Source organism: Magnolia sinica, chromosome 1 (assembly GCF_029962835.1).
Source record: "Magnolia sinica isolate HGM2019 chromosome 1, MsV1, whole genome shotgun sequence".
NCBI classification, from domain to species: Eukaryota; Viridiplantae; Streptophyta; class Magnoliopsida; order Magnoliales; family Magnoliaceae; genus Magnolia; species Magnolia sinica.
Window position 1 is genome coordinate 49,116,862 of NC_080573.1, and position 72,089 is coordinate 49,188,950.

Consider the following 72,089-nt stretch of genomic DNA (forward strand, 5'->3'; position numbering starts at 1 on the left):
CGGGGTGAAAATTGGTCCATGTAAGTTTCATGGGATGCCACATCACATGGACCATTCGGATTAGACACCCATGACACGTTTTCCATGAAATCTTGGCTCAGACGGTGAAATTTCAAGAGAAGTTTTGCGGTAGATGCAGAGATCCTATGTTTTCTTTTCCCGCTGTCTGTCCGCTGTTTAAACAATCCAAACTGATCTCAAACTGTTTTTTGCAATTTTTCCACCTAGGTGATGGTTACAAGCCTCTTTGGAATCCACTAGACGGTTTAGATTGAACCGATCACCTCAGTGAGTGGCCCACAAGAATCCACCACAGGCTCTGTTGCGAAACAGAGCCTGCGCGTTTGAGCGCTGTGATGGTCGGTGGACCCCACAGTGATGTATTTTGAGAAATCCATTCCGTCCACTAGGTTCAGGATGAAAAACCCTCCGGAAATAAGTATTTTTTGGAGAGAATCGGTGTTGTCCACAAGTTTGCTTACTCCGCCGTCCATCTGACGTTTAACAGGTACTCTGCCTTTGTGTGTGTGCATGGGCCAAAAAGGAAAGCTAGGCGACGGTGTTGGTCACCTTTCAGAGCATATGGACGGTTCTGATCATCGAAAACTGCGATTGATGGGGCCCACTACGTGAAAACGGACGAACAGCGTCCGCCCGCTGTCTCTGTTGAGGAGATGGATTGGGTCAGCGCCTGCTGACGGTCCAGTTCTTCCGGTGCACAGCGAGTGTGCGTGCGCTGGATGTGCACGCCACTCAAGGTGGGGTCTACTTGGATGTATATGCGAGATCTGTTCCGTTCATCTCTTTTCTCATACCCTTTTAATCATGGAGAGCGAAGTTGAGGCACATCCGGATAGCAAGTGGGCCCCAAATCACGGTTTTAGTGGCTAAAGTGTCTATTGAGCCACTTCCACAAGGATCCGGGAGCTGAGATTCGACATGTACGGTTCGTTTATGGTCCTCAGGCTATGTATGAAGTTTTGAGTTAAAAGAATGGAGGGAAGCCTGTGATCTTGCTTTCTGGACGTCTTCCAAGCCGCTTGAGTTTCAGTTTCTTGATTTTTGCAGATCCCTGGCGTGTAATTCCGTTGATCTTGGTCCCTTGGAGTCCTTCCCTTGCCTTGATGCATTCTGAATGTTAAATCCATGCTCTCAGTACCTTTTCCCAGTCCAAGCTCGTAAATACGCCCTGCAACACAAACACGATTAGATCAGCCATTAAACGGTATTATGTTTGTAGATCCAAGTAATAACTGGGGTCTAATATGCAATATTTGACCCTCAACATAAACCTAAACCTATAACCTATAACTTATAACCTAAACCTATAACCTTAACCTAAACCTAAACCTATAACCTATAACATTAACCTAAACCTAAACCCATAACCTAAACCTATAACCTTAACCTAAACCTATAACCTAAGCCTATAACCTATAACCTATAACCTAAACCTATAACCTATAACCTATAACCTAACCTAACCTAAACCTAAACCTAAACCTAAACCTATAACCTAAACGTATTCTCAAATTCCTAAACCTAAACCTACACCTAATCCTAATCTCAACTCCCTAACCTAAACCTAAACCTAAACTTGAAAAGCTAAACCCAATCCCGAACCCGAACCCGAATTTGAATCCCTAAATCCTAAGCCTAAACTTAAACCTATAACCTAAACATATAACCTATAACCTAATTCACTTAACTTAAACCTACACCTAAACCCAAACATATAACCCGAACCCGAACCTGAACCCAAATTCCTAAACCTAAACCTATAACCTATTCTCAAATCCCTAAACCTATAACCTAAACCTAAACCTATAACCTATAACCTATAACCTATAACCTAAACCGATAACCTATAAACTTAACCTAAACCTAAACCTAAACCTATAACCTAAACCTAAACCTAAACCTATAACCTATAACATTAACCTAAACCTAAACCTATAACCTAAACCTATAACCTTAACCTAAACCTATAACCTATAACCTATAACTTAAACCTATAACCTATAACCTAAACCTAAACCTAAACCTATAACCTAAACCTATAACCTAAACCTAAACCTATAACCTAAACGTATTCTCAAATCCCTAAACCTAAACCTACACCTAATCCTAATCTCAACTCCCTAACCTAAACCTAAACCTACACCTAATCCTAATCTCAACTCCCTAACCTAAACCTAAACCTAAACTTGAAAACCCAAAGCTAAACCCGATCCTAAACCCGAACCCGAATATGAATCCCTAAACCCTAAGCCTAAACCTAAAACCATAACGTAAACCTAAACCTATAACCTAATTTACTTAACTTAAACCTTCCACCTATGATGCGACGGAGACAGCATCGCCATCACATGTTGCATCACAGGCGCCTGATCCCTCAGTCGCGCATACACCGCGCACTGCATGTAAGTCTAGACATATATTTCTTTTAATGACTTCTGATTATATTTAGACTTACATATTTCTTTTGTGACAGCATCATCGACCAGCCGACGAGGACATGGACCCACGCATGGGTTAGTTTTAGAGTGACTTACGCATGAGGGTAGGGTGATGGTAGAGTTCCTATAGGATTGCCTTAGACCTGTTGGGGATAATGTTAAGTTGTTTACGTCAGACATCGGTGTCTTATGACTATCTCTGATCCCCGCCACGACCCCTGTTGGGGAGACTTGATAGATGATGTGTGGCATCTCATCCATCAGCACCTTCAGGTAAATTTTAGTAAATTAAATTTTGTTTTGTAAAAGTTCATATATGGTTAAGTTATTTTCTTAATAAGTTTATTGCCTTAATCTATTATTTACTAAATTGTAGGATAAAATTGTCTTAGATTTGAGTGTTCCGTACATTTCCCATGTCGTCGACAACATGGTCAAGGAACGGTTCAAGGAGTACCACGGTGACTAACACTAGTGGTACAAGCGGTGCATGAGCTACACGGAGGGCCGTCGGACTGCACCACCGCATGTGACCCTTAATGTCTGGCAGATACTCTGCGAGAGATTTTTGTCTGAGTCTTTTTAGTTAATATTCACATATTTACGATATCTTATGGTAATAATTAAATTCGCAATTAATAACAATGTATTATGAATAATGTGTTCAGAAGAGGAGCAGAATAAATTCTAATAATAGGAAAAAGTTAGAAGTGAACCACGTATCTGATTCAAAGTCATTTGTACAACTTCGTCACGACATGGAAAGAAATTACTGGTGATTATTAAGTTGATATATTATTTTCATGCATTTTTTTTAACTCTATTGTCCTTTTGATTATGCAGCAAGATTTCGTCACTGGCCAAGAGCCCAGACCAGTAGACCTCTACAGAGGGACTCACTATCAGCAGGTGACGGGATCTTGGGTACATCCTAGAGCGAGCAAGAATTGGGTAAAAATCCTCACATTGTAAATTTTAATTGCATTGAATTATAATAATGTCATTCATTATGAAAATTCATATGTTTTCATTACAGGCAGCGATGAACACCTTACGCAATCAGCCCACTCCTGATTGTACTCAATGGAGTGGGCCAGAGATTCTGAGCGAGGTGCATGGCACCCATTCTGGATATGTGTGTGGGCTTGGCCATGGTGCCAAGCTCATGACACCTGCGCTGGCGAGAGCGCCCTACGCCAAGATGATATCGCAAAGAGAGAGGTTCAGTAGCTATGGGTCATCGTCGATAACATTAGAGAGTAGCTGGAGAGGCAGAGGGAGGAGTAGGAGAGGAGGATCGAGGAGATGAGGGTGGAGCATGAGTAATGGATTGCGGAGATGTTTCAGACTATCACTGCACACTTACCCACCGATGCCCCACCACCTTCGCCTTCATCTGAATCCCCACCACCTCCACCTTCATCTTTGTGATTTTTTGTATTTTATTTATGATTTATTTTATATACGAATGGTAAACTTATACATATTTGTGCGCGAATGAATGAGATGTGGATAAGATTGTTTGTGTATGTATGGATGTGGTTTGTGTTTAGATGGATGTAGTTTGTGTTTAGATGGATGTGAATGTGAATATGATGAAATATATTGTAACAAGTGTATATGTAACGTCTCGAAAAAATTCATACAAGGACACGAGTACCACCTCAGGCAGGACCACCCAAGGACCGCATCCTATCGAATAATTTAAGTGAAAACTAGTTAAGTACTAAACTAAATAATCAGTGGATTAAGCTTGGGCCACCATTTTCATAAATGAGAAGCCCTAAAACCATTAATACCGCAAGATTAATGTCACTTAAAAACGTAGGAGAAATCCCAAGAGCCTGTTGCTCTCGGGAGTACATTAAAACCCCGTATCGGACTTAAACCACACGTCGAGAGTCCGATGACCGCGAAACTACGGGACTATGTCCGTCCTACTGGGCTTGACAACCATCACGAGAATCAAGCCCAGGTAGTGTCCGAAAACATCCAATTTAAGCGCTGAGTGAAATGCGTGAGAAACGTGATTATCTTTACAAAATGAAATGAAACTTAAGTGAATTGGGCCGTTCACTCTGACTCAAAATTGAGGATTTTGGACTGTCAGTTTCTAACCAAACTTCACCCATGGGGAAAGGAAATTTCCCTGCACATATCTATATACTTGTGGCCCCGATTGAGTAAGTATAACCGTTGATATGACGCAGGCTCTCCACGGTCGATCAGTTTATCTAATGGCATTGAAATCAAGTCCTGACATGGATCCATTGTCAGAGAGCATAAACTATGACATAGGTGGGTAGTGGGCCTCCCTATGAGCCTTGTTTGTCAAAAATAGTCACCCAAAGGGTATAAATCATGTATATAGTGGCCCTGGGGCCATTTGCATCACCTTTAGGCTTATAAATAGCCCTCATTTCACCCCACCTCTCTCATATACGAATTTCATCAAACCCTAAGGGAGAGAGGAGAGAAAAGAAGAGAAAAGAGGAAAGAGAGAAGGGAGATCTTGGGAGATCGTTGCAGGAATCCTCTCCCACGATTCCACCCACCAAGTCGCCTCCCCGTTGCACTACTGAATCTCTTTTGGTTACGATTTTGGGTAAGAAAACCTAACCCTAATGTTGTTATAGAGATCCAGGTTGATTGTTCATCAAACTAGCTAACCTATTTCGTCATTTAGGTGCTCGACATTCCGTTTTGGGAAACGTAGAATTTGAACCGAGTCTGAGTCGAGCATCCTGACGAAAGGTGCAGACTATAAATGCTTAGGTTGCGGTTATCAATGCTTTCATGTCAGCTAATGATTGTTGTTGTATTGTCTTAGATACGCCAATTTCTGTATGAAATGTACATATGAACTGTGATGAGTAAAAGATGCATTCCATGTGTTTGTTGAAATGTTTGAATGAGCATTTGAATATGATTTGTGCTTGCCATAATTACTGATCTAGGATTAATCATTGTCATATGCATGTTGATCTCTCTGTATAAGGAATTGCTAAAATATATGTTGTAACTAACCTAGTCTATACATTTGGTGAAGTGTAGTCTAAGTGTTTGATGAATTGTCCGAACGAGAAATTGTTGATGATTTGTATTTATTACGAGTATTAAGATAGGATTCTTAATTGTCTTATGCATAGGTATAGTTTCTTTCATGTAATCATATTTGCCTCTATGCAATTCATTGATAAAATGCAAGTGTTTGGTAACATGATCAATGTGTTTGATGAAATGCTCAAATGAGGAATTCACTTGGATTGTTGGTTAAAGGCTGAAATGATTATCACATGTGTTTATTTGCTGCATCTGAGTAAGATTGGGGATACAACATAGCCCAAGTAATCGGTAACAGTACTTATTTGGGTGGCCGAATTAGTCTCGCCATATTGGGTATACTTGACAGTGGTTAGGCCACAAGGAGCGCTTATGTCCTCCATGTCAATTAAGTCAATGTGTGCCCATACCAATTGAGCTTGCCTAATAACCTAATTGGCCTATTGTGTGTTTACCATATATGGACACCACTACTTGAATCTAAGGTACCCCTCATTAATGTAAAGCCTCACTTTAACCATGGTACCACGATCCGCTAAGACTCATGAGCCAGGCATGGCAGTATGGGACACCGTGTTCGAGATGTCGACGAGCCTCCCCATAATGACCAGTGAGCAACCAAGACTCATGAGCTGGGCATGGTGGTATGGGACACAGTGTTTGTGTTGTTGGCCTATGCTGAGGTGACGAGCCTCCCGTAGTGACTGCGAGTATAAATTCTTGAATTTGCCTATCGACCGCTTTTCATTAGGAGTGATGGCCCTATAACTTACCTATCGTATGTGATTAACTAAGAGTGACAACCCTGAATGGATCCTTCGGTTCACGGGTCAATGATATAAAGGGAGGTACCCTTGCTTCCCAAACCTGCTGTATGAATAAGCTTAATTAATTACTTGGCTAACACGACCATGCATCGCACTGAATCAGTTAGGATGTGCTTTAAAGGCAATAAAGTTGCACCGTTTGAGGAAGTGATGACATATGCGAAATAGGTTGTCGAAGTCACTTGTGAGGGAGGCTAGGGCATACATCATTACTTGCACTCTATTCCTGCATTAAAAAGAGTAGTTAGGAAGTGATTGTTATGATTGCCTTATCATTACTGCTTGATTGACTTGATAACATGTTAACTTTTGCCTTATAGTACCACTGAGTTGGCCACTCACTCCCACTCTGAGACGGTGTTTTAAAACACCAACCAGACTCTAATTTAGATGCAAGTGCTGATGACGTTTATGATATGGAGCAGGACTTTGTGGATGAGGAGGAGGAATTCTCCCACTTTCAGCTCTCGGGTGGGTCGATGTAGACCTCGTGCCGATACGCAGGGACCTTAGGGATATCTAGCTTAGTTGGACATATCTACTTTTCCACATTTTGTTTGTTTGAAATAATACGTGTATATATTGAGCCCGGTTACATACTCATACTCTGGAGGTTTGTGAAACAAGCACATGCTTAAATATATATGTTCAGACTTCCGCTTGCCTAATTTAATTATATCTAAAGTATGATATATTGTTTTAGTATAATCTCACTCATGCTTAACTCATTAATATGGACGAAATCTGAACATCATTATCTATACTGCATAAGTGGTGTTCTGAAACTCGGAAGTAGAGCTTTGCTCGACCCTCAAAAGTCAGAGCGTTACAAGTTAGTATCAGAGCATAATTTGGATTAAACTAGACCTGGGTTATGGGTAACACAATGCACTCTGATGCACACTGACTTAGGAAGGGGGCGATGGAATTTAGAGACCACATTAGGATCCTAATGTTTCACCGACGGGCGAGACCAAACACTTTAGTTTAGTCCAAGCATATCTTAAATCACGTGAATTGATCTAAGTCACCTCAAGGCTGTCAGTCGATGGGTTTGAGTCATTAGTTGACAAATTTTGAACCAGAAACAGATCCCAGTGGCGCGAATACACGCATGTTGGACCATGAAAACAGACCCTACAGGCCTAAGGACCCAAATCATGAAGTTCTGTGGGGCCTAGGGGGTCCCACGGACTAAAACCCATCACCGGGGGGGTGGCCACCGCCCTATGGCGGAGGCACCCCTGGACAGCCCAGGTGGGCGTGGCGACACTGCCCGATCGGCGGCGCACCGCGAACCGGCCAGGTAGGCACGGCAGCATCGTCTGATCAGCGACGCATCGTCGGCCGGTCCTACAAAGTGCAGCGGCGCCGCGGGATCGGCAGCACGCCGCCGTCCGGCAGACCATGGTGAGTCCCTCCCACATGTGGGGGCCCCCTTTTAACCCTCCTAACACCCATTTCTCCCCTTTTTTCTTATTGTCAACCCCTCAAACCCCTCCAAACTCTCCAAGAATTCTCTTTCCCTCTCAAATCTTCATTTCCATACATCCAAATCACCCATTTTCTTTACATCTTACACCCCTCCACCACTATTTCTCTAAAACCATCCTTTACATCTTCTCATCTCCCTTCTTCTCACTCATTTGAGCATAAAACCCTCCTTCTTTGTGTCTCATAACCCCCATACCCTCAAATCTACTCCATCCTCAAGGTGTTTCCATCTTCATGGCTCTTTTCAAGATTGTAACTACCATCTTCTCCATTACGACGCTCCTTTCCCTTATGGGAAAGAAGAGAGCGGCCCCAGATGAGGTCGGGCCTAGTCATCCAAGCCATTCTAAAAAGAAGACAAGTGTCGAACCAAGTGCGAGCGCCAATCAGAGGTCAAAGCGGGACCTCAATCCCCAAATCCCAGTAGAGAGGTCCCTACCGGCGGGCACCGAACTCGGTAAGTTCCATAATCACAAAGTTATTTTCGAAGCACACGTGGATGAGAGGTTATTTGGGATATTTCCTGTGATCGACCACCTCCTGGAGGCCGGGTGGGGTCCCATATTTAAAGCAAAAACACATGCTAGTGAGAGCATCGTACGAGCCTTCTACGCACACATAAGGGACCCAACTCTTAAACCTCTCCAATTTACCATTCTGTTGGGGAGAACAGAAGCCAGGGTCCATGTGGATATCATGGCATGTATATGGGAATAGAGCATGGAGTTGTACATGCTAGTGATACTAATCTTGCTAGTGGACGGGAGAGAGATCGCTGCACTCGCTTCCTTTGTAGCCAACTTGTTAATTGGAGGTGAGGGAATAGCATCGCATCGACACGTATGATGGAAGATTTTCGCCTGCTCCACCATATATGCACGTACAACATATACCCTAGATGGAGCAACCGCACAGAAGATTTATGGTGGACTTCCTGTATGGAGTTGGATAGGGAAAAAAGGTGTGCTTGCCTACTCTTGCCTTGACTCAGATAGTTAATACGAAACAGTCTACTGGGGGGGATGCCTCCCTCCCATTCAGCCGACTCATTTGCAAGATCACCCGCAACTTTGGCTTCAGGCTCCACATAGACAACCTCGCCCCTGTCCATTTCATCAATAAGACTACTCTCAACAACATGAGAATAGGCCCCAGGCAATGCCAAGCCAGAATTGAAGAGTTCGGGGATGAGATAGAAGAAGAGACCAAAGACGAGGAAGACAATGAAGAAGAGGAAGACAATGGAGAAGGGGAGTAGGAGGAAGAAGAGGAGGCCCATGATTTAGACGGGGGGCCTCTTACTGCTTGGGATGACCACCATGACCGGGCCACCCTAGATGCCCGCATGGCCAAGATCGAAGAAAATCAAGCCTACTTGAAGCAGAAGTTCAAGGAAAACCAGGCTTACCTGAAGCAGAAGTTTAAGAGAATGTCCCGTACCCTGAAGGCCCTCCTGTACTGCATGCAGGACAAGGGAGCACCTCCGCCTTCACTAGAATCAGAGGACTAGTAGTATAGTTATAGTCACTTCATGTCTCTTTTTTTGTAATAGCCTTGGATAGGCTTAGTTTGGGTGCTAGGATAGTTAAGTGTTGAAGCCTTTTGTAGTAAGCTTTCATGTATTCTCTGTCATAGTGTATGAATGCCACAACATATGTAACTATGACAAATTTTGTTAAATGTAATGCATGAAGCTCCTTTTGTTTAGAAATGTGTAGAATGTTTGGAAAAAGTGGATGATGTTATCCTAATACTATAAATGTTGTACCCTATGTTGTATATAGGGAATGCCTCCTAAAACTACTCGGAACATCGCACGTTTCCCACTTGGTGGGTCGATTGACAGGGCCCCTTGCCTGAGCGATAGCCAAACGGACCCTAGTTTGGGTCCAGGTAGCGAGACGATGCCGAATTCACAATCGGCCACTGGCCCCACAAATGGGCCAACACCAAGTGCACCACCGGTCTTGGGTTAGAACCATGCGTCTTCGTAGATGCCTCACATGCCTCAGGCAACCTCTCCCCTTGATAGGTTGGAGTAGATGATGCACCTAATGCAACAACAACGGTTCTGACAACTATAGCGGGGGTCATCACACAAAACATGAATGTGGCCCTGCCGATGCCACACGTACAGGCTACTGGGACTATGACAGCAAGTGGCCTATTTAAACGCTTTTAGCACCTCCGTCCTCCCACTTTTACGGGAACTCATAGACCCAAGGAGGCTGAGTACTGGTTGGATCACATATCCAAGATGTTGAAGCCATTACACTGTACTGAAGCAGAGTAAGTCAAGCTTATTACATATATGTTTGAAAAGGCGGCTAGTCTCTGGTGGGATAGCATCCTACGAACCATTCCCATGGGATTTGCGTGGACGTGGGACAAGTTCGAAACACATTTTCATGGAAAGTACTTCTCCTTCATTTACCATAATGAAAAGGAGGACGAATTTCTCTGCCTCAGACAAGGAACAGCCCAGCTTGATTACAGAAGTGAGGAGTTTCCTCGGACTTGCCGGCTATTATCGCCGATTCTGAAAAGGCTGAGCTAAGAGTCCTAGAGGGGGGGAGGGGGGGTGAATAGGACTATGCCAAATTAAAATATAAAAACGGAATTTAAACAAATATAAATAATGATAACAATTAAATAATCCCACAATGCAGAAATAAATAATAACCTCAAGTGTATAAGTATTGAGAGGTTGATACAGATGTTGTTCTAAGGACAACCTTACACCAAAAACCAATCACTTATGGTAGGACAACCTGATTCCTAGAATGGTCTGTGTATCAAAATCTCAAACAGATACAGAGGAACAAAGAATAAAATAGCAAGGAAGGAAACTAAGCTATTACAACATTCCCACACTTGCATAAAAAGAATTACAGCATTCTCTACAAATGCATAAAGGGAAATTACAATATCCACATAATGAAATAATCAATCAATCACCACAAGACCAGAAATTATAGTGGTTCGCTTGTGTGTACACCAACTATTTAGAAAAACAACCACACAACTACTCCACTCCTAATATCCTCACACAGTGGATATTAGCGTTCACTATGAAAATAGGTTTTTCAAGGTTCACCTAAAACCCTCACAATCGTGTCTTTGAAGTGGGCTTACACAGTTCAAAAACCCCACACATTGAGTTTTTTGGATCACCTCAGACAAACCAAAAGAACAATATTTTTCTGGCACAATTTCAAAGAAACCAAAAGAATAATTGATTTACAAAACTGCAAAATACTTATCTGGATATTCTCCTTTGTTACAGCCCGGTAGAACCAATTCGGAGTAGAAATTCAACGTAGATGTTCAATGTTCACACTCACTTATGAAATGTTTCTAAGTTCTAAATTGATTTTAGATTAAATCACCTTGGGCTAGCTCGATTTGATTTTGATTCCAAGAAATGGGAAAACTTCAATCCTTTTTTCAAATAAAATTGGAATGTAGAGTGCAAAATCAAATGTAAAAAGCTAATTAAAAAGAATATAAAATGAGCACTAAATAGTTTAAGAATATCACTAACTTATCTCTCAGTGCAGTGTCTTGATTTTGCTTGAATTGACTATCAAACTCTAAAAATCGTGCTCTATTTATAAGTGAAGAAATCTTTCCTTCGACTAGCCCAGAAGACAGCTCGACTAGTCGAAGGACCAATAAACTTTTAAAAATTTGGGCGCGATAAGATCAGGCCGTTCCATGACTGGTCAAAGGGCCTGCTCGACCGATTGAGTGGCCTCCCCGACCAGTCAAATCTTATCAATGACTAGTCGTGTGGGACTCATTTTAGTTGCTGGACTTTGAGTCGAGCCTGCAGGATTGGTTAAGCACTGTTCACTCGCTGGTCATGCAGTCTCCAGGACTGGTCGAGCCAATAATAAAAAATCTTAAAAATTAGTAACAAACTTAGGACTAGTCGAGCTAGTACTAGGACTAGTCGAACTTAGTCTAAGACTAGTCGAAAAATAGTCTATGCACTTATAAAGTGACCCAATTAAATTATGTATACAAAATGACCTATCTATGGTCAATCTAGGGTCATTCATACCTTGTAAGCAATATATGAACATTGAATCTTCTTTTGCTTCAGTTGATAGCTGTTCTTCGAAGTTCACAAAGCTTGAGATCTTGACATATGATGAAGCTTGAACTTGAGACTTTTTGAAACTTGAAATTGAAGTACTTGACTTGTATTTCATCTTGAGCTTTGAATACCAAAGTAAAGACTATTGTCTTGTCTTTAGATGAAGCTTTGGAACCTTGAACTTTGAAGCTTGAAGGAGTGAAGTATCACATGGTGTTGTACTTGAGCATGTATATCTCTTGATCTTGCATTTGAAGTTCTTGAGGTAAAGACCTTTGTTCTTGTACATGAGATACATAGTCTTGAATATGTGCACTACACAAGATATAGATTCCAAGAGATTTTAGCACTGCAAATTTTGACAATCATAGGAGCTAGAAAACATAGCACTTACAATCTCCCCCTTTGTCAAATTTGTGACAAAATACACTTCATTAAAATAACATAAGCATTACACGTACAATAAAGAATCATGCACCATATATGCAGAAGAAAGAATTATGCTCTAGTTACAACAACTGGAATAAGCCAAAACGCATCAACATCAATACTCCCCCTTACTCCACATCAATACTTCTCATCAATATCAAAAAATGGATATATAACTACTATCCACTATTTCACATGTCACGAGCATGAGCTAAGCATGATAAGATTCTCCCCCTTTTTGTCAGAACATGACAAAGGAAGGAACCAATAAATGAGAATGGAAGTAGATAAATAAGGAAGTAAATAGAAGAGTAATGAAAAATAAGTTCATATAAGATCAAGATGACCAAGTAATTAGAACCATAAGAAAGAGTGTTTAAGCATGTCCAAGCCCATAAAACAAAAGAAATTCAAGTATCTTAAAAGTTATTGCAACCCACATTAAAATTTAATTTGAACCTGATGAAGGAGTAGGTATGGTAGGATCAATTTGATGAAGTCCCCTGTTAATGCGCTTTAGATACTTGCGCATATAATTAAATTACAAGTCAAGAGACACATTCATATTTTCAACCTTCTCCTCAAGTGAGCGTAAACGCACATCAAAGTCAGATGGCTGATAGTCAGGATCATTTGCAGAATTGGATTTGATTTCGTCAAAAATATCATCTATGTTGATGTCATCTAGAGGCAAACCACCCTCCTCTTCATTTACAGCATCAGCTCCACCAGCACCCACATTGACTTGGCCTGGGGCCAACTTCAAATTCATCTTGTTAATATTAGAGTTGTTAAAGGTTAAGTGGTGAAGGGGAGCTTCTCCAATAGGCATATCCACTAAACTATGGGTGGCCAACACAGTGATAAGATAAGCGAAGGGAATGTCACTGTGTCCTAGATGGAGACGGAATTGAATGATGCAATGACAAATTAAGGAAGGAAGACATATAGAAGATCTAGAAATGATGGAATGAAGAATACGAACTATGAACGTAGTGAGTTCGGTTTTGTTACCAGAACGAGGATAAACATTTGAAATAAAAATCCTGTGAAGGACTCTGTATCTGGGTAACAAAAACTTGGAGGCAAGTGCATTTCCAACAGTATTCCATTCCGCATCTATATTGCATAAATCTCTAGTAAGCATTCACTTCTCTATTTCAGATGGTTTTGCCACTCGAGTGCTAATGGGAATACATTCATCATTGACAGGTAAATCCATTAATCCAGAGATAAGATGACGGTCCACATCAATTGGACCTTCTCTAGTCACAGTAGTAAATGTTAGATTTTCAGTAGAAAAATCAGTAATGCAAGCATACATAGTCTGCGCAATGGAGCAGTATGTCGCCCCACCCCAATGTAGTATGTTAACCCATCCTACAGACTGAAGGAGAGGAAGTATATCAAACGGAGCCAAATGATCAACATTAGTGGGTTGTTCTACTATAACAATGCGCAATTGAATATCCCGCACATAAGTGGGATCATCTTCGGGCTACCGAAGGTGGCGCACTGTGATAGGAGTCGACCTAGAAGTAAAGGGACCACGAGATCTTTTCTTTCTGGTTCTACCTTCCATTTGTACCAAGGAAAGCAAGGAATAAAGAGATTGCAAAAAGAGGTAGAGTGGGTTTCCAATAAATCAGATTTTTGAGAAGAAAACCCCAAAAATAACTAGTAATTAAGAAATAAACCACACAAATGATGAAAAGGGTGTGCAAAAGACTTGAATCTACAAGAAAAAAGTGAATAATGCACTAACCTTGGAGAAATAGTAGATGGATTCGATCGGTCAACCTAGAAACTATTGGAGAAGGCAACTAAAATGAGAAAAAAGTGATTTTTCCCCCAAATAAAGCACCAAACCCGCGGTTCACGGCTAGTCGAGTACATGCTCGACCGGTCGTGCCATGACTGGTCGAGTATGTACTTGACTAGTTGTGCACAGCCCAAAATTTACAATTTTACACATAATTTGAAACAAATATATACACTATGATACATAAATACAAGAATTAACCATTCATATTGCACATACCAAGATCAAATTTTAATTTAGCAAACCTGCTTTTGTCGAGAGGTTTTGTAAATATGTCAGCAAGTTGAGTCTCAGTCGGAATATATTCCAAAAAATAGTCTTTTCTTCCACTAGTTCACGAATGTAGCGATATCTAATATCAATATGCTTGGTTCGTGAATGCTGGATTAGATTTTTAGATATCCTAATTGTACTGGAATGATCACAATATAAAACCATAGAATCTTGCACAATTCCGTAATTATTTAGCATTCTTTTCATCCATACAAGCTGAGTACATGCATTACTTGCCGCAATGTATTTAACCTCAGCAGTTGAAAGCGATACGGAACTTTGTTTCTTACTTTGCCAAGAAACTAAACAGTTCCTTACATAAAAACAACCACCATTGGTTGATTTTCGGTCATCAATGTTACCAGCCCAATCAGCATCCGTGTAACCAGCTAATTGCACACTAGTATCATGTGGATACAAGAGACTAAGATTTGCTGAACTAGCGACATATCACATAATCCGCTTAACATCAATTAAGTGTGACTCTTTAGGGTCAGATTGATATCTAGCGCAAATTCCTATGCTAAATGCAATATCAGGTCGGCTCGCAGTTAAATAAAGCAAACTTCCTATCATACTATGATATAGCTGAGGATCCACACTCTTGCCTGTAGAGTCTTTTTAGAGTTTTAAAGTAGTACTCATAGGAGTATAAAAATTTTTCCCACACTCAAATCCAAACTTTTTAACTAAGTTCAGAGCATATTTAGTTTGAGAGATAAAGAAACCATCAGGTAGTTGTTTTACTTGCAACCCTTGGAAATAATTCAATTCTCCAACCATGCTCATTTCAAACTTAGACTTCATAAGATCTGCAAACTCAATAATCTTGTTAGCACAGGTAGATCCATAGATAATATCATCAACATAAATTTGCACTATTAAAATATGATCATTATGTTTCCTTACAAACAATGTCTTATCAACACTTCCCATTATAAAGTTATGTCTTAGTAGAAACTTAGTCAACTTTTCATACCATGCCTCAGGAGCTTGTTTCAAACTGTAGAGTGCCTTTTCTAGGTGATAGACATGATTAGCATTCTTAGGGTCTTTAAAACCCGTTGGTTGTTCAACATACACTTCTTCATGCAAATCGCCATTTAAGAAAGCACTCTTTACATCCATTTGGTATATTTTGAACTTTCTAAAGCATGTAATGGATATAAATAGTCTGATTGATTCAAGACGAACTACTAGGGCAAAGGTCTCATCATAATCGATGCCTTCAGTTGGAGTGTACCCTTGGACAACCAGCCTTGCCTTATTTCTAATAATATTACCAAGTTCATCAGACTTATTTTTGAAAATCTATTTTGTTCCGATAATGTGTTTATCTTTCAATCTTGAAACTAAGTACCAAACATCATTTCTAACAAATTGATTAAGCTTTTCTTGCTTCACAATAATCCAGTTTTCATCAGTAAGATCTTCTTCTATGTTAGCCGGTTCTATCTGAGATGTAAAGCACACATAATTACACATATCATCTAATAGTTTACGAGTACGCACACCAGTGAGAGGGTTTCTAAGAATCTGATTAGTTGGATGGTCTTTAACTGTCCTCAATTCAGTGTTATGTTGACTTGATGAAGAGTCTAGTTTATCAATTAGAAGAACTTCATCATTTTCTGAACTTGAGACAGGTGTATTCAAGTGATCATTTATAACCACATTAATGGACTCTTGAATTACACTAGTTCTCTTGTTAAGAACTCGAAACGCTTAACTATTCAGAGCATACCCTAAAAATATCCCTTCATCACTTTTGGGGTCAAACTTACTCAGATTTTCTCAGTCACGTAAAATGTAGCACTTGCTACCAAAAACTCGAAAGTATTTGACAGTAGGCTTCTTATCAAACCATAATTCATAAGTCATTTTACCATTTAATTTTCTAGTATAAACGCGGTTAATTATATAACAAGCAGCATTTACGACTTTGGCCCAAAGATTTTTAGGGAGTTTCATACTATTTAGCATTACATTTGCTATTTCTTGAAGCACTCTATTTTTTCTTTTACTATACCATTTTATTATGGTGTTTTAGGCACAAAGAATTCATGTGATATTCCCTGATCACTGCAAAACTTCTCAAAACTGTTATTCTCAAATTCTGATCCATGATCACTATGGATCTTATAGACTTGAGATCCTTTTTCCGTTTGGATACGTTTAAGTTCCCTTTTTACTTCATCTAGAGTTTCTGATTTGTCTCTTAAGAAGACTACCCAAGTGAACTTGGTAAAGTCATCAACAATTACCAGTATGTACTTCTTACCACCTCGACCCTCTATTCTGGTTGGTCCAATAAGATCCATGTGAAGAAGTTCGAGTGGTTTAAATGTGGCATTGGAGTTCACCTTTTTGTGAGTACTCCTGCTTTATTTGTCAATCTGGCATTCGTCATATATCTTATCTATTTTCTTTATTTTGGGTAAGCCCTTACCAACTCTGTTTTACTCAATCTATACAAGTTGCAGTAGTGTACATGTCCGAGGTGTTTATGCCATAATTCAATTTCATCAGTATTAAATGAGCTTGAATCACTCACAATGTAGCAGTTTTCAAAAGTTCTATGACCAGTTAATATTATAGAACCATTTTTATTTAGAATTTAACAACATTGGTTAGTAAATTTTACACTATGATTATTATCACATATTTGAGAGATGCTTAATAAATTGTGTTTTAACCCTTCTACATATAAAACATTCTCAAATAGAGGGAGGTTAAAGAGTTGAACTGTACCTTGGCCAACAATTCTTCAGTTGCCACCATCACCGAATGTGACTGAACCATCAATGATATCTTTAAGATTGGTGAACAGACCCTTATCACCAGTAATGTGTCTGGAGCATCCACTGTCTAAGTACCACTTTGAATGGCTTGATGCTTTAAAAGCGGTGTGGGCAACCAAGCAAGTAACCTTAGGGACCCATTTCATTATAGTCTTGGGTTTAGGAGTATAGTTGGTCTTCTTATGTTTGTAGTTGTTATAAGACTGACCCACTGAGTTAGATTTTAAGAGCTCCTTAAGTAAATCAATAATTTTCTCAGCAAAGGGATTACGATTCTGATTTTTATAGTTGATATAATTGCTTTTAAGTTTTAAGGTTTGAAAAGTCTTAGCATTTTTAGAATTGTTTTGATTCAGACTTTTCCCTTTTGAGTTTGAAGACTCCCCTTTCACAAATTTAAGTGGAGTATTCTTATGTTTGGGAGGAATACTTTTGTCATAGCCCCAATCTAGATCGATCGCCACATTTTATGGATCTGGATAAGAGTTTTTCTAACTTAGGATTACCTTGGGCATACCTCCAAGTGTCTTTTAAACTCAAAAGTGAAGAGACTTCAAGTTTTAGCTTTTCATTTTCAAATTTTAAGTTTTCAACTTGAGAGGTTTTGAAATCTAAGTCACACTTAGTTTTTTCAAAACAATCTGAAATGTGAGATTTTTCTAAAACAAGACTATCAAAATTTTCTTTAAGTTTTGAAAACTTTTCTTTCTCAAGTTTTAGTTTCACAACAATTTTGCAACTTTCCTTGTATAGGGCATTATAAGCATCTTGAAGATCTTCTTCATTTTCATGGTCACTATTCAAATTTTCTTCACTGGTTGTATCATCATTATCTGAAAAAGTGAACTTAGCTAAATTCATAAGGGCTTTAACATCATTACTCGACTCGGTTTCAGAATCTTCTAATCAGAAGAGGCATCAGAGCCGGAAGATTCATCCCAAGTAGCTAACATACCTTTCTTTTTAGGTTTGTCCTTTTTAGGACACTTGTTTGCCAAATGCCCATATTCATGGCAGTTGTAACATTGACTGTATTTTAAAGATTTTAAGGTTTTAGATTTAGATTTTTTCTTTTCATTAGATTTTTGCAAATCAACCCTCTTTTTACTTTTGAAAATCTTATAAAACTTTTTAGCTAAAAGGGCCATATCATCTTCAAAATTTTCTAAGTCAGAATTACTATTTTCTTGAGAAATACTTTTAGAAGATTTAAGGGCGATGGATTTACCTTTAGGAGCTTTAAAGTTTAACTCATAGGTCTGTAATGAGCCAACTAATTCTTCTACCCTCATATTATCCGTATCACGAAGTTCCTGGATCGCAGTCACCTTTGAGTTGAGCCATTCAGGCAGTGAGCGTGGTATCTTTGCACAGACTTTACTTTCTGAGATTCTATCACCGAGACCCTACATAGAATTGACAATGTCATTTAATCTTGTATAGAAGTCCATGAAAGTTTCACTTTCTTCCATATGTATTTCCTCAAATTTGGTTGTGAGGATTTGGACTTTAGATTTCTTGACAATTGTTGTTCCCTCGTGTGTCATTTCCAAAACATCCCAGGCTTGCTTTGCAGTATCACAGGATATAATTCTCTTGAATTCATCTGGTGATAGTGCGCAAGTAAGAGCCTTTGCATTAACACTACTTTCACTTTTCTAAAGACTAGTCCAAGTAAAAATAAGGTGTTACTTTTACAGTTACAGATCCAGTGGTACCAGTCACTTCAGTGGTAGGAGGGGTCCAATTGGTCATTGTGGCTTGCCACACACTCATCCATGGATTTTAAGAAAATCCTCATTCTGGCTTTCCAATAAGCATAATTGGAGCCATCAAATGGTGGGGGCCTAGTGACTAAAAGGCTATCAAAATTTGACATCTTAAAAAGCTCAGATCGATTAGCTCAAGAAATTAATCCAAAGAAAAATAATAATTAAAGCAAGCTATTAGGCTTTGATACCACTTGAAAAGGCCAAGCTAAGAGTCCTAGAGGGGGAGGTGAATAGGACTATGCTAAATTAAAATACAAATACGGAATTTAAACAAATATAAATAATGATAGCAATTAAACAATCCCATAATGCAGAAATAAATAACAACCTCAAGTGTACAAGTATTGAGAGGTTGATATAGATGTTATTCTAAGGACAACCTTACACCAAAAACCAATGGCTTATGCTAGGACAACCTAATTCCTAGAAAGGTCTATGTATCAAAATCTCAAACCGATACAGAGGAACAAAAAATAAAATAGCAAAGAAGGAAGCTAAGCTATTACAACATTCCCACACTTGCATAAAAAGAATTACAACATTCTCTACAAATGCATAAAGGAAAATTACAACATCCACCTAATGAAATAATCAATCAATCACCACAAGACCAGAAATTATAGTAGTTTGCTTGTGTGTACACCAACTATTTAGAAAAACAGCCACACAACTACTCCACTCCTAATATTCTCACACAGTGGATATTAGCATTCACTATGAAAATTGGTTTTTCAAGGTTCACCTAAAACCTTCACAATTGTGTCTTTGAAGTGGGCTTACACAATTCAAAAACCCCACACTCTGAGTTTTCTGGATCACCTCAGACAAACCTAAAGAACGAGATTGTTCTGGCATGATCTTAAAGAAACTAAAAGAATAATTTATTTACAAAATTATAAAACACTTATTTGGATATTTTCCTTTGTTGCAGCCCTGTAGAACTAATTCGGAGTAGAAGTTCAACGTAGATGTTCAATTTTCACACTCACTTATGAAATGGTTCTAAGTTCTAAATTGATTTAAGATTAAATCACCTTGGGCTAGCTTAATTTGATTTTGATTATAAGAAATGGGAAAACTTCAATCCCTTTTTCAAATAAAATTGGAATGTAGAATACAAAATCAAACGCAAAAAAGCTAATTAAAGAGAATATAAAATGAGCACTAAATAGCTTAAGATTATCACTAACTTATCTCTCAGAGCGGTGTCTTGATTTTGCTTGAATTGGATATCAAACTCTGAAAATCGTGCTCTATTTATAAGTGCAGAAATCATTCCTTCGACTAGCCCAGAGGACAGCTCGACTGGTCGAAGGACTAACAAACTTTTAAAAATTTGGGCGCGATAAGATCAAGTCGTTTCACGACTAGTCGAAGGGCGTGCTCGACCGGTCAAGTGGCCTCCATGACTGGTCGAGTCCTATCCACGACTGGTCGTGTGGGACTCATTTTAGTTGCTGAACTTTGAGTCAAGCCTGCAGGACTGGTCGAGCATAGTACACTCGACTGGTCGAGTGGTCTCCAGGACTACTCAAGGTAATAACAAACAATCCCAAAAATTAGTAACAAACTTAGGACTGGTTGAGAATTTCTTGGACTGGTCGAGCCAATACTAGGACTAGTCGAACTTAGTCTAAGACTAGTCAAAAAATAGTCTATACACTTATAAAGTGACCCAATTAAATTTTGTATACAAAATGACCTATCCTATGGTCAATCTAGGGTCATTCATACCTTGTAAGCGATATATGAACATTGAATCTTTTTTTGCTTCAGTTGATAGTTGTTCTTCGAAGTTCACACAGCTTGAGATCTTGACATATGATAAAGCTTGAACTTGAGACTTTTTAAAGCTTGAAATTGAAGTACTTGACTTGTATTTCATCTTGAGCTTTGAGTACCAAAGTAAAGACTATTGGCTTGCCTTTAGATGAAGCTTCGGAACCTTGAACTTTGAAGCTTGAAGGAGTGAACTATCACATGGTGTTGTACTTGAGCATGTATATCTCTTGATCTTGTATTTGAAGTTCTTAAGGTAAAGACCTTTGTTCTTGTACATGAGATGCACAGTCTTGAATATGTAGATGCACTACACAAGACAGATTCCAAGAGGTTTTGGCACTATAAAATTTGACAAGCATAGGAGTTAGAAAACATAGCACTTACAGATTCATTAAAGACTTCTCCAAGATAGCTCGACCGTTGTCTCAACTTACTCGAAAAGATCTTAAGTTTGCTTGGAATGAGAAAGCAGAGGCAGCCTTTTAGGAATTAAAGGACAAGCTGACGTCTGCGCCCGTGCTAGTACTGTCAGAGCAAGGGGTTAAATATACTATTTACACCGATGCTTCTCGAGTCGGTTTGGGTTGTGTACTTATGCAGAAGGATAGGGTGATAGCCTATACCTCACGACAGTTGAGAAAACACGAAGAAAATTTCCCCACTCATTATCTGGAGTTAGCGGCAGTCATTTTCGCATTAAAGATTTTGAGACATTACCTCTAGAGAGATGAGTTCGATCTCTTTTGCGACCACAAGAGCCTCAAGTACATCTTTACACAAAGGGACCCGAATATGAGGCAACGATGTTGGATAGAGACTTTGAAAGACTTCAAGTTTGAAGTCTCCTACCATCCTAGCAAGGCTAACCTTGTGGCCGATGCGTCGAGCCATAAGAAAACTATAAAATTTACAGCTCCACTGATGATAAAAGAGTGGAATATGGTAGAGTTCGTGAGAGATTTCGAACATAAGCTGACAGTGGAGGAGCCATTCGAGAGCATCGCACACTTCCACGTGTAGCCACTTATTGATCATTATGGCTTAGAAAGATGATGAGCTACTATTGAAGATGAGAGAGCTTGCAAGCGACAGTGAAGACTCAGAATGGAGGATTGGCTTAGATGGAGGTTTTCGGTATCGCAGCTGCCTATGTGTCCCGAACGTTCACGACTTGATGAGAGAGGTTCTAGAGGCCGCACACAGTTCAAAGTTAGTGATGCATTTGGGTAGTACCAAAATGTATCGAGATGTGAAACATTCGTACTGGTGAGATAACATGAAGCCCCAAATAGTAGATTTTGTGTCCCAATGCCTCACGTGCCAGCAAGTCAAGGCCGAGCACCACCGACCCCCTGGTTTACTTCAACCCATGCCCATAGCCGAGTGGAAGTGGGATTTCATATCTATAAATTTCATTTTTGGGTTATCGAAGACAAGAAAGGGGCATGACTCCATTTGGGTAATTATGGACCGGTTAACAAAATCAGCCCATTTCCTCCCGATTAGAGCTTCTAGTTCTACAGATGAGCTAGCTAAGCTATACATTAAGGAAATATTATGAATGCATGAAGTTCCTATAGAGATTGTGTCGGACTGAGACACACTATTCATGTCTATTTTCTGGACTCGAATCTAAGAGGCGATGGGGGTGAAACTGAAATTTAGTATCGCATTTCACCCACCGACCGATCGGTAGACAGAATGGGTAAATCAGATACTTGAGGACATGTTATGAGCGTGTGCACTTGACTTCAAGGACAGCTGGGATGACTGTCTCCCTTATGCCGAGTTTCCTTATAACAACAGCTTCCAAGAAAGCATTGACAGAGCTCCTTACGAAGTCTTGTATGGACGCCCATGTTAGGCCCCACATTGTTAGGTAGAAGTTGGCGAGAAGAGCTTAATTGGCCCAGACCTGGTTCAGGTGACCTTAGAGAAGATCGATATTATCAATCGTCGACTCCTTACAGCCCTGAGTAGGAAGAAGAGTTACGCTAATAAAGATGGAGACTGTTAGAATTTGAAGTTGGGGACCATATATTCCTTAAAGCTTCCCTAATGAAAGGAGTACTTTGTTTTGGGAGGAAAAGGAAACTCACGCCAAGATTCATTGCCCCGTTCCAGATTTTAGATCAAGTGGGTGTGGTGGCATACCGCCTCGCCTTGCCCACACCACTCGCAGGTGTGCGCAACATATTTTATATATCGATGCTGAAGAAATATGTTCCTAACCCTACCCATATTATCAAGTGGGTGAAAGTACAGCTAAGTGAAGATGCTACTTATGTATTGCGGCCCACGCGTGTTCTAGATAGGAAGGAGCAAGTGCTATGCAGCAAGGTTATCCCACTCGTGAAAGTGTTATGGACACACCATATTGAGGAGGAGGCTACTTGGGAAATGGAAACTGAAGTCCGTAAGAACTACCCATAGATCCTCGAAGAGTATGAAAAGGTACTAATTTCATAGATAAATTTTTTCTTTAAGGCGGGTAGATTGTAAAATCTCGAAAAAATCCGTACAAGGACCCGAGTACCACCTTAGGCAGGACCACTCAAGGACTACATACTGTTGAATAATTTAAGTGAAAATTGTTAAGTACTAAAATAAATAATCACTGGATTAAGCTCAAACCACCATTTCCACAAATGAGAAGGCCTAAAACCATTTATACTGCAGGCTCAACGTCACTTAAGGACCTAGGAGAAATCACAAGAGCCTGTCGCTCTCGGGAGTACATTGAAACCCCGTATCGGACCTAGACTGCATGTCGAGGGTCCAATGACCACGAAACTATGGGAGTATGTCTGTCCTACTGGGCTTGACAACCATCGCAAGAATCAAGCCCAGGTAGTGTCCAGAAATGTCCAGTTTGAGCGCTGAGTGAAGTGCGTGACAAACGCGAATATCCTTAGAAAATGAAATGAAACTTAAGTGAATTGGGCCATTCACTCTCACATGAAATTGAGGATTTCAGGCTGTCAATTTCTAACCAAACTTCACAAATGGGAAAAGAAAATTTCCCTACACATATCCATATACTTATGGCCCCGATTGAGTAAGTATGACTGTTGATATGACGCAGGCTCTCCACGGTCGATTGGTTTATCCGATCGCATCGAAATCGTGTCCTGACATGGATCCATTGTCATGGAGCATACCCTATGATGTTGGTGGGTAGTGGGCCTCCGTATGAGCCCTGTTTGTCAAAAACAGTCGCCCAAAGGGTATAAACCATGTATATAGTGGCCTTAGGGCCATTTGAATCATGTTTGGGCTTATAAATAGCCCTTATTTCACCCCACCTCTCTCATATATGAATTTCATCAAACCCTAAGGGAGAGAAAAGAGAAGAGAAGAGAAAATAGGAAAGAGAGAATGGAGATCTTGGGAGATCGTTACAGGAATCCTCTACCACGATTCCACGCACTAAGTCGCCTCCTCATCGCGTTACCGAATATCTTTCGGTTACGATTTTAGGTAAGAAAACCTAACCCTAATGTCATTGTAGAGGTCTAGGTTGATTGTTCATTAAAGTAACTAACCTATTTGGTCATTTAGGTGGCTGACGTTTCATTTTTGAAAACGTAGAATTTGAACCGAATCCGAGTCAAGCCTCTCGACGAAAAGTGTGGACTATAAACGCTTACGTTATGTTATCAATGCTTTCATGTTAGATAATGATTTATGTCTAACTTGATTGCTTCCGTATTATCTTAGATACACCAATTTTTGTATGAAATGTACATATGAACTATGATGAGTAAAGGATGCATTCCATATGTTTGTTGAAATGTTCAAATGAGCATTTGAATATGATTTGTGCTTGCCATAATTACTGATCTAGGATTAATCATTGTCATATGCATGTTTATCTCTCTATATAAGGAATTACTAAAATATATGTTGTAACTAACCTAGTCTATACATTGGGTGAAGTGCAGTCTAAGTGTTTGATGAATTGTCCGAACAAGAAATTATTGATGATTTGTATTTATTACGAGTATTAAGATAGGATTCTTAATTGCCTTATGCATGGGTATAGTTTCTTTCATGTAATAATATTTGCCTCTATGTAATTCATTGATAAAATGTAAGTGTTTAGTAACATGATCAATGTGTTTGATGAAATGCTCAAATAAGGAATTCACTTGGATTGTTGGTTAAAGGCTGAAATGATTATCACATTTGTTTATTTGCTGCAACTGGGTAAGATTGGGCCTACAACATACCCCAGGCAATCGGTAACAGTCCTTGTTCAGGTGGACGAATTAGTCTCGCCACATTGGGCATACTCGATGAATTCAGGTCGCACGGCGATTGTCGACAATGGTTAGGCCACAAGGAGTGCTTATGCACTCCATGTCGATTCAGTCAACGTGTGCCCGTACCAATCGATCTTGACTAACAACCCGATTGACCTATTATGTGTTTATCATGTATGGACACCACTGCTTGAATCTAAGGTACCCATCACCAATGTAAAGGCCCACTTTAACTATGGTACCATGATCCGCTAAGACTCGTGAGTTGGGCATGGTGGTATGGGACACCGTGTTCAAGCTTTCGACCTACGCTGGGGTGACAAGCCTCCCCGTAGTGACCAGTGAGCAACCAAGACTCATAAGTTGGGCATGGTGGTATGGGACACCGTGTTCGTGCTGTCGGCCTACGCTGAGGTGATGAGCCTCCCATAGTGACCGCGAGTATAAATTCTAAAATTTGCCTATCGACTGCTTTTCATTAGGAATGATGACCCTACAACTTGCCTATCGTATGTGCTTAACTAAGAGTGACAACCCTAGATAGATCCTTCAGTTTGGGTCAATGATATAAAGAGAGGTACACTAGCTTCCCAGAATTGCTGTATGAATAAGCTTAATTAATTACTTGGCTAACACGACCATGCATCGCACTGAATTAATTAGGATGTGCTTTAAAGGCAATGAAGTTGCACCGTTTAAGGAAGTGATGTCATATGCAAAATAGGTTTTCGGAGTCACTTATGAGGGAGCTTCGATGCGAGCGCATACATCATTGCTTGCACTCCATTCCTGCATTAAAAAGAGTAGTTAGGAAGTCATTGTTATTATTGCCTTATCATTACTGCTTGATTGACTTGATAAGATGTTAACTTTTGCCTTATAGTACCACTGAGTTGTCCACTCACTCCCACTCTGGGATGGTGTTTTAAAACACCAACCAGACTCTGATTTAGATGTAGGTGTTGATGACATCTATGCTATGGAGCAGGACTTCATGAATGAGGAGGAATTCTCCTACTTTCAGTTCTCGGGCGGGTCGATGTAGACCTCGTGCCGATACGTAGGGACCATGGGGATATCTGGCTTAGTTGGACACATCTAATTTTTCATATTTTGTTTGTTTAAAATAATACATGTATATATTGAGCCCGGTCACATACTCATACTCTGAAGGTTTGTGAAACAACCACATGCTTAAATATATATATGTTCAGACTTCCGCTTGCCTAATTTAATTATATCTAGAGTATGATATGTTGTTTTAATATATTCTCACTCATGCTTAACTCATTAATATGGACGAAATCTAAACATCATCATCCATACTGCATAAGTTGTGTTCTGAATCTTGGGAGTAGAGATTTGCTCGACCCTCAAAATTCAGGGCGTTATAGTATATCAAGAAATTTTGCCTGAATTTGGAAAAGAGAGAGAGAGAGAGAGAGAGAGAGAGAGAGAGAGACTTTTACCAACAAAAAATTTCATAGGTAAAAGTTTCATCCACATTTTTTACCTACAAAAAATTTCATAGGTAAAAGGCTCATCCACATTTCTACCTACAAAAAATTTCGTAGGTAAAAGTTTCATCCACATTTTTACCTATGAAAAAATTTCATATGTAAAAGTTTCATCCAAATTTTTCAGTTAAAAAAAATTTTGTAGGTAAAAGATTCATCCACATTTTTACCTATGAAAAATTTCATTCACATTTTTTACCTACGAGAAATTTCATAGGTAAAAGTCTTACCATTGCCAACGAGCAATCTCCACAGTTTTTACCTACAAAACATTTCGTAGGTAAAAGTTTTGGCAAGATTTTTTATGTACAAAAAAATTCACCGGTAAAAGTCTTACCGTTACCGACGATTTGATTTTTCATCGATAAAAGCCTTTAACCACGGTCTTTTACCGACGAATTTGCTGCTAACATATTTCGTCGGTATAACTCATTACCAACAAAAAAACATCTTTTACCAATGAAAAATTTCGTGGGTAAAAGACCAATTTTCGGTAGTGTGAGATCTTGACCGTTGATTCAGAAGCAATAGTCAGCACTAAAGGCCTCCCTACTAACAGTCCAACCAAAGTCAATAACCTTCCCTCTAACTCGGAATAGCTAATTCAAATCCCCAGCAGTCCTTCTATGCAAGTCGTCCAGAACACGAGTAGGGCGCCTCCCCATCAACCATCGATCGCAAACCTTTCGCCTCCTCTGATGCTCCTCCCAGTGGGACCGCTCCCATAACGATCGAGGAGATCTCCACCTCAATCGAGCATGAGGTCGCCGCTATTGAAGAAGTAGCAGAAGTAACGGTCGAGGCCGAGGAGATAGCCACAATCGAGGTTGAAGAAATGAGCGTGGATGAGATTGTTGTGACCACTACGGTCAAGGCCACAAATCTAATCTTAGCCGAGGCAACCTAGCCCGGCACCCATCTGTCATCTATCTTAGAACCTGCAACTATAGATGGTGCCCCTCCCTGCATCAGCGAAAACCTCCCCACCCACCCCCCCCCCCCAAATAAAAGATATTATTTCATCATTTCAGAGGGCCTTCGTTGGTAAGACGATCATGGCCGAGTCTCCTTCTCATTTTAGTAATTTACGGGATGTGGGGGCCAATCTTCATTACTTTCTGCATAAGGTTCTAAAGGGATCTCTTAATGCTCAATCAGTCAATAAGCTCGATAGATTGGTTGAAGCATACGACATCTTTTCTTGGTCAGACCCGTCCGTAGTTGACAATGTACCCGTTGTCCAGGCACTTCAAGGGTTACTCAAGGCCCGCTTCCATGTCGGTGTTTTTATCGACCGACTTGAGGAGGAACAGGTTGCGGCCGATTCCAAGAGCGCCTCTATACACATCATCGCTAAGGAGCTCAAAACTGAGTATGCTAAGCTTAAGACTTCTCAAGCCGAGCTGGATAACCTCCAGGTCCAAATAATGGCTCTAGAGGTGGAACTGACAATGCTGAAGAAAGAGTTTGTGGGAAAGCATACAGAACATCTTCAATAGAAGGAGAAGGTCATCCAGATGGCATCTTCTGTGCATTCTCAAATAGCGGATATCAGTTAACTTTCTTAGTCGGCAACCAAGGAGTCTGTACTGCAAACGGCAAAGGGTGTAAGACCCATATCCTAGTTCGTACTATTCTATAGGCTTTCGCGGTCCTCTCGGTCAAATTTTGGTAACCCTCGACCTGTATCTAGCGTTTGCATGTGATCCTAAGTCGAGTCCTGCATACCTAAGACGACTCAACCTGAAACTTGTACCCTAACAACTGCGTCGTCATTGCGGTTCTAACGCTGTGACTAGCGCACTGATCCAATAGCCAGGACAGGAGATGTGGGCCCACGTTCATCTTGAGGAAAATACCACGCGTTGTGAATTCTGAGAGAATCTCTACAACATGTCCCATCAATCAATTAATCAATCAATCAATCAATCAATCAATGTCAAGTATAAGCCATACCCCAAGTACAACAACCCATCCCTTCCCATTCCCAAAGTCAACTCTCTCTCTCTCTCCACCCATCCCTTTCTTACAACCCCATCACTCCACCCATCACCCATCACACCTCACCCCATCCCTTTTCACCCATCACTTCTCTCTCCCTCTCATTTCCTCTCTTCACTCCCAAGCAACAAGCATCCCACGTCCAAACTCTCCCAAAAACAACGAGTGTGGCCCACCCTCTCATCTCTCATCCCCACCATCAAAACCCTATCATCCACCATTAAAAGTTAAGCATAGGAGCTAAGGAGGCTAAGGGACTAAAAAGGAGGCCAATAGGTGGGTGATCTAAACCATCTAAGCCATGTGGACGCTACCTTAATGGAGATAGGAAAAACATAAATATTAGATTGATCTAGGTGGGCCACGTCCACGTGGGACCCACCTTAAATGTGTGTTAAATTCTAACCGTCCAGCGTCACTGGATGCTGGACATGGCCACGCATTCTGAAGTGTGAACAGTCAGTGGGTGCACTGACCAACAATAAAAAAAATATGTATATATATAAAGGTTTTGGTGGGCTGCTCATGCAGGCCCCACCTTGATGTATGTATTTAATCCAAGCCGTCCATCCTATTTCTCAGCCCATTTTAGGCATTGGGCCGAAAAATGAGGCCAATTCGACATTCTGGCAGGCCATAGCATAGAGAATAGTATTTTTTACCGTTGAAATACACCCTGTTGTTTCTATAGACCAGCACTTATTGGATATTGGGCTTAATGGGTTTGTATTGAGCCATAAAAACCAATGGCTGGAGTAGAATCAATTGATGAGGACCCCGCCTAGCAAATTCCTTAGAAAAATGGATTTTTTTAAAAAATAAAAATTTAAATAAACAACCGCAGCAGCGTCTTCTGCTGCCATCTAGATGGCGCTGTCTGTGCGTGGATGAGAAAGGTAGGGACCCACATCCCAGCCATGGGCCCCACCATGATGTGTGATGTACATCCACACCATGCATTGGGTGAGCCCTCTTCTAGCTGTGGGACACCCCTAAAATCAGCGGTATTTGGAACTCAGATAGCCCACATCACAGGGAACAGTGAGGATTGAACTGTCTGTCATTGAAATCCTTTTGGATTCACAAAAGTTTTGGACCCGTATGAAATTTGTTTTTCCTCTCCATCAGGGTCTGTGTGACCTTATTCGTATATTGGATGGCAGATAAACATTACAGTGGGCCCCACGTGAGACCCACAATGATGTATGTGTTTTATTCACACTGTCCACTATTTGGACATTGGGGCCCACCATGATACAATGCGTTGTATCTATTCTGTCCAACCATTTTGAAATATTATTTTATGGTATAAACTAAAGAATGAGTCAGATTTAAAGTTCAAGTGGACCCCACCGTTGAAATGGTGTGCCGTTCAAAATTTCTAAGGGCCACAGTAGTTTCCTATTAAGATGATTTTTGTTTTCACTGCATCTATCACTATGTTAACTTATGAATTGGTTGGATCTCAAATACATTCGGAGACCCACACCGTGATATGATCATCCATTGATCAGGTGGACCACACCATAAGAATAGTGGAGGATTAAACACCTATGATTGAAACCCATTTGGGTCACGACAGTTCTGGATTAATGGGGAATTGTTCTCCCTCTTAATCCAGGTCTTTATGACCTATGATTAGATTGGTTGGAAAATAAACTTTGTGGGCCCTGTGAATTGTTTAAATAGTGAAAATTATTATCTCCACTATCACTTGGGGTATGGTCCAAATGATCCTTCAATATGACTCTTTATAGGAATGTATGAGGCCCATCTTGTTGTATTTGTGGCCCGTTGTTGAGGCCCACCTTAATGTATATATGAGGCCCATGTGATGCGGCTCATTTGATGTATTTGAGGCACAATGTGATGTATATAAGGTCCATGGCAAGTGTGAGCCCACCATAGTTTATGTAATGATATTTGTAGTGGGTCGTGCCTTGGGAGCAATGATGGTTAAATGCCCATATTTTAAGGATGATGTTGGTTAAATGTCCACATTATCACTCTCCCTAGGGCCCATTGATAGGCTCATACTTGTGGTGTGTAGGCAGTCTAGGCCCATCTTCGTTATGAACAGAGCCCATCACCATATAACATGTTTAATATAGGTCCATGATTCATGCTCATACGCATCATATGTATGCTTGATATGAGGAGTGACTGATCATAGCATATGCCTTCAGGCAGATTGTTTATGGGTTCCCTGATAAGCAGAGTTGCCCTACATGAGCGCACGATACGCACAGGATTATTGCATGTCTCGTAGGGTGATTCATGCACTTGCAATTGTGTGATTGTGATTATTGCATGCCTTATCGACATTAGGGCCATAGCCTCCACAGACACATCGTGGGTGGTTGGATTGGATACCAAAAATATTGTTTCTAGCATCGGGGCACCATAGATGTCCCTGGGTGAAAATCTCTAAACCCGATAGTACCAAAGGATGACTCCGACGTCAAGACCGAGTGGATACATGAGCGCGCGAGGGCCGTATACCAGTAGGCCCGTCTCCCACTGTGTTGTAGTTTGTTGGAAAGGGGTGTGACCTTACCCGCCTGAGTGAGGGGGCAATTTTTAGGTTGAGTTTGACCAGCTTGAGGAATAGGTTTGCTATCGACAAGCCAAGCCCGATATTGGCAGGAGAATAGTGAGGTCGCTTCCACTTTCCTAGTTGTGCGGTCGGATAGAGGCAACAAGCTGGCGTAGAGTGTACTAGACCCTGGTGATTATCCAGAATGAGAACTATACTGATATTTAATGAACTATGTTGATATGTGGATTTGAATGAGGATTGGCATGCTTGATTTGCATCTCGCATCGCATGGTCTCGATATGGTCGATAGCATTCATATCTTACACCGCATAGCCTTGGTACGGCTGATTGCATTCATGTACTCATCAGCATGATTCCGCATTACTCTGGCATTGCATTCTGAGCACGTTCATTCTACGCACACACTTACACCGCCCTCTAAGCTTTCTATAAGCTTATGCATGATTGATGCGTGCAGGTGACGCCGGGACGCAGCCGTAGTCTCGCCGCAGTTGGAGCATACAGTCGAGCTTTAGGAGTTTCTGTTATTATCACTATCTTGTATTTCCCTTCATACGCATTGTACTCAAAGATTTTTATCATAGTGGATTTTGTGATGGTGTTCTTGTGGTTATTGTTCGTGGGTTATGCTTATGGTTATGCTCATTACAAATCAAATCATGTTTGAAATCCTCCTTGTAGGATCCTATGATCGGAACCTGGTGTATGGGTGCCGAGAGCCTAGAATGGGGTACTATGGAGGCTATCAGCACCGGATTCGGCGATCGAAAATTTTGTTAGCCTGGTTTACGAGTTTAGGGCATGACAAAAATTGGTATCAGAGCATAACTTGGGAACAACTCAGAACAACATCACATATCTAGTATGAGTTTAAGTCAATTAGGTTCCGAGTGCGTAACCTTTTGATTTAGTCCCCTAACATGTCTTCGAGAGTTTTCAAGGATTGATAGGTGCCTTTACTCTTTTCAATAGGACATGTCACACAGGAGAGTGACCCGATCGACTCCCGTTCCACCACCTGAGGCTCCAACTTTACCATATGCGACTCTCGTTCCACCCCCAGAGATCCCTGCTCCCCAGGCTGAGGATGTCGTTCCTCCACCTGAGACCGGTGTGGATCTGACTGTACCTGTGAGTGCCTCCCAGTTACAGCAGATGTTGCAGGCTATGACGTAAGTGCTTCAAGGATAAGGTAGGTGCCCAGCTGTTTCGCCAGCCCAGGCCTAGAAGGAGCGCGCGAGTGCCCTTCTTCGAGAGTTCAAACAGCTCGATCCTCCGCGTTTCCAGGGCGAGTCAGTTACAACTATAGCCGAGAGATGGCGCTTCGATGTGGAGAATATTTTTTATACGATGGCATGCACGACCCAGCAGCGAGTCCCTTTGGCAGTATTTCTTCTCCAGGGTGAGGCCGAGCACTGGTGGACCTCCGTTACCCGCATTGCAGGTCCTAATTATGTCTGGACATGAGAGGATTTCATTAATCGATTCGAGTAATAAAACTTCCCCGACAATATTCGTCGTCAGAGAGCGTTAGAGTTTGAGACTCTGGTGTAGGGGGACATGTATGTGACCCAGTATGTGGCCTGTTTTATGGCGCTATCGAGATTTGTGCTATATTTGGTTGATGATGAGGGGCGGAAGGCCCACCGTTTCAAGAACAGCTTTGTTACGGTCTTCGCGGCCGTGTTATTGGGCATGAGCTCCCGACTTTTCAGGCGGTAGTGCGAAGGGCTCAGATTTACGAGACAGTGGGCCAGTACACAGAGCGATTGAGATCAGAGGAGAAGTTGGAAGAAGTAGGCCCCCTCTAGTAGTTCCCAACAGCATTGATGACCTCAGAGATATAGGAGCCACACATCCACCGGAACACTAGCAGCACCATCGACATCTCCAGCAGCACCACCTCAGAGGCAGCTTTCTGATACCTGCTATGGATGCGGTGGGATAGGACACCTAAGGTGGGAGTGTCCCCAACCATAGCAGCAACAGCCGAGAGCACCATAGTAGCCTCCACAGCAGTAGTTGAGAGCACCACAACAGCCTCCACAGCAGTAGCGCCTCTGAGGCCACAGCAGTAGAGGCAGCAGTTTCGAGTGTCTCAGTGACATCAGCAGCAGCAACATCCTCTGAGGGGACAAGCACCTCCCTAGCCAGCTCAGGTTAGATTCTATGTGGCTTAGCAAGACTCACAGACCTCCGGAGGAGTCGTTGAGGGTATACTTCTAGTCTCTACATGCATCGCCCAAGTATTATTTGATTCCAATGCTTCTCACTCATTCATGTCCGAGGATTTTTGCTGATCGATTGGATTGCCGATAGAGTCTGCTAGTGAGGGATTGACCGTATCAACGCCCTTGGGGAAGACCATAGTATTGGTCGTTTCTATTCGTCTTGCCCCGTGTTAGTGGGAGAGATTTTCTTGCCCGCCGACTTGAACGTGTTGTTGATGTCAGATTTTGACATTATCTTGGGCATGGATTGGCTTACCGAGTACCACACCATTTTGGACTGCTCCGCGAGGACAGTCACGTTCTGCATACCAGGCTTGCCGCAATTTCAGTTCATTATTGAGCCCCAAGGAGAGCCATTGTCTTACTTGATGTCCTGTGCTATTGAGGAGCCTGTTGCCGCTTGTATTGATCGGTTGCCGATTGTTTGTGACTTCCCCAATGTGTTCCAAGAGATTCTGGGATTGCCGTCGTGCCGTCATAATGAGTTCCAAATCGATCTTGTGCCCGGTACTGTGCCTATCTCGAAGGCCCTATACCGTATGACAACAATGGAGTTGCATGAGCTACAACAACATTTGGACGAGTTGCATGAGTTGGGATTCATTTGTCAAAGTAGTTCTCCGTGGGGAGCGCCGGTACTCTTCGTCAGGAAGAAGGATGGCTCATTGAGGCTCTGCATGGATTACCCCGAGCTCAACCGGGTCATGATCAAGAACAAGTACCCCCTCCTAAGGATAGATGACATATTTAACCAGTTGCAGGGTGCATAGTTCTTTTCGAAGATTGACCTGCGTTCCAATTATCATCAGATTCGGCTCCGAGAGGAGGACATCCCGAAGACGGCTTTCACGACGCTTTATGGTCATTTTGAGTTTCAGGTCATGTCCTTTGGACTAACCATACACCCGCGGTCTTCATGCAGTTGATGAACGAGGACTTCCATCTATATCTTGATCAGTTTGTTATGGTCTTCATGGATGACATTCTGATATATTCGAGGACCCATGAGGACTATATGTAGTATCTGGAGATCGTGTTGCAGACCCTCTGTGCCCACCAGCTATGTGCGAAGCTGAAGAAGTACGAGTTTTGGCAGGAGGAGGTGAGGTTCCTCAGTCAAGTGGTGACAAGGGAGGGTGTCGTAGTGGAACCCTCGAAGGTTGAGGCAGTACGTATATAGGGTCAGCCCACGACTGCATCCGAGATCGGCAGTTTTCTTGGTTTAGCGGGATACTATCGACATTTCATTGAGGGCTTCTCCCATATTGTAGCCCCGTTGACCAGGTTGACTCAGAAGGGCATAAATTTTGTTTGGACTGACGCATATGAGCAGGCATTCGAGGAGCTAAAGGACCGTCTGACATCCGCTCATGTCCCCACTCTTCCCTTTGGGAGTGATGGATTTGTTGTATTTACCAATGCCTCACGTATTGGTTTAGGTGTTGTCCTGATGCAGCACGGCAGGCCTGTAGCCTTCGCGTCTCGTCAGCTCAAGGTCCATGAGTTGAACTAGCCCACACATGATTTGAAGTTGGTAGCAATCATCTTTGCACTGAAGGTGTGGAGACACTATCTCTATGGGGTCAAGTTTGAGCTCTTCTCCAACCACAAAAGCCTAAAGTATCTATTCTCTTAGTCCAAGCTGAACTTGAGGTAGAGATGCTGGATGAGCTTCTGAAGGACTATGATTTTAATCTCCAGTACCACCCAAGCAAGATAAATGTGATGGCAGATGCCCTAAGCCGTCAGCCACGAGACCTGGTGACACACATGATGATTAAAGAGTGGAGGATACTCGAGGATATAACCGAGTATGACTTTGATTTTGTTCTGTAGTCTTATATCGTTCAGCTATCGAGACTGTCGATTCAACCATCTCTTGTCGCAAGGGTGATCGAGGCTCAGCAGATAAACGAGTCATTACAGGATTACTGAGCAGAGGCAGTATCTGAGAGTCAGACAAATTAACAGATTGGTACTGATGGTGGACTTCGCTTCAGAGGCCAATTATGTGTCCCAAAATTCCTAAGTTGCACAGAGATCTTATGACCGAGGCACATCGATCGCAGTTTTCTATCCACCCTGGCTTGATGAAGATGTACCGCGACATGAAGTGACAGTATTTTTGGGCAAGGATGAAGTGCCAGATCGCCAGTTTTGTGGCCAAGTGTGACACATGCAAGCATGTTAAGGCCGATCATCAGAGACCCCCTGGTCCATTGCAGCCGTTGAGCATCCCGACGTGGAAGTGGGAGCACGTGTCAACAGATTTTATCATGGTCTTGCTGAAGACTCAGCGCAGTCACGATGCCATCTAAGTTTTCGTTGATCGTCTGACGAAGTCGGCACATTTTCTTGCGATTCATGTGACTTGAACTTTGGACCAGCTTGCAAGGTTATTCACAGAGGAGATTGTGAGACTGCACGGTATTCCAGTCTCAATTGTTTCTAACTAAGACCCGAGATTCACGTCTCAGTTTCGGAGGAACTTTTAGAGAGCGATGGGCACTGATTTACAACTCAGCACCACGTATCATCCGCAGACCAATGGCCAGACTGAGAGGGTCAACTAGATCCTTGAGGATATGCTTCAGGCCTGTGCAATTGACTTTGGGGGTAGCTGGGATGAGCATCTGAGATTGGCTGAGTTTGCATACAACAACAGCTATCAGGCGACCATTGACATGACTCCTTTTGAGGCATTATATGACAAACCATGCAGATCTCCGAGTTGTTGGACCGAGGTCAGAGAGCGGCGTCTCCTAGGTCCCGAGCTTGTGTAGTAGACGTCAGAGGATATTAATATCATCAGGCAGAGGATGCGCACAGCTCAGAGCCAGCAAAAGAGTTTTGTTGATCGCCGGCGTCGTCCCTTGGAGTTCGCTATTGGGGACAGAGTGTATCTCAAGGTCTCGCCCATGAAGGGCGTAGTTCGATTTGGAGCGAAGGGCAAGCTTGCCCCGAGATTTATAGGACCTTTCGAGATCACTGGGCGCGTTGGCGTCGTGGCCTATCGGCTTGCCTTGCCATCTCGATTGTCTAGCATCCACAACATTTTCCATGTCTCTATACTGAGGAAGTATGGGTCAGACATCGTTTCAATTATTGATTGGCAGCCGCTAGAAGTTCATGAGGACGCTTCTTACATTAAGTAACTAGTTCGTATCCTTGATCGGAAGGAGTAGGTCCTTCAGACCAAGGTCATTCCCTTAGTGAAATTTCAGTGGGGTCACCACTCTTTTGATCAGGCATCTTGGGAGCGCGAGGCCGAGATTCGAGAGCACTATCCCCATCCTTTAACGATTAATTATACGTTGTACCATGTATGCTGCCTCTGATTTTATATGATGATGCTGTGTTTCCTATTTCCTTATGAATTATGTTTAGTTGCAATGATTATGTAAATTTCGAGGATGAAATTTTTAGTTGGAGGGGAGAGTTGTAAGACTCGTATCCTAGTCCGCACCATTCCATAGGCTTTCGTGGTCCTCCCGGTCGAATTTCAGCAACCCTCGACCTGTATCCGACATTTGTGTGTGATCCTAAGCTAAGTCCTTCATACCTGAGTCAACTCAACCAAAAACTTGTACCCTAGCGATCGCATCGTCACTGCGGTTCCAACGCTGTGACTCGCGCATCAATCCGATAGCCAGGGCAGGAGATGTGGGCCTGCATTCATCTTGAGAAAAATGCCACGCGTTGCGAATTCTAAGAGAATCTCTACAATACGTCCCATTAATCAATTAAGTCATCAATCAATCAATGAATGTCAAGTACATGCCATACCCCAAGTACAAAAACTCATCCCTTCCCATTCCCAGAGTCAACTCTCTCTCTCTCTCTCTCTCTCTCTCTCTCTCTCTCCACCCATCCCTTTCTTACAACCCCATCACTCCACCCATCACCCATCACACCTCGCCCCATCCCTTTTCACCCATCACTTCTCCCTCTCTCTCATTCCCTCTCTTCACTCCCAAGCAACAAGCATCCCACATCCAAACTCTCCCAAAAACAACAAGGTGTGCCCACCCTCTCATCTCTCATCCTCACCATCAAAACCCTATTATCCACCGTTAAAAGTTGATCATAGGAGCTAAGGAGGCTAAGGGACTAAGGAGGAGGCCAATAGGTGGGTGATCTAACCCTCAATTTTGTTATTTAAGGGCCCACATATGGTGGGACCCATCTTGATGTATGCTTTGTATTTAGGGAGGGCCCATAGTGGCGGGGTCCCTCCCCTTCTCACCGATCTCTCTCTCTCTCTCTCTCTCTCTCTCTCTCTCTCTTTCTCTTCCTCTTTTCCATTTTTTTTGGGTGATGATTTGACTATGTGGCCCACCCGTATGTACCCCACCTTGATGTATGTCTTATCCAAACCATCCAAGCCATGTGGACCCTACCTTAATGGAGATGGGAAAAACACAAATATTAGATTGATCTAGGTGGGCCACATCCACGTGGGACCCACCTTGAATGTGTGTTGAATTCAAATCGTTCAGCATCCCTGGACGCTGGACACGGCCACGCATTCTTAAGTGTGAACAGTCAGTGGGTGCACTGACCAACAACAAAAAACAATGTATATATATAAAGGTTTTGGGTGGGCTGCTCATGCAGGCCCCACCTTGATGTATGTATTTAATCCAAGACCTCCATCCTATTTCTCAACCCATTTTAGGCGTTGGGCCGAAAAATGAGGCCAATCCGACTTTCTGGCGGGCCATAGCATAGAGAATAGCATTTTTTACCATTGAAATACACCCTGATGTTTCTGTACAGCAGAACTTATCGAATATTGGGCTTGATGGGTTTGTATTGAGCCATAGAAACCAATGGCTGGTGTAGATTCACCTGATGTGGGCCCCGCCTAGGAAATTCTTAGAAAAATGGATTTTCAAAAAAAAAATTAAACAAACAGCAACACAACATCTATTGCTATGTCTGCACGTGGAGGAGAAAGGTAGGGATCCACAATCCCAGCCATGGGCCCCACCGTGCATTGGGTGGGCCCCCTTCTGGCTGTGGGCCACACATAAAATCAGCGGTATTTAGAACTCAGATGGCCCACATCATAGGGAACAGTGAGGATTAAACCGTCTGCCATTGGAATCCTTTTTTATTCACATAAGTTTTGGAATTGTATGAAATTTTTTTTCCTCTCCATCAGGGTCTGTGACCTTATTCACAGATTAGATGGTAGATAAACTTTACAATGGGCCCCATGTGAGACCCACAATGATGTATGTGTTTTATTCACACCGTCCACTATTTGGACGGTGGGGCCCACCATGATACAATGCATTGTATCTATTCTGTCCAACCATTTTGAAATATTATTTTATGGTATGAACTAAAGAATGAGTCAGATTTAAAGTTCAAGTGGACCCCACCATTAAAATGGTGTGCCGTTTAAAATTTCTAAGGGCCATAGTAGTTTCCTATTAAGATGATATTTGTATTCACTGCAACTATCACTATGTTAACTTATGAATTGGTTGGATCTCAAATACATTCGGTGGCCCACATTGTGATATGATCATCCATTGATCAGGTGGACCACACCACAACAATAGTGGAGGATTGAACATCTATCATTGAAACCCATTTGGGTCACGACATTTTTGGATCAATGGGGAATTGTTCTCCCTCTTAATCCAGGTCTTTATGACCTACGATTAGATTGGTTGGAAAATAAACTTTATAGTGGGCCTTGTGAATTGTTTAAACAGTGAAAATTACTATCTCCACTATCACTTGGGGTATGGTCCAAATGATCCTTCAATATGACTCTTTATGGGTATGTTTGAGGCCCATCTTATTTTATTTGTGGCCCGTTGTTGATGTCCACCTTAATGTATATATGAGGCCCATGTGATGCGGCCCATTTGACGTATTTGAGGCACAATGTGATGTATATAAGGTCCATGGCAAGTGTGATCCCACCATAGTTTATGTAATGATATTTGTGGCGGGCCGTGCATTGGGAGCGATGATGGTTTAATGCCCACATTGTAAGGATGATGTTAGTTAAATGTCCGCATTGTCACTCTCCCTAGGGCCCATTGATGGGCTCATACTTGTAGTGTGTAAGCCGTCTAGGCCCATCTTCATTATGAATAAAGCCCATCACCATATAACATGTTTAGTATAGATCCATGATTCATACTCATACGCATCATATATATGCTTGATATGAGGAGTGACTGATCATAGTATATGCCTTCGGGTAGTTTGTTTATGGGCTTCCTGATAGGCCGAATTGCCCTACATGAGCACGCGGTACGCGCAGGATTGTTACATGTCTAGTAGGGTGATTCATGCACTTACATTTGTGTGATTGTGATTATTGCATGCCCTCGCGATATCAGAGCCATAGCCTCCACAGACACATTGTGGGTGGCAGGATTGGATACCAAAAATATTGTTTCTAGCATCGGGGCACCATAGATGTCCCTGGGTGAAAATCCCTAAACCCGATGGTACTAGAGGATGACTCCAACATCAAGACCGAGTAGATACATGAGCGCACGAGGGTCGTATACCAGTAGGCTGTGTCGTGGTTAGTTGGAAAGGGGTGTGACCTTACCCGCCTGAGTGAGGGGGCAATACTAGGTTGAGTTTGACTAGCTTGAGGAATAGTTCCGCTATCGACAAGCCAGGCCCGATATTAGCAGGCGGATAGTGAGGTCTCTTCCACTCTCCCAGTTGTGCTTTCGGATAGGGGCGGCAAGCTGACGTAAAGTGTACTAGACCCCGGTGATTATCGAAAATGAGAACTGTACTGATATTTGATGAGCTGTGTTGATGTGTGGATTTGGATGAGGATTAGCATGCTTGATTTGCATCTCACATTGCATGGTCTCGATATGGCCGATAGCATTCATATCTTACACTGCATAGCCTTGGTACGGCAGATTGTATTCATGTACTCATCAACATGATTCCGCATTACTCTGGTATTACATTCTAAGCACGCTCATTCTATACACACACTTACACCGCCCTCTAAGCTTTTTATAATCTTATGCAAGATTGATGCATGCAGGTGATGCCGGGACGCAGTCGTAGTCTCGTCGCAGTTGGAGCATACAGTCGAGCTTCAGGAGTTTTTGTTATTATCACTATCTTGTATTTCCCTTCATACACATTGTACTTAAAGTTTTTTATTATAGTGAATTTTGTGATGGTGTTCTTGTAGTTATTGTTCGTGGGTTATGCTAATGGTTATGCTCATTACGAATTAAATTATGTTTGAAATTCTCCTTGTAAGATCCCAGGATCGGAACCTAGTGTGTGGGTGTTGGGATCCGAGAATGGGGTACTATAGAGGATGTCAGCGCTGGATTCGGCGATCGGAAATTTTGTGATCTCGGTTTTTGAGTTTGGGGCGTGACAAAGGGCCAATTGGGGACGGCAAAAGAATCGCTACAATGTCTCTTGTCTTTCAATTTCTGAGCTGTAGTCATATTCTTTTATATACATATATATATAGGAAAATGGTACTATGAGGTTGACCTCATAGGAACTTCCAATGAGGTCAAGCTATGTGGGCCCCACCGTGATGTGTGTCGAACATCTACACCATCAATCAGATGCACCATTCCATGGTGGCCCACAGGCTTAAAAATTAAGCTAATCTATGTATTGGGTGGGCCACACCATATACAACAGTTGAGAGGGGTTACCCTCCCATTAAAACATTCATAATCATTTATTGGGTCCACCGAGATGTATTTCACAAATCCAAACCATCCATTGTGTGTGTCCCACATGGATGAGGGGTAAGACCAAGTTTTAGTTACATCCAAAACTCAAGTGAGCCCCACTAAGTACTTTTATATGTTTTAGGTATGCCTTCACATGGTTTTAAATGATATGGCCCACCTAAGTTCCGTATATGACTGATTTTTGGGATATCCCATTACCTAAATGGGACCCATCAAATACGCAATGTAGATTTTCAACACACATCATGGTGGGTCCCACACTACTCAACCTCATGGGAACTTCCCATGAGGTTGACCTCATAGTACCATTTCCCATACACACACACACACACACACACACATACACGGCTGTTGAACCATTTTTTACCACTTATCACCCCTTCACTTTTCTTTTGCTCGTAATTGTTTGCTTATTTGTCTATAATATTTGGTAAAATGTGGGCTACTTCCGAACTCTAAGGCCTAACTGCTACATGTCCCTAATAACTAGAAACGTGTGATGATTTTATCACCATGATCACCCCAGACCGTGGGTGCTGAGAACAACTATTTAAACACTGTCTGATTCCTATTTATTTTCACATTATTACTTCTTCACTGTCTTTTACCTATCTCAATGGCTTCCAATTCTTCCCCCTTCATCGCAAGTGTTAAGTCTTACTTGAAGGAAATTTTCAAATGGGGTGTGAAAGAATATTCCCATTCCACCCTGTTGTTTGATGCTAATGGTTTCACAATAAGTGCTTCGTCCATGGCCGAATTAGACACTGCGCTCGAGAGGTTGTTTAAATTCTAAAGCATCTGTATACCGTGGGAGATCGATATTGTGAACTAACTTTTGTTTATCAAAAAAATGCGGAAAACCTCCAACAACAGGCCTCGGGGATGGAGGAATCTGCAGTGATGAGCAAAAAATGTGAACTAGCATGGTATGTGCGATTATAGTGCGTTCAAACACATCAATTCAATCGTACCATGTTGAGGATGTTACAATACTATCGAGTCAGGCTAACAGAGGAATTGAAGGAGCGTTGAGTCACCTACTTTATTAAGGAGATGGACGACCTAAAGGATAGGGCATTCCTAGACGAACAGATCGCCTTTTATTAGGCGCGGTCGAAAGCAAGCTTCAGTACCAAGAGAGTGGCCGAGGACGAGGTTTCTTTGAGCGCTCTCCATGTTGATCAGCTACTTCATTTCCTGCAGCTCGTAATTGAAAAAAGGGCTAGTTGGGCTTCTGTGAAAGAAAAGAATGACGTAGAAATGCAAGCCCTCCTCGAAGAGTTCGAGGGGATGAAGATTTTGGCCGCTAGAGCGCTTTTAAACTTCTTGTTTCTCTTTTTCTTCTATTGCGATGTGGTCGATGACCTGCAGGGGAAGTAAATAAACTCTGATGCCAATAAATTATCTCATGTTTTAGGGCATAGGATGTACTTCCTTTCAGTAATGCAACTTGATTATTTATATGAAGGGTTCTTGCCGGTATCTTGGCCATCGGTCAAGTTTCTATGATACAACGCGGTCGCGTGGTACTTAGCCATTTTTTCTTTTCTTTTCCTATATATGCTGACTCAGTCAAAATAAAGGCATCATAATTTCCAACGCGTTCCAATTTATTTTGACACATTCTCCCATGATCTCAAAAATTAATCGACGCAGCAGCCGTTGGTCTCGAGTTGCCAACCATCACACCTTATCCTATTTACATTAATGGTTGCATCTCATGCTTATAAAAGCACTCCTTAAGATTCAAATTCTGTCAACATTGTTAGTGCAGTCATTTTTGCACCCTGGATTGTCAATCACGTGAGTCCTTGTGTCATAAAGTCGGTTAAGCCTTTGGAAAATGAAGACTGAAGACACAGCGGAGCAAAAGCATCGAAGCGATAAGAACAGGTAAACAGGTGGCCTTGGTGACCCTAACCCTTAAACCAAAACAATCATATAACCTTTAGATGATCTTGACCTAATAGGAATATTAATTGATCATCCCTTAGCCTTAGGAGACCAAGAAAAACATGACAAAGAATGTTAGAAGAGGTACAGATCTGTTATGTACAAGATAGCCCAAAAATAGCAGATTTGAGGGCATGTTCGATGGAATCAAAGGGGAATCAGGGAAGTCCAGCTACCAATCTAGAAATTTGTCTAGAATTCTTCGATGGCATCGATAGGACTCTTCGATAGCATCGAAGGACCTTCGATGGAATCAACAAGACTGTTTTCTTCCCATTTTTTCCCCTGTTTTGACCGTTAGAGCTCAAACTTTTTATAAAAGGCAGTCGGTTCTTGGGTATTTTGATGGGTTTTTTGAACAACTAGAGGTACGGTGATTCCATATGTATATCCCTCATCCCTAGCCTATACTCCATTGAGTTTCAAGCCATCTCCTTTGAGATTACAACTTTAATAAGGATTCCAATCTCAACATTGAGATGCGCTTGAACTCCTCCATTTCCTAGAGATTGGACTTGAGCATTCTTAATAAATCATTATCCAACTCTTCTAGAAGACCCATCTAGTTGAATCCCCTAGGATAAACAACTACTCATTAGTTGTAGGAGATTCAACCCACTCCCATTACCTTGGTCATCTAGAAGACACATCATATGAAAGAAGATAAATCGTGGAGCTCAAGCCTTGGCGAAGTAGCAGCAACATGCTCGGGGGAGCATCGGGGAGTTGATTGAAGCACGGGAGAGTCGAGATCAAGCAACCCAAGAGGAGCTACAAAAAGGGACTCAATCTGACAAATAAGTGTCATTATTAGGAGTATATAGGTTAGCCTCCTTCCTTGTGAAGGTTTGAGGCTAAGAGTTTGCTATCCATAAACTTGACTAGGTTCTTGTGTTGGACCTGGGCTTATGTGGCCTAAATTCGTGGTTCTTGTGTAAAACTTAGGTTGTTGGTTAGATAAAGGAAAAACCAACTCAAGTCCTTGTGTAGGCCTCCAACAGGAGAATACGTGTTGGGTTCTTGTGTAGGACCTTTTGTCCGTATATAGGCCTCAGACGGGAGAATACGTGTCGGGTTCTTGTGTAGGACCTTTTGTCCTTGTGTAGGATATAAACTTAGGTTCGAGATTAGGACCTTGGCATGTGTGGCTGAAGCCTAGGTTCTTGTGTAAGACCTTTGTCATTGTGTAGGACATAAACTTATGTTCGATATTAGGACCTCGGCCTATGTGGCCTAAACCTAAGTTTTTGTACAAGATGTTTGTCCTTGTGTAGGACATAAACTGTCAGGTTCTTGTGTGGAACCTTGGCCTGTGTGGCCTAAATTTTCGAGTTCGTGATTAGGACCCATGTCCTTGTGTAGACATAAAGTTTAGATTCTTGTATAGGACCTTTGCTCTTGTGTAGGGCATAAATTATAGAGTCCTTGTGTAAGGCTATAAAGGTTTGAGGTAAACCTGATTTAAAACCTCTCATAGTGAAATCTGGTACACTCTAGGAGAGAGTGAGTCCGCCGGGAGTGCAGTGGGCACGTAGCGGAACCACTATACATGCTTGTGTTTGGGATTGTCATTTATGCATCTGTTTAATTATGCTTATGTGTTTAAATGCTTAATTATGTATGAACAATTAGATGAATGTCTAGGATTAATAGGTAACATATTTCATACTCACATGTTCACTATGCTATAGGCTAGTTGCTTAATTTGCATATCTTAAGTAGCCTATGTGATTGGACCCTCGATTAGCTTGGAAGCCTTTAGAGTTGAATTGCCTTGCTTAGTTTAATTGCAAATTAGTTTAAGTTAGGCAATTAGGATTTTAAATTAACATAATTTTTAATTGGTCCTAATCAACCCCCCCCCCCCCCTTTAGGACTTACTCTACATTCTAATCGCTCTGCCCAGCTTCCGCACTTAGACGCATTGCGGCCCGTTACCGTAATTTCAAACACTACCTCGAACCCCATGGATTTCCTTTCTTTGTCCATCAACATCATGGAAAAAATCTTTATAGAATGGCTCGATTCCTTCTCCTTCTCTTCCTATTTGCATCATCCCTACCCTTTTTTTAAAGATGCTGCTAAGTTATCCGAAGATCGTAGGCCTTCACAGGATGTTCTGAATATCCTTTTGGAACTTCGGCAACTTGGAGAAGAATACTCCACGACCAATTAGGAGATCGAGAGATTCACTACTTCACTGTCACGTTTCTCATCTCTTGGTGTCAAATCCAGAGCTCTCTCGGCCCACCATGAAGTGGCTTGGAAGAATCAACTGTGTTGTACCCACGAACATCACTTCAATAAATAGATGTTATGGTCGATGAAAATCACATGAGACAATCTATCTACCGATTGGTCGAGACCCACCAGCTCTACCCAGACCATGATCGACCCAAAAATGAGGAGTTGGTCACGTTCATCAAGTCCCGTATAACGCTTTATCGGGGCCATGTGGAATCTAGCAGGACCGAAAAGAAGTTAGCCGATTTGGAGTGTATTACCCTCGACCGACATCTCTCGTTGATCACATGCTCCTCCAAAGATCTTGTGAGCTAGCATGCCTCATGGAGCGAGGGATGAAAGATGGCAGTGAAGACCAAGGCATCAGCCGCTAAGAGATTTGACAAGCTCAAATCTGCGCACTCGTAGCTCAGTCGCTCTACCTGTCAAACCTTCTCTATCAATTTTTGTATTTATCATGTAATCAATTTCCCTTATTCCATGGATTTTATTCAAACAAACAACTTGTTTCGCTAACTCTCCTTAATCCAATTTTTGACAACTTCCCAAAGTGAAGGGAAGCAAAGTTTTAAAAATCAGCCGTTTATGGGAGCCTTTGCAACCTTTCTGTCCATATCTCTTAAGGCATAAGCTCCCCCCTTGAGGACTTACTTGATGACATATGGCCTTTCTCAAGTGGGCGACCACTTCTTACCGAGGGATCGGTCCTTCTGACTAATTGGCAGCACCATTTTTCAAACTGTATCACCTACCTCAAAATTTTTCCTTTAACACTTTTGTTATATGCACGCACCATGGCCACTTTGTTAGCAACGATCGAATCCAAAGCTCTCACACGGACCTTGTCCAACTCCTCGAGCTCGGCCAACATTGCCTCTGTACACTCAGGAGGGGTTAACCTAGCTTGATACACGTTCCGAAAAGATGGCACCGTAAGTTCCAAGGGCACAATCGCATCGTGTCCATAAGTCAACGTGAATAGGCTCACCCCAGTACTAGTACAAGGCAACATCATGTAGGCCTAAAGAGCCTCAGACAGCTTGGTATGCCATTCTCATGAATTTTTTCATATCATTTTTTTAGGATGTTCTTGATTACTTTGTTGCTAGCCTCAGCTTGCCCATTGGCTTGGGCATAATATAGGGTCGAATATAAAATATTTATGTCGTATTTATCGGCCATCGCCCTCACTTCCTTAAACACGAAAGCGGGACCTCGATCCATGGTAATGGATTCTAGTATCCCAAAAAGGTGGATAATGTTGGTCTTAATAAACCCAATAATCTCCTGATGGTTGATTCCCCTCATAGGCTTTTCTTCTACCCACTTGGTAAAATAATCGTTCGCTATTATGATGAACAAGTCCATGCCAGTTGAAGGTGGGTGAATCTGAACGATCAAATCAATCACCCATCCTTGAAATGGTCATGGCTTTATTATGGGATGTATTTCAGTTGCAAGCACGTGCTGGACTGGTCCATTCCTTTGGCAAGCCTCACAACCCTTTGCATACTGGATGCAATCTACCATCATCTTCAGCCAGAAATATTCATAACATATGAGTGTGAGTTTCATCTTTCTCCCAACCTAGTGGGCCTCCTCTATGGCTAACATGGCCTATTTCTTTGTTAAACACTGAAGTAGAACTCCATCAGCCCCTTTTCTATACAGTTCGCTATTGACCATCACATAATTTGCAGCTGACTTACATACACTTCTATCAGTCCTAGTACAAGGACTTTGTAAATAGCCCATAAGAGGGGCCCTCCAATCGTTCGCCTCTATTTCTACCTGGTAGAATTCCATTGCACTGTGAACGACCACTTGGCAGACCCTCTCAAAGCATCAAGTCCTGCTGCTAATTGCGTCATTTTATTTACATCTGCATTAAGTTCCTTAGGAACATGCATTAATTCGACCTCTTTAAATAAGTCAATAACTAGACCTCTAGGGCATAATATGGAAGTAAAGATGGGCTAGTGTACTTAAACAGTCTTACCATTTGATTTATCACTAATTGTGAGTCTCCAATGATGGTCACAGTTTTTGCACCCAATTCCAATAATAGCTCCAGGCCGATTTCATAGCCTCATTTTCAGCCTAATTATTAATACAATCGAACTCTAATTTAAAGGTAAACTCCTGCCAATTCCCATTAGGGGCAATCAAGATAACCCCTACCCCAGACATGTCATGTGTCCTTGATCTATCAAAGATTAACTTCCATGGTGTGAGTTGCATGCAACATAGATCAAGCATGCTCGGCCAGAAATTCATCTATGGCATAACCCTTTACTGCTTTCTACGAGATGTAATGAAGATCAAATTCAGACAAAGCCAACACCCATTTACCAATTCAACTAGTTCAGTATATATTTCACTAAATCAGTCACTTCTATTACATTTACTCTCTCGGCCAACATGTAATGTCTGAACTTAGTGGCCACAAAATATAATGACAAACACAATTTTTCCATCGCCGAATATCATCTTTCGACATTAAGTAATTTCCTGCTCAGGTAGTAAAACACGGGTTCCTTCTTATTGTCATCATCTTGTGCTAGCAAGGCTCCGATCAACTCCCCTAAAGCTGCAACATTTAGCTTGAGCAATTGATCTTTGACTATTGGCATCAACACAGGCAGCTTCATTAAATATTCTTTGATCTTATCAAAAGCCAACTAGTGTTCTGCTTCCTAAACAAATTTAGACCCCTACTTCAATTTTATCAATGGAGAAAAAATGTTAGTTTTACCTGCACAGTTAGATTTGAATCTCCTCAAGAAATTGATGTGGCCCAAGAATTTTTATAGTTTAACCTTGTTTCTAGACGGCCAAGCATTAATCACAGCCTGAGCCTCGTTCTAGTCGACTTCAATTCCTCGTTGATGCACGAGGAATCCTAAGAAGTTCTCGGCTGAGAACCTAAAAGCACATTTCAAGGGTTCATCTTTAATTTGTGGAGCCTCATTCGTTCAAAGGATTTGTGCAAGTGGCTCATATGCTCCATTGCAACAGTCGATTTGATTACTACGTCATCCACATAGACTGACACACTCCATGGAGATGTACTCAGACGAATAAAACCATTATCTAATAACTTTTGAATATGCTCCTTCAATTCTTTCAGATCTACTAGTGCCATACGGTATGGTGACATGGAGATCAGTGATATTTCGGGCACAAGATCTATACAAAAATTGATCTCTCTTCTTGGAGGAAACCCCAGTATGTCTTGAAATGCGTCCAAAAACTCACATATGACTGGAATTTGATCGATACCCACTTCTTGTGGTTCGTCTTCCAAAAGTGCTAAGAAATCGCATAACAGTCCATCCTTTTGCTTTTCAAGAAACTAGAGTATGGGTCGCCTAGGAATAGAGAAGGTCACAATCTTCTCAAAAAAATCCAACCTTGCATGGAACAAAGCCAACCAATCTATTTCTAGAATAACATCGAACTCTTGCATCTCCAACCATGACTGGGCAAGATCTACATATTTGATTTAACACTACAGATCTTCCTATTAGTGTAACAATTACTAAATTTTTATCCAGGAATACAGGCGATAGACCCATTGTATGCACAAAAGGAGTCAAAATAAAAGAATATGTAACTCCTAATTCAAATAAAACTTGAGCAGCCGAGGAATAAATAATTATGGTACCTTCCACCACTGCTCCATTAGTATTTACATCTGGTGGTACTATGGCGAACACACGACCCTAGGCTGGCTGTCGAGGAGCCTGGCCTTCCTGGCTCTGCTGGTGGTGTTGTTACTATGGACATTGATGTTGTTGAGGAGGTCTCTTCCCTATAGGTCTCTGATATTATTCCAGTGCTAGATGATATGAAGGCCTCTGGTATTGTGGTTAAGGTGCTTTGTAAGTTTTTATAATTAAGAACAATTAAGATTGTCAAATTTCGTAGCCTTGAATGAAATACAAGCACTCATGAAGAACTATTAAAGACTTGATCAAGCATTTCAAAGAAGACTCAACATCTCGAGATGTAAAAATACATGGTTCAAAGATCGAAACACTTTATATGAGTCAACCATTAGGTGGTATAACCTTAGATTGACCCTAGGTTAGGTATATTTCATAGAGCATCATAATGAACATAATTCTAAGTAAAATACATGCATTCTAGTTAGGCAAACCCGACATTTGGTTCGGTCAACCTAACTACCTTCGGCAAACCCAACATAATTCGGGCAAGTTTACAGATTGACAAAGATTTTCCACAACAAGTTCGGCCAACACAACCTTGGGTTCGGCCAGCCCGAGTATGTTTGGTCAAGTTTCTAGCATGTAAAGATTTCAAATCTTAAGGAGATTCGGCAAGCCAAATTTTGGCTTGGGTCAGTTGAATTTTTAAAAGATCTTATCCTACGAAATCCTAGTGTCGTTGAAACACAATCATTGAAATTCGGCCAGCCGAACCGTTGGGCCAACCAATTTCCAAATCCTTTGGCTATAAATAGAGGCCTTCTCTCATTCATTTCTACAACAAAAATTTTTGAGAAATATCCTCAAATTTTAATAGAAAGTCAGGCCCTCCTTAATCTATTTGTGCAGTAATTCTAATATTCTATTAGCCTATTTTATTCTCTTTCTCAAGTTAGTTTTATTATTTTTATGAGAGTTATCTAAACTCTACTTGAGATTCAGAGAATAGAATTTGTAGCAATTTGGGTTTTGTTTATAAATATTGAAAGCACATTATATCCTTATATTCTTTTTAGATTGAACTCATACACAACTTCATCAATATCCTAAGAAAGAAGATCACTGCAATCAAGCTACAGTAACATCTTCGACTCTCCAATTGAAGATAAGTACTGTTTTATTTGATTTTCATTTTAGGTTTTTCTAAGATAACACGAAAATCTCAGGAGGTTGTTTTATGGTGATCCCATGAAAATCACAATGTGGATTTTGTTGTGATAGCCCATGAAAATCATAAGAACTGTATAAGGTTATTGATGTGACATGTGAAAACCTTGAATAGTGAAATCCAAAATTACGAGGGTAGTAATTTTAAGAGTGGAGTAGGTGTGGGTTTAAGCACCAAACCACTATAACTTCTTTTTGCACTGTGGTGATCGTTTTAATTCTATATATGATTTCCTTGTGATTAATTAGCTCTTGCTAAGTTTGATATTTTCATTTCAAAGACAACGTGAAATAAAGTTGTCATGCTTAAATCTTTTACGCGAAGGTTGTCTTACAAACTATTTGATATCAAGAATTCAATACTCTAAGCAATTGAATATAATTGTTTTATTATTCCACATTGTATCGAATTGTTTTTTATTGTCTTATTCACCCCCCCTGGTCCCTATCCCTCTAGGACTTCTATAGCTCGACCCTTCATGCATGATACAGTGGTTGAGGTCTCGGGTGCATCTGTTGGGGCGCCTGATAATGTGGCTGCTAAGGTGGTCATCTAGAAAAATGAGTGGAGTGACCCTCCATTCCACAGTTATAACATTTACCTACAAATCAGTTCATTGGCTGAGCTAGAACTAAGGTGTTTGTTACTGTTATCTTCTGCTTCTTAGAAGCATCACCCTATGCTTGAGATGTATTCGGTGTAGCCCTAGAATTACTCTTTGCTTCTCTTCTGGTTGCGACTTTTCCAGAATTATTCTTTGTCTCGCTCTATCATTAAAGCATGTTCTACTATGTTGGCATAAAATCTAAGCTTAAATGGAGTCATCTTGTTACGAATTGACCCTCTCAACCCTGTTCAAACTTCTTAGCTTTGCGAGATTCATCATGAATCATATATGGGGCAAAATGGGATAGTTCAACAAATTTGGACTCATATTAACCTACAGTCATCTCCCCCTACTCTAAGCTTATGAATTCCTATGCTTTCTGCTCCCGTACGCACTCAAGAAAGTATTTCTTGTTGAACTTCTCACCAAACATATCCCGCGTCTATGCGGTTTCTTCTTTAATTGTTCTAGTAATTATCTCCCATTAGTGGTCGGCTTCTCCCTCATATTAGCCTACAGTCATGTCCCCCTACTCTAAGCTTATGAATTCCTATGCTTTCTGCTCCCGTACGCACTCAAGAAAGTATTTCTCGTTGAACTTCTCACCAAACATATCCCGCATCTATGCGGTTTCTTCTTTAATTGTTCTAGTAATTATCTCCCATTAGTGGTCGGCTTCTCCCTCATATTAGCCTACAGTCATCCCCCCCTACTCTAAGCTTATGAATTCCTATGCTTTCTGCTCCCGTACGCACTCAAGAAAGTATTTCTCGTTGAACTTCTCACCAAACATATCCCGCGTCTATGCGGTTTCTTCTTTAATTGTTCTAGTAATTATCTCCCATTAGTGGTCGGCTTCTCCCTCATATTAGCCTACAGTCATCTCCCCCTACTCTAAGCTTATGAATTCCTATGCTTTCTGCTCCCGTACGCACTCAAGAAAGTATTTCTCGTTGAACTGCTCACCAAACATATCCCGCGTCTATGCGGTTTCTTCTTTAATTGTTCTAGTAATTATCTCCCATTAGTGGTCGGCTTCTCCCTCTAACATAAAAACTGCAAGTGTGACCTTCTACTCCTTATCACATCGTAAAATGGTGAATATCTTCTCTATTTGCTTTCTCCACTTTTGTGCCTCCATAGGGTCCGACAAACCCTTAAAAGCAGGTGCTTCAAACTCTTAAATTTCTCTACTAATCCCCCAACGTCATCCTGCACAACTGGCATGGCTCCTCCATTATCGTAACGAATGTGCTATCCAAGAATGGTTGTCATTTCACCTAAAGCACGGAAAACCCCATCAAGTGATTGGCTACTTTGGCGGACCCCGGTGTGGCCACCACGGGATTGGTTTTACATCTACCTCTATTTCCATGCATGCATCCAGACAAGTTCTAAATCAAACGATAAACTTCAGATGTCACATAAGGGTGAAACACAGAGAAAATACAACAAGTTAATTTTTTTCAGAATTACTATCGTAGGGGACACTTCCTAATTTTCAAACTGTCTATGTTTTCAAGCAAAACCCTATGTCCTCAATGATTCTAAATCTAATCTTTGATACCAATTTGTCACACCCCCGAAATCTGGCACCTGGGTATATCCAACCCCGATTCCGTACCTGAAGGCATCACTTATATCTTGTATGTTTACATTTCATAATCCATACATATATTGACAAAATGATTCTCATTCATAGGATATAACCATCCAAAAATTAAATAAATAAACATCTATTTATATAAAAATAAAATTTGCATGTGTAACATCCCAAATTTTCATGGCCTGAGTACATACTCGTGCCGAGAATTTCGGGTGTTAATAATATAAAAATTAGATGCTTCAAAATCGCACCTTGTTTTTTATATATATAGATAAATCACATCCAGTTACATTTACGAAGGCAACCATTCATGAGAAAAAAAATCGACTATATTTATTATTTCATTAGAGTAAAAAGCATAGAAATAATTTTTTAATTCCCTCTCTGTCATGCCCCAAACCCGGAAATCAGATTCATAAGAATCCCGATCGCCGAATCTAATGCCGACAGCCTCCGTAGTACCTCATTCTCGGCTCCTAGCGTCCATACACCAGATTCCGATCCTGGGATCCTACAAGGAGGATTTTTTTATTTTTTTTTCAATGTACATTTAACTCATAATAAGCATAATCACAAGTATACCCAAATTACAAAGACAACATCATCATCACATATCCACTAATATAAACATTTGAGTACAATACTGAAAGGGAAATACATAAATCGAAAGTTAAACTCTAGAAGACTGTTGCACGCTCCAAGCTCAACACTGCTGCAACCTATCATCATCTGCATGCATTTATCGTGCATAAGCTTATAGAAAGTTTAGAGGGCGGTGTAAGTGTGTGCACAAGGTAAGTGCCAAGTATTCAATACAATGCCATCATTATATAATACCAAAAATACTGGTAATCCATAAATCGTACATTATCGGAATAAGCAGAAAGACTGACAAGATCATGAATTATCAGAGTAAGCAGAAATATGGACAAGAGCAAGAATTATCAGAGTAAACAGAAATACTGACAAAATCATAAATCATAAGATAACAAAGTAAGCAATATAGAACAGCTATGCAAATAAGGAGTCATAAAAAGCTAAATATCATATGCCGAGGATGCGATGCAATATACAATTTTTGATGAGTTCACGAATAGCGTCAGCCGTATTTAGACCATATAAATGCAGAAACGCAGTAACCCAAAATGCCATATGTGGTGTGAATGGAATGACCATGCCGGAGTGTGAAGTCGGGATGATAGTACGTAGTATTGTAGGTTATGGGGTCCATCACAAGGGACTTCTATCCAAACCAGTCTCATACCTAAATTTGGATAGTCAGACTCAATGTGGTAAACTCCTGATCTCAGGTTAGTCGTGCGCCCCAACCAAAATCCTGGCCATTGCGAAGGTATACATAACAAATAGTTGCGCACCACCAGCTTGAGTGGATAGTGAATGAATGAATGAATGAGTATGCAACTCCTGCTCAATAAGTCCACATATCAATACAGTTCCTCTCTGGGATCATCACCGGGGTCTATTACACTCTGCGCCAGCTTACCGCTCCTATCTGAGCGCACAACTGGGTAAGTGGAAGAGACCTCACTATCCGCCTGCCAATATCGGGCCCGACTCGTTAATAGTGGACTCATTCCTCAAGCTGGTCAAACTCAACCTAGATATTGCCCCCTCACTCAGGCGAGTAAGGTCACACTCCCTCCCAACCAACCACGATACAGTGGGAGAAACGGCCTCCTGGTATTCGGCCCTCATGCACTCATATACATCCACTCGGTCTCGACGTTGAGGCATCCTCTGGTACCAAGAGGGTTTAGGAATTTTCATCCAGAGCCATCTATGGTAGCCCAATGCTAAAACAGATTTTTTGTGTCTCATCTGGCCATCTACGCTATGCTTGTGGAGGCTACGGTGCTAATGTCGCTAGGGCATATAGTAATCACAATGCAAGATGTATGAGTCATACAATCCAGTCATGCATCATTCCTGCGCATACCATGCGCTCATGTTAGATAATCTCCGCCTATCAAGGAGTCTCATAACAACCTGGTCAATGACATATGCAATGATCAACCACATCTCATAACAAGCATGCAGATGATGCGAATGGGCATGTATCATGATGCTATGCTATCATATACTCATAATCGGTATCAATAACCGGCATCGACAATCGATCTCGACAATGTGGACATTTAACCAACATTGCCCCTAAGTAATGGCCCATATAGAGCTTAACATATAGTGGACCCATGACCTCACACAAGGGTTAAAAATACAACACCATGGGCCTCACTCAAGAGCTTGATACACATCACGATGGGCCTTTCACATTGGTCTAGCATACATCACAATGGGCTCTATAGCCTGGCCCTCAAATACACCACAATAGGCCTCATACAATCATAATGAGCCGCGTCACATGGGCCTATATACATTGGATAGGCCACGTCCCATGGGCCTCGAATACATCACAATGGGCCACAACCCATCGGCGCAAAACACATCACAATGGGCTTCTCACACGAGTCCATTATGCATCACATCAAGATGGGCCCCAATGGATGGCCATAAATACGTCACATTGGGCCTCATATACATCAAGTGGGCCGCATCACATGGGCAACATATACATCAGAATGGGCCTCTAACATCGGCCCAATATACATCACAAAGGGCTGCATCTCATGCGCCTTACATACATTACATTAGGCCTCGACAATCGGAATCGACCTCAACAATTGGAATCGGCCTCGACCAAACAGAATCGGCCTTGATAATTAGAATCGGTCCCTACAAATCGAAATCGATCGATAATCGGAATTGGCAAATCGGTCACAACAATCGAAATCGATCGATAATCAGAATCGGCAAATTGGTCACGTCAATCAGAATCGACAATCGGTCATGACAATCGGAATCGATTGATAATTAGAATCGGCAAATCGGTCACGTCAATCGGAATCGATTGATAATCAGAATCGGCAAATCGGTCACGCCAATTGAAATCGGCAATCGGTCACATCAATCGGAATCAGCAATCGGTCAAGACAATCGGAATCAATCGATAATCAGAATCGACAAATCGGTCACGTCAATTGGAATCAATCGATAATCAGAATCGGTAAATCGGTCACGTCAATTGGAATCGACAATCGGTCACGAAAATCAAAATCGATAGATAATCAGAATCGGCAAATTGGTCACAACAATTGGAATCGATCGATAATTAGAATCGGCAAATCGGTCACGTCAATCGAAATCGGCAATCGGTCACAACAATCGGGATTGATCGATAATTAGAGTCGGCAAATCGGTCACGATACTCAGAATCGACAATCGGGATTGATCGATAATCAAAATCGGTAATCGGCCTAACAAAGGGCCTAAGGGAAGGTCACAATGTAGATATCAAACCATCATTGCCCATCAATGTGGACGTTTAACCAATATTGATCCCAAGTAGTGGCTTATATAGAGCCAAACATATGGCGGGCCCATGCCTCACGCAAGGGCCTAATATACATCGCTATGGGCCGCATCACATAGGCCGAAAATACATGTCAAAGGGGCCTCATCTTGTGGGCCAAAAATATATCACAATGGGCCTCATATCCATCAAGTGGGCCGTATCAATGGGCTGCACTAATGGGCCTAATACATATCACAATGGGTCTCACCCATGGGCCTAATATATATCACAATGGGCCTTGCTTATAGGCCTCGAATACATCACAATGGGCCTTGCCCATGGGCCTAATATATATCACAATGGGCCTTACTTATAGGCCCCGAATACATCACAATGGGCCTTGCCCATGGGCCTAATATATATCACAATGGGCCTTGTGGAGAAGCCCATGGCCCAGCAAATGGGCAAACAGTGTGTACATAACACATACATCATGGTGGGCCCCATGGTGCAGCCCACACGCTCCCCACGAGCTGGATGTTCAGCCCATCTTGGCCTACTGGACGTCGAGCACTTGCACGGTTCTGGAAGAATCACATCCGTAGGGGCCCCATAAATGACGGCAAACCTGAATATATAACACTTACAGTGAGGTGGGCCACCAGCTGGACGTCCAACCCACCAGCGTTTGCTGGATCTGCTGGGCATCAAACATTTGGATGGCCAGGATAGAACACACACCCACATATATATATATATGGTGGGCCTGATCACATCACAGCTGGGCCCAAAGGTACTGAAATGGTGGGCTCCAGTCCCTACTACTGCAGTGAGGAATGGTTGAGATTTGGATCTACTTCACTCCAGGTCCACGGCCTTAAGAATGGGGGTGGAAAGTGTGGATGCAACACATCTTGGTAGGTCCCACTTAGATGTGGGTCGTCTAGAAGGTGGGCCAACCCCATACATCCACCTCAGCACGTGTGCCGGTGGATAATACATTAAAGTGGGCCAGCGGGCAGACTGATGTCAACCACTGGGCCTGCCCCAACCCTCGGCCCATACTCAAAATGATCTCTCTAGATGGACTGTGTACGGTGTGGATGTAACACACGTCTAGTGGGACCCACTGTCCTCCCATAGGACGATGTGGATAAAACATCATGGTGGGCCCCATGTCCGTAATGTAGACAGCGTGAATGAAACCCAACCTCAGGTGGGTTAGCACCGTCCTAGGTGCATCTAAAACACATACATGAGGGTGGATCCCACCGTCCTACTTGGACAGTACGGATACAACATATACATGGGTCCCACGTACTCCCATTGGACGGTGTGGATGCGCACACACGCCACCATCTGGTGTCGGCGCACATCAGCCAATCCGATTCATCTGGTGGGTCCCACGTACGTGCCCCACCAGATATTATATATATATATATATATAATGATATTATTATTATTATTATTATTAAACCAACAGGCTAGCGTCCAGACCCTGGACGTTGGACGATGTGGATCTACAGTGCATCATCACGATGGGTCCCACACACGTGGCCCACCAGATATATGGGTCTACCTAACGTCTATATGGATGGTGAAGTACTACAGATGGACGGCATGGAATATACATTGCGGTGGGTCCCACAAATGTGGCCCATCAGAGTGTTGGGTGAAGCTGATACTTGTGTTTTCCTATCATCCAGACTATCCATCTGGACGGTCAGTTTAGCAGCAGATGAACCCTGACATCTGGACGAATGGCGTGGAAAGGATACGCATCATGGCGGGTCCCACATGGGTGGGCCATCCCGACCATCAATAATAATGAAAAAAGAGAGAGAAAAAGAGACGAGCGGTGATGGAGGGACCCCGACACTATGGGCCCTCCTTTCTATGCATTACAACATACATCAGGATGGGTCCCACCATAAGTGGGCCCTTAAATCACAAAATCAAAGCATAAAATTACCCACCTTAAATCTTCTTAGACTTCTTTTTCTGTCAATGCATGCTAGAGATCCAATGGATGGACTTCAATGGTTGAGATCGACTTAGGATGGTAGAGATGGAAGGTAGGGAGGCGGGCCACACAAGCTCTGTCGATGGAGCTTGCTTAGACGTTGGAGTCTCATAAGGTTTGCTTGGAAATGAGAGAGAGAGAGAAGAGTGGTGAGGTAGGGTGATGGGATGAGATGGCATGGTGTTTGTTGACTTGAGGTAAGAAATAAATGAGATGGGTATGGGTTATGTAAGAGAGAGTTGACTTGGGGAATGGGTGAGGGATGGGCTTGGTAAGGTTGTGTACTTGACATTTATTGATAGATTGATGTGACCTATCGTAGAGATTCTCTCGAAATTCGCAACGCACGACGTTTTATTAAAAAATACGCGGGCCCACATCTCCTGGCCCGGGTATCGGATCGATGCGCGAGTCGCAGCATTGGAACCGCAGTGACGGCGCAATCGCTAGGGTACAAGTTTCGAGTCAAGCCGACTCCGATATGTTCGACCCATCTTAGGATCTGACGCAGACATCAGATACAGGTCGAGGGTCGCCGGAATTCGACCGGGAGGATTGCGGAAGCCTACGGAACGGTACAGGCTAGGATTCAGGTCTCACACTCTCAATGGAAGCTTATTACATTATCAAAGTTTGCAGAGCAAAATAAATAAAACAATTTATGGAGTTATCCTTCTTCTTTTCTTTTCGAAAGAATCTTCCATAGAATGATTATCGGTCATATCATCAACATGTAATTCACCTGCAATATTTGTATAGTTGGAGAGGGTCAATGCCCTGCTCATAGTGATTGTTATCCTTTAAGATTAACAATAATTTAAGAGATTCATAAGAATAATGTGAGGGTTCTAATACATCTTATACTCCACCACTACGAGTGATATCAGTATGTGCAACTAATCCACATGAATACATGTCTAGCATAGTGTGTACAGTCCATCATACGTAGTGATCATCACAACAACGCGATTAGGAGATTTACGCGACACGATATGTTTATAGAGCGACTATTTACGACATCCAATCTCAAAAAGTGATATAATATGCATAACGATTTACTTACATCGATTATGCACCACTCACCAACCCAAGGGATTACGTGCCGACCAAAAGAGCCGCTACCCGAAACGCATTACATCCACGATAATATATATGAATTACTATATATGAGGCCTATAACATATCACTTGTATGAATAAAGAAATAAGTCGAACCATGAGGGTTTTAGAATTACAAGACATATGCCCAAGCCATAAAGGGAGGTAGCACAAGGCTGACCTAATAGAGGAAAAGAATAGCAATAGGCTAACTCAACAAAAATAAGGGGAGATGAACAAAATGCCAACTCAATATAGAGTGGAAGCACGCGTCGTTCTTAAAATTTACAAATGGTAAGACTTATATCCATCACCCCATATAAATTCATAAAAATCACGTATAATTAAAATTATACCTTAACCGTAATTTTCAAAAGGATAAATAATTGATGATAGTAAATCAATCAATTACATGAAAAATCACAGTAATATAAAAGTATGTAAAAACAAGATAAATCATATCAACTCAAATTAGTGTAATCTTAAAGGAATCCCTTACTTTAGCCTTAGATCTAAACCCTCGATAGATATCCATGTAGGAAAGCTTCTACATGAAAAGCTTCCATATAAATCACGACATCGCCTGAGAATGAGGGAGACACCATGCATATGGAGAAGGAAGAGGGCATCTAGGCCTCTCCTTCTCTTTCTCTTTCTCTTTATTTCTTTCTTTATTTCTTCTTCTTCTTCTTATCTCTCTCTCTCTCTCCTCTCTTTTCTTTATCTCTCTCTCTCTCTCTCTCTCTCTCTCTCTCTCTCCTTGGGTGTGGGAGATTGGGCATGAGAGTGGAGAGGGGAATGCACTCCCCTTTTTAAAAGGAGTGAGCGTGTGAGAGTGGTGTTTTTCACATCCCACTTGGATTGGGTTTCTCTAATTTTTCATTTTCTGACGATCTTTCTTTAAATCTAATTAGTCCATTGTGTTAGGGTTGTCAACTAAAGTCGGGGTAGATGGTTTTCTTAGTGATTCAAAATTTAGATTGGCCTATCTTGAAAATTCTCCTAACAGGTGCCAACATGAACTTGATCTTAATTAATGGTCCACACTTAATGATTAGGGCCCAATTTTGGAAGAAATGTTTAGTCAGGATGGACAAACGGTTGAATAAAATTTGGTGGTTAATCGATGGTGCAAAAAGCCCAAATCTAAAATTTCACCTTTTGTACCAAAAGGAAGGAACTGTCCTCAACCTTCAATAATGTAGGATCATAGATTGGAGCCTAAATTTTGTATAACATTATAGTCATATGAGACCAGAGTGTGGTCCAAATTTTAGTTGCAATGGAGGGAAGGAAGTGGTTAAATCGAAAGTTCCAGATTTATAAGGAGTTAGTGGGCCTTGACAAGATAACTTTGCGCCTAAGGAAAAGCTTAAAAAGTAGGGTCTTCATATTTCACACTTGGTCTATATGATGGGTAATTCAATTGTTTATGTGAAGGGAAATATCCTACTATAACTACCCACGAGGTTTCTTCACTCGATGGACACTAAAATCAACAGTTAAGAGGATGATTTGTCAATTAGGTCACTTTTACAATGATCTAAGGACCAAAATTTGATGTGTATAGTTAACTTATGATATATATGCATGGTATAAATTTTCACATCAAACGGATCGTGGGAACTATGTGATCTAGAATTCAGGGGTCTAGGTTAATGGCATTTTCGTAATTATTACCGATATGAGAATTTTGGGAATTCTAATGGTTCTACATGGTTGTAGGCACGTTTCTAGGTAATTCTTATAAAAGAACTTATATCTAAATCATTATGAATAAGGAATTATTCACCAAACTAATTAAGGGAATGAATATGTATCAACTAACATAATGGATGGTCAAATGACATGTTAAAAATAGAAAAAATTGATGGTTAGTACTTTGATCATGTATGTAAGTGGGTGTATGGTCAGTTTTATAAACGAATGATCACAAGTGAGTTTTTAGAGTGATCAAGAGGTGGAACATCTATACTGCTAGATTTAAGTAACTTGTTCACATGTATAAGTTTTTCATATTGTAGTTTTGATGGTGGGTTAAGCATATTCATAGGTGGTGAATAGGATGAACAGATCATAATCTCAATTTGATATGTGTACGAGTGGATGCTAAGATCAAGTAGCTAGTTTACTACGATCAGGTAGTCCAAACTCAGAGTGGACGGTTAGATATCTTTACCCAGCGGTAAATAGTTGACTGAACGATCGATTATTCCTTACACAAAGATGGAATCGAAATCGCCGGTATAGCGACACGAAAGAGCAGATTCAGCACGTGGAGTGGCGAGAATGAATCCCAGCAACCAACCACAACTCTCTCTCACTTCTCCTCACCTTCTCCTTCTCTTTTCTCTCTTCTCTCTCCTGGGGTTTAGGAAATTCGTATGGAATGAGAGATGGGTAGGTTAAAGCCCTTATATAAGTCCAGAACTAATGTCAATGGCCCCAGGGCCATGGTATACTTAGGTTATAACCAAAAGTCATCTATTTCAGACTAACGGAGCTTGTCTGGAGGTCCATTGCTCACATACGGTTTGAAGAAAGTTCCCTGGCAATGAATCTATGCCAGGTTAAGATTTCGATCTGATCGAATTTGTAGATAGACCGTGGAGAACTCATTTCAGTTCAACGGCCATTGTCACTCGATCAGGGCCACAAGTGCACTGACATGTGTAGGGAAATTTCCCTGATCCAAGGGTGTAGTTGGGTCAAAATCTGATGGTCTGAAACCTTAAATTTGGCCTGCAAGTGAATGGCCTAAATTACTTAAGTTCGAGTTCATTCTCTAAAGATATTCGCGTTTCTCAAATACTTCGCTCCGAGTTCAAGTTGTACGTTTCTGGATACTATTTGGACTTGATTCTCGATATGGTTGTCAAGCCTAGTAAGACAGTCATAATTATATAGTTTCGCGTTAATCGGACTTTCGACGCATAGTTCAGGTCTGATACGAAGTTTCAAGAAGCTCCTGAGAGCAACTGGATTTTGAGATTGATCCTAGGCTTTTAAGTAACGTAGAGCTAGCTATTCTACTGGTTTTGGGTCTTGTAGTTCATATAAAAATTTATTCGAACTAACTCACCCATTAATTCAGTATAGTACTTAATTAATTTTTGTCTAATTTCCAAAGGATTCGATCCTTAGTGATTTCTGCCTGATGTGGTACTCGAGCCATTGTACGAATTTTTCCGAGACGTTACAATTTACCCCCCTTAAAGAAAAATTTCATCCACAAAATTAGTACCCTTTCGTACTCCTCGAGAATCTGAGGGTAGTTCTTACAAACCTCGGCTTCTGTTTCCCAAGTAGTTTCTTCCTTAATGTGATGCGTCCATAATAGCTTCACAAGCGAGATGACCTTACTGTGCAACACCTATTCCTTCCTGTCTAGAATACGCGTCCGTCGTAGTACATAAGTAGCATCCTCACTCAACTGTACCTGCTCCCATTTGATAATGTGGGAAGGGTCAAGAACGTATTTCTTCAGCATCGATACGGAAAATACGTTATGCACACCTGCGAGTGGTGTGGGCAAAGCAAGGTGGTACGCTACCACAGCCACTCGGTCTAGTATCTAGAATGGGCCAATAAATCTCCTCGTGAGTTTTCCTTTCTTTCCAAACCGGAGGACTCCCTTCATTAGGAAACCTTCAGGAATACATGGTCTCTGACCTCAAAATCTAGCGATCGCCGCCTCTTATCGGCGTAACTCTTCTGTCTGCTTTGTGCTGCCAGAAGTCGATGCCTGATAATATCGATCTTCTCTGAGGTCGCCTGTACTAACTCTGAGCTAATCAAACTCTTCTCGCCAACCCCTGCCCAACAATGAGGTGCTCTACACACACACCCATACAGTGATTCGTAGGGGGCCATGCCAATACTCGCCTAAAAGCTTTTATTATAAGCGAACTCAGCATAAGGAAGACGGTCATCCCAACTGTCCTTGAAATCAAGTACACAAGCTTGCAACATATCTTCCAACACCTGAGTCACCCGTTTCATCTACCCATCCGTCTGCGGGTGGAATGTGGTATTGAACATCAGTTTCACACTCATTACTTCCTGGATACGAGTCCAGAAGATAGATGTGAATAGCGTGTCTTGGTCCGACACGATCTCCATCAGCACCCCACGTAGACGTACTATCTCCTTGATGTACAGCCTGGCTAAATCGTCTGCTGAGTTAGAGACTCTAATTGGGAGGAAATGAGCTGACTTCGTCAATAGGTCCACAATCACCCAAATGGGTCATGTCCCTTCCTCATCTTCGGTAACCCTGAGATGAAATCCATAGAGATGAAATCCCATTTCCATTCAGCTATGGGCATATGCTGAAGTAAATCAGGAGATCGGTGATGTTCGGCTTTGACCTGCTGGCACGTGAGACAATGGGATACATAGTCTGCTATGTGGGCCTTCATGTTGTCCCACTGGTACGAGCGCTTCATATCTCGATACATCTTCGTACTACTAGGATGCATCACCATCTTCAAATTGTGAACAGATTCGAGAACTTCCCTTCTCAAGTCATGAGATTTGGATGCATAGGCAGCTACGATAACGTAAACCCCCATCCGTACCAACTCTCCACTCAAAGTCTACATCATCACTAGCTCGCTTTCTCAACTCTACTAACCATTCATCTTCCCCCTGAGCCACTATGATTGGGTCATCGATAAGTGGCTGCACACGAATATGTGCGACGCTCTCGAACGGTTCCTCTACCATAAGTTTCTGCTCAAAGTCTCGCACAAACTCTACCATGTTCCATTCATCGATCATCAACGGAGCTATAAATGCTATCATCTTCTTGCAGCTCAATGCGTCTACCACAAGGTTAGCCTTGCCGAGATAGTAGGAAACCTCAAACTTAAAGTCCTTCAAGGTTTCCATCCACCGTCACTGCCTCATATTCAAGCCTCTCTATATGAATATGTATCTGAGGCTCTTGTGGTCGCAGAAGAGCTCGAACTCCTCTCCGTAGAGGTAATGTCTTCAGAGCTTTAATGCAAAGATGATGGCTGCCAACTCCAAGTCATGCGTAGGGTAGTTCTCCTCGTGTTTCCTCAACTGTCGCGATGCATAGGCAATCACTCTGTCCTTCTGCATCAAAACACAACCCAACCCAACACGAGAGGCATCGGTGTATATTGTGTATTTAACCCCCTGCTCTAGTAATACTAGCATGGGTGAAGACGTCAACTTGTCCTTCAGTTCCTGAAAGGCTGTTTCTACCTTCTCATTCTAGGCAAACTTAAGATCCTTCCGAGTGAGCTGAGACAACGGTCTGGCTATCTTGGAAAAGTCCCTAATGAATCGATGATAGTACCTGCCAGGCCGAGGAAGCTCCTCACTTCAGTAACCGAACCAGGCTGCTCCGAGTCCTGAACTGCGGCCACCTTAGCAAGGTCCACAGCTATTCCTTTCTTAGAAACCACATGTCTCAGGAACTTGACCTCTTCTTTTCAGAAGTCACACTTCTTATACTAAGCAAATAAATGGTTCTTCCTGAGCGTCTCAAAGACTGCTCGCAGGTGCTCCTCGTGATCTTCCCGACTCTTAGAGTATATTAGTATGTCATCTATAAATACAATAACAAATCGGTACAAATATGGCTGAAACACCCGGTTCATCAGGCCCATGAACACGGCGGGTGTGTTTATGAGTCCAAATGACATTACAATGAACTCGTAGTGCCCAAAGCTGGTTCTGAATGCTATCTTCCACACGTCTTCATCCCTGACGCGTAACTAATGATACCCTGACTGTAAGTCTTCTTTGAAAAACATTGTGCCCCTTTCAATTGATCGAACAGGTCATCTATCCTAGGCAAATGATACTTGTTCTTCACCGTCACTTAGTTCAATCTACGATAATTAATACATAATCGCAGAGATCCATCTTTCTTCTTTACAAATAGCACGGGTGCTCCCCAAGGAGATACGCTAGGCCGTATGAAACCTGAATCCAACAGGTCATCAATCTGTCTCCTTAATTCCTTCATTTCACATGGAGGCATGTGATACATGGGCAAGAAAATGGGCATTGTACCAGGCACAAGGTCGATAGTAGAGTCGATCTCGCGCCGGGAGGTAATCCAGGTATCGTTCTAAACACTTCCCAGAAGTCTTGGACCACGGGCGTGTTTCCAAGTGTTGGACCATTACGATCTTTTAATAGGGCAGAATAACAAAGAGCCCGAAAGGGGCAACTAACCTAAACGGGGAATGTGAAGATCGTGTTTTCAGGTACGTGTGCCGTCACCAGTCGGGTCTCATAGTCGATCTCAGCCCTCATTTCAGTAAGCCAATCCATGCCGAGGATGACGTCATAATGGTATATCGTGGTGACAATCAGGTCAATGCACATCGTTCTGCTCCCTAAATGTATTAAGCATCCCTCACACAACTTAGTGGCATCTGTAAAAGTTCCTGCTGCTGCGATAACTCTCACCCCAACCATAGGGGTCGTATTCAGCCCTAAGCGCTTGACCGTAGAACATGATATCATCGAAATAGTGGACCCAGTGTCCACTAACAGAAATACGGGTGTACCTTAGATGTGGGCAGTGACCTCGAAGGCTAAAGGCACTATAGCTGCTAACTCAGACGCTTCAGCTGCAAGCGCATGTACTCGCGCCCATTGAGAACGGTTCAGTTGCAGTGTCATAGGCCGTTGAGGCGGCCTAAATCAAGGTGCAGGTGGTGGTGATTGTAGAGGTGGGGCTTAGATGGCTTGAGGTAACTGACGGTTAATCTTCTGCGGAGTCACATAGTCGTTGTCCCTCATTCTGGTGAAGCAATAAATGTCGGTGTGGCCCAAACTCTTGTAGTAAGTACACCACAAGTCTACTCACCTCAACTAAGTCGGTGGAGCTGTAAGTCTGAGAGCGAATCTGCACATGGCCTCTTGCTGAGGAACGGTCTGTTAGGCAAATCTGGTCGAGGCCTCGGACATACGGGTATGTGTGAACGGGATAGTTTGTCCTCATCCTGCTCAGCTCGGTATAAGAAGTCTACCATCAAACGCGTGCATTTGCTGCAATTGCTCCACCTGGTATACACATTGTATGTGAAGATGTGGTGGAGCAAGCGGAAGTCAGGAGTCATCTCGGACGCCAGGAGGCAATTGCCTCGATTCCAGTGGATCAGTCGGCCACAAAGAAATTGCGTGCGATGATCTCTTTCATGCACGCTCCTGAGATTTCTCTCGCTACCATGTACCTCTCCACGTGGCATCCCCATGATTCGGGCTATCAAGTCCACATTGACAATGGCTTCCCACCTTCCCACGAGGATAGAGATCTATAGAGGCTCCAGCAGTGGCTCTTGTATATGGGCGTAGAAGGCTCGGACAGTGCTTTCATTCGCACGAGACTTGCCCTCAAATATGGAACCCCAATCGGCATCCAACGGGAGATTCATTGCTAGATAAAGCCCAAATAGTTTTCCGTCTACTTATGCTTCAAAGAGAACCCTACGGCCTTGAAATCTTCAATGTGCCATATCCGCCAGTAGAGCTCTTTCGAGAGGAATCTGGGGATCGAGATCTCACTTCGTCCTTAGCTCCCCATCTTGTGCTAGCCTCAGTGCCTTTCTACCTCCTTGAATGGGTAGGGCGGCTAGGCCCGGCTTCATTCGTGGAAGCCCTCTTCTTATCCATGAGAGAAAGAAGTGTGGAAAGCGAAAATATGGCTGCCACTAATTCAAAAATAGCGATGAGAGTGAAACAAAATGGAGAGCTAGGATGGGTTGTTGGACCTTGAGATTTTTAAAACACTAAGGAGGGTTTGTGTGCCCAAATGGGAGGAAAATAAGGGATATAGGAGATGGGTTTAAAAGGAAAGGTGGGAGGTGTGTATGTAGTGATGAAGAAGAAGATGATATGAGAATGGAGGGGAGGTTTGAGAGAGAAAAATAGGATTTTAGGGGATTTAGAAAGCTTGGAGGGGTGAAAATGAAAGAAATGAAGCAAATGGGGAGGAATAGGGGGCCCCAACATGATTTCGTGGGCCCCACACACTTGTACAATGGCTGGCCGGCTGTCCTTGGACCGCGAGGCCTCGCCCTAGGCATGATGCCATCATGGTCCGCTGGACCTAGGGCGATGGCATCCCCCCCCCCCACCTCGGGGTGCCGTAAATATGCGAGGCCCACCTCACGTCCCCCAAGTCTGTTTGGTGCAATTTCGGGCTCCATCTCGTGTATATTCACGCTTTTCAGGTTATTGAGTGTGGACTACACCAATTCATCTCCTAAACCCGTTGATGGATGATCTAGAAAAGAATTGGGATCATCTCGCATGATCACATATGCCTACGGGTCTGATTTCAATGGTCAGTTTTGCCCGTCGGTGAAACTTGGAATCCTACAACTGTTTCTACATTTCATCGCCCCCTCCTAAGTTAAAGTATGTCAGTGTACGTCATGTGTCTATAACCCAGATCCAGTTTAATCCAAATCATGCTTTGATACCAACTTGTAACGCCCTAAAAATCGAGGGTCGAGCAGAAGCTCGGCTCCCGGGTTCCAACGCATCACTTATGCAACATAGATAATGATGATTAAATGTTGTCCATATTAGTGTATTAAACATGAATGGGATTACACTAAATCAGCATATTATACTCCAGAGACAATTAGATTACGCAAGCGGAAGACTGTGATAGATATATAAAGCATATAGGTAGTTGTTAGTCCCCAGAGTATGAACATGTCGCCAGGTTAAATAATTACATGTATAGTTCCAAAAATTCACAAAATGATACAATATAATGTTCAACTAGTTTGTATCCCTGTAATCCCGTAGATGCAACTCCAGGTCTATATAGACCTACCAGAGAGTTGCATGTAGGAGAACTCCTTATCATCATAAAAGTCAGACTCAGCCTCATCAGCATCGCCATCACCTGAAGCTACAATCGAGTCTGGTTGGTGTTTTAAAATACCGTCCCAGAGTGGGAGTGAGTGATCAACTCAGTGGTACTATAAGGCAAAGGTTAACATGTTATCAATTTAATCAAGCAGTAATCATAAAGCAGTACAACACTCATATCCTAAGTACTCTTATTAATGCAGGAATGATATGCTGTAATGATGCATTCCCTCACCTGCACTCCCTCAGCGACATCACCTCATGACCGCGGCATGCACCACTTCGAACACGTGCACTTCCTTGCTAAAGCACATGCAATGCAATGCATGATCGTGTTAGCCGATACTTAATTAGGTTCATTCATACAGCAGGTTCGGGAAGCTAAGGTACCTCCCTTTATATCATTTACCCAAACAATGATCCATCCAGGGTCATCAATCCTAGTTAATCACATACGAGAGGTAAGTTACAAGGCAACGTCACCCCTGATTTAAAAATAATGGATAGGCAAGTTCAGGTCGCTATGGGAGGCTCGTCACCTCGGCGTACGCCTAGTTTATACTTGAGGTCACTACAGGAAAGGCTCGTCACCTTAGCATAGGCCGACAGCTCAAATATAGTGTCCCATACCACCGCATTCGGTTCACGAGTTTGGGTTACTTACTGGATACTATGGGGAGGCTCGTCACCCCAGCGTAGGCCGACAGCTCGACCACGGTGTCCCATACCACCATGCCCGGCTCATGAGTCTTAGCGGATACCAAGGTTAAACGGGCTTTTCAATGGTAAGCAGTACCTTAGATTCAAACAGTAGCGTCCATACATGGTGAACATACATTAGGCCAATCGGGTTACTTGACAAGCTCGACTAGTACGAGTGCACGTTAAATTAGTTGACATGGAGTGTATACACACTCCTTGTGGCCTAACCACTGTCGATAATCACCGTACGACTCGGATTCATCGAACGTATCCGTTGTGGCGAAACTAGTTCGGCCACAGATTGTTAACCGTTACCGATTGCCTGGACTACGTATTAGTCCCAATCATATTCAAACACAATAGGCATTCATATGTGATAGTCAATACAACATGTGACAACCAATTCAGATATAAATCTCATTTGAGCATTTTAACAAACACATAGTGCACATGTTGTCGTACATAGGCATTTCATCCATAAAGCACGTAGTAGCAAGATAGGTTACATGAAGGAAACTGTAACTATAGATAAGGTAATTGAGAATCCTATCTCAACACCCTCATTAAATACGTTTCAACAAGCATTTACTCATTCAGACATTTTTTTCAAACACTTAGACTACACATATCAATATTGTAACGCCCTAAAATTCGAGGGTCGAGCATAACTCAGGTCCCGAGTTTCAAAACATCACTTATGCAACATATCAAATGATGGATGTATGTTGTCAGTATGAGTGCATAAAACAGGGAATAGACTAAGCCAAACTGCAAACATAATTCAGGGATAAGTGAAGAACGCAAGCGGAAGACTTAAAAAAATATAAGTGTACATGTGCACATCCCTGAAATACATATACATACCAGGTCGTGTTACAAGTGTTGCTATCAAAATTACAAGTATCAAGTTACATCATTTAATCCCAAAAGGAATCCCAGCATCCCGCGCATCAGAACAAGGCTCACTAGAACCCGTCTGAAAACTACATAAAAGAGAATGCAACCTCATCATCCTCAATCTCCGGCTCTGCCTCAGAGGTCTCATCAACATCTGCAACTAAGACAGAGTCTGGTGGGTGTTTAAACACCGTCCCAGAACGTGGGAGTGAGTGATCAACTCAGTGGAACAATAAAGCAAAGGTTAACATATTATCAATTCAATCAAGCAGTAATGATAAATCAGAATAATCAAACATATCCTGAGTACTCTTATTAATGCAAGGATGTATGTAGAATGATGTGTGCCCTCGCGCGTACACCCTCAGCGTCTTCATCTTACGTTACGCATGACATCGCCTTAAAGTATACCACGTCTTCAAAGCACATGCAAATGCAGTGCATGAACATGATTACCGAGTTGTTATTAGTCCTTTTCATACAGCAGGATTGGGAAACTAAGGTACCTTCCTCATATCACCATCCAAACAGTGATCCATTCTATGGTCGTCAGTCCTAGATCATCTCATACGATCATATGGTTTTAGGTCGTTGCAAAGGGCTCGTCACCAATCAATGCACGCCTATCATACCTTCGTTACTACACTAAGGCTCGTCACCTCAATGCGGTATCCAGGCATGCTCGAGGTCACTACAAAGGGCTCGTCACCAATCAGTGTAGGCAGACAGCACGAATATAGTGTCCCATACCACCATAATCGGCTCACGAGTTTGGTTGCTCACTGGTCACTACGAGGAGGCTCGTCACCCCAGCATAGGCCGACAGCTCGACCACGGTGTCCCATACCACCATGTCTGGCTCATGAGTCTTAGCGGATCAAGGTACAACGGTTTACAGGATTTGCACTGATAAGTTTGGTACCCTAGATTCAAACAATAGCGTCCATACATAGTGAACATACATCGGACAATCGGGTTACTTGATGAACTTGACTAGCACGAGCGCATGTTGGGTTGAACGACATAGAGTGCGCAAACACTCCATGTGGTCAAACCACTGCCGACAACTCTAATATGACTCAGGTTCGTCAAAACACGTCCTTTGTGGCGAAAGCAGCCTCAGCCACAATCTCAAGACCGATTACCGATTTCCTGGACTACTTCATAGTCCCAAACATATTCCACTACAACAGATATTCATATCAACAATTGAAAATAGTAATGGAACAACAACTCAAATCATGTGGTATGTAAGCATTTAAAGAATATCAACTTAACATGGATTTTCACATAAGTAATACTTGAAATTAAACAACAAGGAATGTAACTTGCATGAAGGAAATCATACACACTAATAGGAGAGTTGAGAATCGCTTCTCAACGCCCATACTAGGTAGATATTTTATACTTTAGATCATTCAGACATTTCTACAAACACTTAGAATACATAATACAACATACATGATGTATGTTGAAATACATGCATTTGGACAATTCCTTTTGCCAAGGAGTTGTCACACATACATCTACCATAGGTACACAATAGATAATCATGGCAAACACATGTGCATATTTTATATGTATACGGTACTTCCTACATATACATAGAATACACAAAACTCAATATAACACATGCATATCAGGAACGCAAAATAAACATAGTATTTGGCATGTGAAATCTCATCCATAGCAAGAATAAACCATTCACTGGCATTGAAAGCCTTTAAAACCATAACCTATACAATTAAAGTCCGCACCTTAACCAGAAATGGAACACCAAATTGATTCAGACGAGATGTCTTCGTCAACAGTGACTAGATAACCTAAGACAAGCATAAAAATGAGCTCCAACAACACAAAGACTATTCTAAGCTCTAACACAGATTAGGGTTAGGTTAACTTACCCAAGGATGAACTTAGAATCGCCGGAATAACGATTCTAAAGTGATGGTTTAAGGATGAAGGAGAACAGGAAAGAATCTAAGATGATTCACCAACTTCTCTCTCACTTTCTCTCTCTTTTCCTCTCTCTTTCTTAGCTAGGGTTAGAAAATTCGTATGGAAAAGAGAGCTAGGGTTTTAAGGTCTATATATAGTCCTAACATTGATGAAAATAACCCCAGGGCCAAGGTATACTTAGGTTATAACCAAAACAGGCTTCTCTCGATCCAACGGAGCACTTTCGGTGGGCCTTTTTCCATGAAAGGTCTGACTTAAGCTCACTGACCATAGATCTTAGTCAGGCTGAGTTTTCGTACCGATCGGATCTTCAGATCAGCCATGGCAGACCACACTCAATTCAACGGTCACCGAAACTTGATCAGGTCCACAGGCACAAGGACATGCCTGGGCCATCTTCCCTGATCAAAGAGTGAAATTGGGTCAGAATCCAACAGTCAGATTGCTTAAAATCATCGTGCAAGCGACATGACTCAGATTTCATAAAATCACATTAATTTCTCACCGTTCTCACACTCTTCACTCCAAACTCAGTCAAATCGACCCCGAACATCATCTGGACTTGACTTTTGAGGTGATGGCCAAGTCAAACATGGTGACCAAAACAGCCTAAGATCATCGCTATCGGACTTACGACGCACGGTCCAGGTCCGATCCAGAACTTCCAAAAATTCCCAAAAGCAACTGGATTTAGCAATGAATCCCAGATTTCAGAGTAACTTAGCGC